This window comes from Arachis ipaensis, chromosome B8, assembly GCF_059453495.1.
Source record: "Arachis ipaensis isolate K30076 ecotype BB chromosome B8, ASM5945349v1, whole genome shotgun sequence".
Classification (NCBI taxonomy): Eukaryota; Viridiplantae; Streptophyta; class Magnoliopsida; order Fabales; family Fabaceae; genus Arachis; species Arachis ipaensis.
This window is the reverse complement of record NC_142443.1, coordinates 32,036,870-32,108,958: the sequence shown is the minus strand read 5'-3', so window position 1 is coordinate 32,108,958 and position 72,089 is coordinate 32,036,870. Positions and strand designations below refer to the sequence as shown.

The 72,089-nt window shown below is 33.1% G+C and overlaps 6 protein-coding genes across 6 annotated transcripts; 4 read left to right on the top strand and 2 right to left on the bottom strand.

Moving 5' to 3' along the window:
- The first annotated feature begins 37,298 nt into the window (after positions 1 to 37,298).
- Positions 37,299 to 38,815, top strand: LOC107614473 (uncharacterized). The gene is made up of 3 exons (XM_016316672.3): positions 37,299 to 37,747; positions 38,109 to 38,353; positions 38,478 to 38,815. The coding sequence occupies exons 1-3, from the start codon at positions 37,299 to 37,301 to the stop codon at positions 38,708 to 38,710; spliced, it is 927 nt and encodes a 308-aa protein (XP_016172158.1). The 3' UTR covers positions 38,711 to 38,815.
- Positions 38,816 to 40,254: 1,439 nt separating this feature from the next.
- Positions 40,255 to 41,433, top strand: LOC148547623 (uncharacterized). The gene has a single exon (XM_088495517.1). The coding sequence runs from the start codon at positions 40,255 to 40,257 to the stop codon at positions 41,431 to 41,433; it is 1,179 nt and encodes a 392-aa protein (XP_088351643.1).
- Positions 41,434 to 45,853: 4,420 nt separating this feature from the next.
- Positions 45,854 to 46,421, bottom strand: LOC148547622 (uncharacterized). The gene is made up of 2 exons (XM_088496287.1): positions 46,404 to 46,421; positions 45,854 to 46,315 (listed from the first exon to the last, which is right to left on the bottom strand). The coding sequence occupies exons 1-2, from the start codon at positions 46,407 to 46,409 to the stop codon at positions 45,854 to 45,856; spliced, it is 468 nt and encodes a 155-aa protein (XP_088352413.1). The 5' UTR covers positions 46,410 to 46,421.
- An 11,245-nt stretch (positions 46,422 to 57,666) lies between these two features.
- Positions 57,667 to 61,046, top strand: LOC148547621 (uncharacterized). Its single transcript, XM_088495516.1, has 3 exons — positions 57,667 to 60,318; positions 60,407 to 60,987; positions 61,034 to 61,046. Exons 1-3 carry the CDS (start codon positions 58,471 to 58,473, stop codon positions 61,044 to 61,046), a joined length of 2,442 nt encoding a protein of 813 aa, XP_088351642.1. The 5' UTR covers positions 57,667 to 58,470.
- A 3-nt stretch (positions 61,047 to 61,049) lies between these two features.
- Positions 61,050 to 65,232, top strand: LOC107610842 (uncharacterized). Its single transcript, XM_088497272.1, has 6 exons — positions 61,050 to 61,133; positions 62,089 to 62,528; positions 62,617 to 62,743; positions 63,126 to 63,404; positions 64,381 to 64,488; positions 64,585 to 65,232. The coding sequence occupies exons 1-6, from the start codon at positions 61,050 to 61,052 to the stop codon at positions 65,230 to 65,232; spliced, it is 1,686 nt and encodes a 561-aa protein (XP_088353398.1).
- Positions 65,233 to 67,113: 1,881 nt separating this feature from the next.
- Positions 67,114 to 67,866, bottom strand: LOC107612444 (uncharacterized). The gene is made up of 2 exons (XM_016314143.3): positions 67,477 to 67,866; positions 67,114 to 67,391 (listed from the first exon to the last, which is right to left on the bottom strand). Exons 1-2 carry the CDS (start codon positions 67,793 to 67,795, stop codon positions 67,348 to 67,350), a joined length of 363 nt encoding a protein of 120 aa, XP_016169629.1. The 5' UTR covers positions 67,796 to 67,866; the 3' UTR covers positions 67,114 to 67,347.
- Between the last annotated feature and the right edge of the window lie 4,223 nt (positions 67,867 to 72,089).

Genomic DNA, 72,089 nt, shown 5'->3' with positions numbered 1-72,089 from the left:
CTCCACCGAACAAAAGATATGTCAACATGTAGAAAAAGAGGATACGAACACTTTTATCGGATTAAATTTTTTGTTGGAGTTATGAATCTCAAGAAATTGAAGATAGAAGCTCGGTGAGATTTATGGTTTTCTTCATGCAGCTTCGGTCTCTCACTCTCACCCTTGGTGAAAGTAAAAATGGAAGCAAAGGAAGCTGGGTGATGATGATTAAATGTGATATTAGATTAGGTGTCTTAGTTTTTCATATATATATATATATACACGTGTATATTTCTTTTTTTTTTTTTACCAAAATATGAAAACTCGAATTCGCAACCTCTTAGATGAGTACGGGGAGTTTATACCATTTGAACTATTACTCATTGGCTAAAAATTTGAAAAAATAGAAGACTCAAACCTGCAACACGTGTATATTCCTTCATGCCACGTTCATATATATGCACATATATATACACATATGGTTATTCATATATATGAATGATTATAATTAAACTAATGCAAATAAAATGTGATCCACGGTAAGATATATATATCAAGTTTTCATTTCTTTTCCTTTAGTTTCCTAGTGGCTTCGGCCCAATAATAATAATAATAATAATAATAATAACAATAATAATAGTAATAATAATATTTATAAAAATCAATTTAGACGGTAATTATTAATATAGTTTTTAATAAATAATTTAAAATAATAAAATAAGTCATAATTAAATTAATTTTTTTTTAAATTTAAAGTATAAAATTTAATTTTAAAAGTTCGGGTTGTTATAGAAAAAAATTATGAAATTCATATGTTAGAATATTGCAAACCAGAAATAAGTAGTAATAAGATTATTACCATCTTAAAAGAAGATAAGTTGAAAGAACATAGCAGTAAAGGATATAACTTCATCCATATAGGATTAATACAAGTAGCCATAAAACCTAATTTTAGAATAGGAATTAATCTGCCTATATTATTAATCTTAAGAAATACCAGATTCCAAAATTTTAGTGACTCATTAATAGGAATATTAGAAAGTAACTGTCATGATGGACCAGTTTTTTTTTTTAATTGTTACCCAAATTATGCTATGAATTTAAAAAATGAATACACATGGCAAGCCTTAAAATTACAAGTAAGATCTGATGAGACAATTATAAATGAGAAATATGATCCATTCGAAATAATCTATTGAATATATTATAAAATTACTAAGGTTAATTATGACTTTAAAGCATTAAGACAATCCTCAAAAGAAGAAACGATAATTATGCATGCAAATCTAAAAAGATCTAATATACAAACTCCTAGAAGGTTAAGACATGAAGAATTAAAAAGCAGAATACCTGAAGAATGGGTAATACCTGATGGTATTGAAGAACCACAAATACAAAATACTAGAATAAGAGAAATAATAAGAGAAGGACCAGATATTAGAATTAGGATGAATAGATCCCAATCATTAAGAATTTCCGATAATGTTGAAACTATTAGTCATAGAAATTCTATAGATAACTCATCAATAGAAAATATGGATAATATTGTAGGAATTGACAACAGAAGGCCACATATAGCCACTGCTGTATACAAATCACCTTCAGAATTTGATCCAATGGAATCACAAGTTTTATCAGTAATCATTAAGGAAGAACCATTTGAGATTGATAAAGAATGGATAAGACAAGATTTTAATGCTGATTATAATAAACCACTAAGAGATTGGTATTTTACCAACTATTCAGAAAATGAAGTTATTAAACTAAGAGAAGTTCTATGATTTTATGAAAGAAAATAGAATTAGTTTATACTTCTTTGATTGGTATGTTAATTATTACTCTAAAACCGATAAGAAATTATGTCATTTAACAAAATTAACTGTTGTTTGAAAAACAAGCTCAGGATCAGTAATAGAATCTGAATATACTCCTAAAGAAACTATCAAAATATCAATTGGAAAAGACCTAGAAGTTGAAGCAACACCATATAAAGATAGCAATGCAGAAGAAAATATAGAAAAAAGAGATATTAAGAAATTACATCAACAATTAAACTTTACTAATACCATGTTAGATATAATGAAAAATCAATTAGGAAGAATGGGAAATATGGAAAAAGACATTAAGGTAGAAAAACCCATAGAAAAACCTATATATAAGTTACAAAGTTTAGATAATATTAGCTTAAAATCTAAAGTAGAAGCAGAAGTTGAAGAACTAAAAGAAAAAACTTAGAAGTATTAGTCTAGGAAAATTGACAATTAATACATTGCAAAAGAAAGAAGAATTAGAACTAAATAAAATATCCCATAAAAGAGATTATCCTAAAACAAGAAATTATTATTCTAGACCATCACCAATAGATGTAGGCCTAGAAGAGCGAACACAATTAGTGCAAAATAGCTTCACAGGATCAGACTTAGTAGAATGGAATATAGATGGATTAAGTGAGCAAACCATCTTAGATCAAATGTGTAATATGACTATGGATGCAACTGCCTATAAAATGAGAAAAGCCTCCGATAAAGAAGCAGCAATTATGATAACTCAAGGATTTACAAGACAATTAAAAGGTTGGTGGGATAATTTTCTCAGCATCCAAGAAAAAGAATTAATTATTAATAGTATTAAACAAGAAGATCAGTCACCAAATGCTACATCCACATTAATATATACCATTATTAAGAACTTTGTAGGAGATCCAAGTACTTTTAAAGATAGAATAGGAACCCTATTAATGAATTTAAGATGTCCAACCATGTCTGATTATAGATGGTATAAAGATGTCTTTATGTCAAAAGTTATGATAAGAGATGATGCACATGCACCTTTCTGAAAAGAAAGATTCGTAGCAGCTTTACCAAAGTTATTCTCTGAAAAAGTATTACAAAAACTACAAACACAGTTTGGGACCCAGATTCCCTATAACTCATTAACCTTTGGACAATTGCATAATATAATAGTACAAACAGGTATAGAAGTATGCACAGACACCAAGATATAACAGAAAATAAAACAAGAAAGTATCACGAGAAAAAGAGAGCTTGGCACTTTCTGTTATCAATATGGAATAACTCATGAAAAAGTACCTAGTGGACAGCATAAAATTAAAAAGAAAAATTTTTATAGAAAACCTAAATATAATATAGACAAACTCCTTTATTATGAACAGAAATATTATAAAAAATTCCATAAAACTCCTAAAAAAAACATAAATCTTCTAATAAGAAAAAACAAGTAACATGTTGGAAATGTAAAAAACAAGGACATTATGCTAATAAGTGTACGATAGAATAGAAAATAAATAAAATAGAAAATAAAGAGATTAAACATGCTTTGACAGCAATATTAATCAATTCAGAATCAGAAGAAGAATCAATTTATGAGGATTCTTCTGAAACTGAAGACTATTTTATACAACAATTAGACCTTATGTCAGAAGAAGAAAGCTCAGAAGGAAATAGTGAAAAAGAGGAACAGAATAATTGTTTAGGAATAGGATTATGTAACTGTAGAAATTGTGAAAAAAATTTTTAATATTTTAACTAGAGAACAAACCTCTACACTGGTCAAAATAATAGACAAGTTAGAAGATACTCCATTAAGAGATGAGTTCATAAGACAATTAGCTAAATTAGTTAAAAAAGAAGAATAAAGTAAGCAAGAAATAAGACCAATAGAAATAAAAGAAATTTATAATCGTTTTAAAAATCCACAAGAAGAAGTTTCCCTTAATTCTCTCAAAGAGGAGATAAAAAAGTCAAAAAGAGAAGTTTCAGAATTAAAGCAACAAAATATCAATATGGACTATAGATTACTAAAAATAGAAGGAGAAAATATAATAAAAATCCGAGAACAAACTTTGCAAAATAATGTTAAAAAAACAGAGGAGATTAGTAATATAACAATTCCCGAGAATTATATTAACCTGGGTACAGAAAATTACATAAATATACTAACTTTATTAGTAAGCCAAAAGTTGTTCACTACGATAACCTTAGTAGTGGGAGAAGAAAAATTTGATTTTATAGCTATGGTAGATTCAGGAGATGATGTCAATTGTATACAAAAAGGACTAATACCTACAAAATATTATGAAAAAACTACAGAAAGAGTCCTAATGGCAGAAAATGATAAAATGACTATAGACTATAAGTTATCTAAAGTAAAAATTTGTAAAAATAGAGTATGCTTTGCCACTACATTCTTTTTGGCAAGAAATATATCTCATCAAGTTATATTAGGAAATCCTTTTACTTTATTATAATATCCCTTTAATGTCGATATCGACGGAATAACTTGTACACGAATCCCCAATCATCCTGTTCATTTTGAATTCCTCACTAGACCAAAGCAACATGAGCTCAATATGTTACAACACCTATCTACACAAGTTAGTGTTATGAAAACAAAAGCAAAACAAATTAATTGTTTGAGTCAAGAAAAAATTTTACAACACCTACCACTCCAAATTAATATTATAGAAAGAAAGACAAGACAAATTAACTATTTAAACCAGGAAGTTACACATAAAAGAATAGAAGAACAATTACAAACTCCAGAAATACAAGATAAAATAAAAGCGATTGAAGAAAAAATTAAGAAAGAATTATGTAGTCTAAACCCCAAAGCTTTTCAGCATAGAAAATTACATGAAATATCTTTACCATATAAAGATGGGTTTAATGAAAAAAATATACCAACAAAGGCAAAACCAATACATATGAACAAAGAGTATCTAGAATATTGTAAAAAAGAAATACAAGAATATCTGGATAAGGGACTAATAAGACTTTCAAAATCACCCTAGAGCTGTACAGGCTTCTATGTGATGAAAGCATCTAAAATAGAAAGAGGTGTTCCAAGGTTAGTTATCAATTATAAACCTCTAAACAAGGTATTAAAATGGATTAGGTATCCCTTACCAAATAAAAGTGATTTAATTAAAAGATTGAATAAAGCAAATATCTTTTCAAAATTTGATTTAAAATCAGGATATTATCAAATTGCAGTAAAAGAGGAAGATAGATATAAAACAGCTTTTATAGTACCCTTTGGACATTATGAATGGAATATAATGCCTCAAGGATTAAAAAATGCTCCAAGCGAATTCCAAGAAATAATGAATAATATATTTTACTCGCATATAGAATTTACTATAGTATATCTTGATGACGTATTAGTATACTCAAAAAGAATAAAGCAGCATATATATCATCTAGAAAAATTTGTGGATATTATAAAAGAACAAGGATTAGTTTTATCAGAAAAGAAAATGAAAATTTTTACAACTAAAGTAAGGTTTTTAGGATATGAAATTTATCAAGGAACTATAGTACCTATTAAAAGAGCTATTGAATTTGCAAATAAATTTTTAAATGAAATAACTGACAAAAAATAACTCCAAAGATTTTTGGAATGTTTAAATTATGTAGCAGAATTCCTACCTGGAATAAGAGTCACATGCGAGCTTCTTTATAAGAGATTAAGGAAAAATCCACCTCCATGGAAAAAAGAAATGACTTCTATAATAATAAAGATAAAAAATGCAATAAAAGAAATACCTTGTATAAGTATACTAGATCCATCGGCTAAATTAATTGTAGAAACAGATGCATCAGAATTAGGATATGGAGAAATTCTTAAACAAATACCTCCTAATAGCTCAAAAGAACAAATAGTAAAATATCATTCAGGAATTTGGAACCAAACTCAAAAGAATTACCCAACAGTCAAAAAAGAAATACTTGCCATAGTATTATGTGTTTCAAAATTTTAAGAAGATTTATTTAACAAAACATTCTTAATAAGAACTAATTGTAAAGTAGCCCCAAATATTTTAGAAAATGATGTCAAAAATCTGGTTTCAAAACAAACATTTGCAAGATGGCAGGTTATTCTATCATGTTTCGATTTTACTATTGAACATATAAAAGGAGAACTAAATTCACTTCCTGACTTTCTTACTAGAGAATTTTTGCAGGGAAAGAATGGATCAAAAACTAGCCTACAGTGAAGATTATAGTCAACCTTTTGACCAAATAAAAGAAACAAAATTACCTATTACTCCTATACCAGCAAAACCATTATCATTAAGACCTATGACTATGTCATAGGTTGTAAAAGCATCATCATCATCATCACCTTCTAAGAGCTCTTTAATTACTACTAATAATAAATTCACATTATTGCAACCATCAGATCTCTATAACACTCAACCCTTGAAAGAACAGTTTTCTTACTATGAAAAATTCAATCCTATTAAAATATTAACCATTTAAAAAGAGTGGTTCAAAAAAGATAGGAAAACCCTATACAAGACTATTTTCCCAAATACCTTTCATTACATTCCTATTAACCCATAAAAAACCCAAAAATTCTATGAATTCATATTAGTAGCACCGGATCTATTGAATTGACACATTATAGAGACTCCAATACCAAACAGCCTGTTTATTCAAAAATAAAAATCATGAAAATATTATCTCTACAAGAGTGGGAATTACCCCCCATATCAGTCTAAAAGCTTCTCTTTGAAATTTGAACCGCAGAACTATACCTATTATGATTACCAAGAGGTATGGAACCATATCTTATTCCTATCACCAAGTCCCCATTCTTGGTTCATTTGGTTCAGAAAGGGGATATCATTACAATTTTTCAAATTGTTCCAATCATGGTTCCAGAATTTTGGACCAATAGAAGCCTTCTTCCCAACAGAAGCCAGCATGGCGTATGAATATTTTAAAAGCAATTCATCATTTTTACAAGAGTATAAATTCATTTCATTTATGGCAGCTACGAGAATAAGCTGGATTATGACTTGGGAATATGATTCAGCAGCATATGAAGAATGTCTAAGCATACAATATTTAGTAAGAATAATAAAAATAAAGTGGTGGAACAAATATGATATAAATCTGCTGAGTAAAAGAGCTATTGATCAATGGTTAACAACATCACAAAAGCGTCCAGCAATAACATCCTCAAGCACCACCAATGAACAAATAGCATATAAAAAAGAGACCCAATTCTTAGCGCAAAAGCGACAAATTATGGCAGCCCTAGCAGCAGCAACCTCAGAGGAAGATATCCAAAGCTCTCTGCAAGCAATACAAACAGTACCTCTTGGATAAGACGAAGAGGTACAGTCCAGCCCAGCTCATTATTATCAAGACTCTCAAGATCTATTTGAAATGTGGTAAGAACTATATATGAAATCAATGTAAAAGCCCAATCATAAAGAAAAATTATCTCTGTAAAAAAAATGGTAAAAGTAAAAAAGTATGTACTTTTCCCAAATGATATATATATATATATATATATATATATATATATATATATATATATATATTCTTCAAATACTATGTATGTACTTTTTCTTTTTTAGAAGTCGTAATACCTCACCATCTTTGATTTATGACTATAACGTAAGGTTTTATGTGGTAGGGTGTTATACAATTCACTTAAACAATTCACAAACAAACTAATATGGAATTATATGACTTAAGCAACAACATCCATCTACAATCAAGAATTCTCAAACACTTTCAATAGTTCAAACCTACTAACCTAAATCGAACCTATCTTAACAATCTAAATCCATTAAAACTAGAAACTTGAGTGTAACTAAATTAAACTAACTAACTAAAATGAAAAACTTAAAATTAGCAATGACATGTTGAATAATATCCTCAAAATAGTATGCATATAAAAGACTTAAAATAGTATTCATTTGTCAAACCATTAGGCCAAATTGTCATCCGTATGATGGCAGGTGGTGGAGGGGCATTTGGCTAGGATCCATGAGAGGATTACGTCACTGCGGTGTCTATCGCTAGAGGCATCGTCATCGAGATAATGGGCTACTGAGCAGACGGAGTGGTAAAGGAATCCACTCTAGTGATGCAGACAAACGACTTTTTGGTTGCGGGGTGGCGCAGCAGAAGGAACTATGTAGTTGGGGGTTAGAGACCTTGATGAATTGTTGGTATTGTGCACCCATTACCTGTGACATCACAAGGGTAGTAGTAGTAGAGGAAGAGAACTGAGAAGTCCCAAGGATACCAGTAGAAACCTCCCCTTTCCTCTACTACGACCACAAGACCGATCCGTGACACCTCTATCTATAGTGAGCATACCAATTAACACGAATCCTCCCACATTTATATTATTTGAAAAAAATTTTGACATAACCTTCCTTAAAAAAGTGCTAATCTTCACGGTGATAAACTGCACAACAATCAAAACAAATACTAGGGAGAATCAATCATAAATTAAAACTCAAAAACAGCCACAACACATAAAAAATAACTTAACAAACAATAATAAAACACGAAACTTTAGAAAGTTAGAATCCTTGAATCTAAATATAACTAATCCATTAGAGAATCTATTTTCAAACTTTAGAACTACTAAAGCATGTATATCATCAAGCATTGAGAACTCACTAAAGATTTTAATTTAGAACATTTCAATTTTAATCTTTAGTTACTTATTAACCTAACTAATTCCACTCTTGGATTGATGAGATTAAATATTATCCAAGCTTAAAGCTTTGATTCTAATCAAAATATTAAACCAAAGACCTGAATCACTCTAAAACGTATTACTTCACATACTTTTATAAATTCAAATCAAAATTTTAAATTCTAGTTTGTATAAAATACTAAACTTTATTCAAGCTATGGTTGAAAATATGTAGTTGTCTCTAAATTTAAGTTCTATTTAGGACTTATATGATTTACTTTGTTAACTAATTAGTTGAGTACCTAAATAATTAAGTATTTTAATTTATTTATCATCAAATCAACTTTTATAAATTCTCTAACTGATCCTAAATTATCATCTTAGCTCTTATTACCAGTACTTACTAAACATAAAATTCAAACAACACAACAAACAAATCAATTTAGAATCTATTCTCAACTTCCAACACCATTCAATATCAATGGTCATTAGAAATTCATAATACCAAGGTAGGACCAAATTTAAAAAGTGGAAGAAGAGGGTGCTACCTGGAGAGTGTAGGAGCGGCAAAAGCGGTGGCATTAGAAGCGACAGAAGCGGCAGTAATAGTGACGGCAGAAACGGCATCAGCAACGACGGTTCGGGACCAGCAACAGTAATTTAGCAAAATGATACAGAGAGACGAAGAAGGAGGAGAGCTAGACAATGAGAGAGGGGCATCGGAGGGGCTGCCGGAAAGAATATTCAGGGAGAGATGACAGGGTTAGAAAGAGTGGGAGGCGAGAGGGAAGTAGAGAGAGTGATTTGAATGAGGGAGAAGAGGGTTTACGGTTTGAATTTTGGGCACGATTACCGTCAAATTTATTGACAGATTTATCCAACGGTAAAGCTTTGCAGGTATTCCAAAACGCAATGTTTCACTAATCAAAGTTACCATCAAATTTATCCGCCTGTAAATCTGACGGTAATGCTCGTTCCAATTAATCTTTTTTTTTTTCAAATATTACCGGCAAATTTACTGTCGAAAAATAGAATTCGACGGTAATTTTTTACCCGACGAATTTATTGTCAAATTCGCCGATAAATCCATTGATAAACCTGATGCTAACATCTGACGCTAAATTTAACGGTATTCAACATTTTTCTTATAGTGAAACTCCATATTATTCACATTCTTGGGATTGATCAAATTACAGATGTGTTTACGAAGCCCCTTACATCAACACTCTTCAATAAATTCAAGGACAAACTGAAGGTCACTTCAAAAATGCCCTTATGTTTGAGGGAGGATGAAAAGGATGAGAATAAACCCGAGTTTATTAAATTAGTTAATCTAACAAATTCTCGTACCAAGAAATAACAGATTTCATCAAAATAGGAAAGTTGTTGTTTCAGCCTTATTTCAGCCTGTGTATAAATACTAGTGATTCTAAATAATGTAGTACACTAATACACATATTCTCTCTACTTTAAAATAAGAATTTTACTACATAGCTTAGCTCTTAGGATTTTTTCAATTATGAACAATACATGTTAAAAGCATTGGAAAAAATTGCAATCAAATTCACAACTTACTAGTGTATATATATATATAACTTGTGCCGAATTCCTTCCTGCAAGAATTTTTAGAAAAATATAAATTAAAAATTTTTTATTTATGCATCAAAATTATGTGAGTGAATATCCAATATGATTTTTGATAATTTCTTTGAAGGACTACGAAGCTCCTAAATAAAAAAAATACTCTTTTCGACCTTTGATATTTAACTTCATGAGACTAGTTAGTCTCTCTGTCAATGATTTCTCTTTAAAACATACTTATGTGACACGTTAATCATTAATATATCCTCCATTTAATTTTTATAAGTAAAAACAATTTAAAAGTCACTAGTATTTCTTAGTTTTACACAGCAAATTTAGCTAATGTATTTAAAAAAGATAATAAAAATAAAAATAAAAAATAAACGGCCTTGATAATTATCCTTAAAAGACAACGAAACTCCAAGAAAAAAGAATTTGTTATTCTTATTTAATTCTTAATGGATAAATCAATAGTTTAACATGCCATGTAGGCTTAATAAAGATAGAAAATATTGACAGAGGGGCTAATCAGTCTCATAAAAGTAAAGATTAAAGGCCAAAAAGGGTATTTTTTTTTTGTTGATGGCCTCGTTATTTTCGAGATAATTATCAAGGGTCGTTTATGATATTTTCTTAAATTATATATAAAAAATAAATATAAAATTTTAAATAATTAAGATCATTAAAATATATATAATTATATATTATTATTTCATATGTATATATATAATATTAAAAATATAGATTAAATGCATATAGGATATGTGTGTGTATATATATAATCGAGCCGGTTCACGAGCTAATGAGCTAAACTTATCCAAACTCAAGCTCGACTCATTTAATTTATGAGCTCAATTCCAGACTCAAACTTGACTCAGCAGCTCACGAGTTTAGCTTATCGAGCTCGAGCTGGTTTGACTCACTTCCAATCCTACATATATATAAAATATAAAGTATTTTTTAGATACATCGTAATGATATTTTGATATTTTATTGATATTAAAATATAAATTAATTTTTTAGTTATTTTTAATATCTTATTTTAATTATATAAAGTATTTAAAATATTTTATTTTAATAAATAATAATATATACTATTTTTAAATTTATTTCAAGAATACATGTTAAGAATAAAGAAGGACATGTTGACATGTGATGGTATTTAGGTATCTCCAAGCGTATTTGGAGAAGAATTTTTTATTTAAGATACAATTAGACGACACAATAGACTACGCGTGTCGGATAAATGTCGATAAATATTGTGCCCAAAATATATCTGATACACGAATACGATAACTTAACGAAGTGTCGATATTTTATAGATTTTGAGATTTGTAATAGTATTGAATAGTGCTTTTGCTTCATATGCTAATATAACTCACATCCTATTTGGATTTAGTCTCTAATTATATAAAAAAGGTAAATTTTTGTAATTTATTTCATTAATTATAATAGTAGGCTAAACCTAGATAGGCTAATTTTTTATATATATATTGAGTTGTTATTGGTGTTTTTTGTTAAAAAAAATTGTGAATAATAATTTTAAATAAGACAAAAAAATAAAAAAAATAAATAGGAATCGTAAATCACGATTTTAGATATGACAAAAAGAAATAAAAAATCGCGAGTCACAATTATAATTTTTTAATTTAAAAAACTGTAATTTATAAAATCGTGAATAACGATTTTTTTATTATGTAAATCGTAAATATCAATTTATGTTATACATCACACTAGTGAAATACATCTATTTTAACTCATATATATCAACATATTATACTTCATCCATCATGAAAAAAATAATTAGCGACCTACACATACACAGATAATATTATAGCTACACCATAATCTATTTTTGTCACAATTGCTAATGTCAAAAATAGCCTTTTACAACTTAATTGCATCGACTCTTGCACAATACTAGTTTGGTTTACTTTTTACCTCCCGCCTATATTCCATCTCAGTAATCTGAATTCATCATTTAAATTGTATAGGTTTCCCTTATATTATAGATTAAATCCATTAAATTTGACAACTTTTCTTTTTAAACTCATTTCTCGGATTTACACTATGCACGCATACGAAAGAAATGTTTGTCAATTTCTAACTTGTATAACAAAATTGTTGTGTGCATAAAAATTAATTATTATATATTTATATATAAAATTATAAATATATATATTATTTAATCTATTTTTAATATATATTTTATATTTAAATATATATTTTATGCTGATAATTAATTTTTGATATACACCTAACACAATTACTTACAAAAATCCAATAATTATATTGTCACTAATTATAGTAATAACAAGCAAGATCTTTCAAAACTTTTCTACAATAGCGCAAAGCATTATATATCTACGTCATATATACATGTAAATCTCCATGAAAGTGTAATGCAGAGAGGAGCTAAGGCACTTATGCCTTAAATTTATGAATACATAAAGACACAAAAGCAAAATTTTTGGACGTATCAATAAGCAGAATATTATTTTCAACATCAAAATATCACACCCTATGTTTATATATATATATATATATATATATATATATATATATATATATATATATAAAAGCTCATTTTTTAACGATTTCAATTCATTAGCCTAATTTTAAATGTTCAAATAACACAAATTTATTATAACTCAAGTGATATAATTTTCTCATACTCACTTAAAGGTCGCAATTTTAAATCTTACTCCTAATTTTGAAAAAAAAAAACACAAATTTGTTACTTTATTAATAACACATATATGAGTGGTGGAGATCATCTGGTGACTTGGTCACCTGTGGCCGGCACCGGGACTCGGCGTAGATTGAACAAGAACTCTTTCACTACCGCCGGCAAACCGAGCAACATGCCTTCTTCCATAATAACTCACACTTGAAGTACCCTTCACAAAAGGAACCTTTTCTTGTGCCTCAATTTTGATCACCTTTCTAGCATCCACCAACAATGAGGAATTATGGTTCACCAAAACAAGCATGGTGATGATGATGATGAGCAAAATAGCATTGAAGCGAGCCATGAATAATAATAATGTTGAAAATTAAAAGGCTTTTGTGATATGGTGAAGTTTGAAGAGAGAATGGCATAGATTGTGCTATTTATAATACTCACACAAGATAGATTGTTTGAGTAAGAGCCAGGAAACTAGCAAATTTATGCTATTCGGCCGAATTTGTATACATGTGTATGATACTTTAATAAGAAATGTATTCAGTTAATGTGTTGATATATAGTACTATAAGGATAATAATAATGTCCTCAATTTCACTGTTGGTGTTGGGTTAGGTACATGTGAACTTTGACGCTATCCTTGGTTTATTTCTTTTGTTACATGGAGACATATTCATCAAAGTAGTAGCTAGCTAGTCAGAAATTTTTTTTTTATAAAAATTTCAAATTAGCGGATTAAATAAAAAATAGTTATGTTACAAGTATATAAAAGATCATCCACCAAATCAACTATTTGTCTAAAATATTATTAAAAATAAATTAAGCAATACATATTTATACACAAACATATAATAATTAATTTACTGACTAATTTTTTGTGTTTACATAATATTTATGAATAAAAAGTTATAAACAGATTAAATGTCACAATTTTTTATCTTAAATTTCAAGATTATTCGTTTGTAAGTTTTTTTTTTAACTAAATTTAAATTTAACGAATGTGAAATTTCACAACTCACGAAAAGTAGAGTATATATATACTATAGTGCTACTTACTTGTTTGTTCCAAATTCGTTGGAGTTGCTTATAGATATGAGTCTCTTTCATCATCACATGGCATTAATCGATGAGGCATTGTATGCTTTGATTCCATGAAAGAAGTGAACTCTTTCGTAGCTCATTGGTTAACGATTTCAAATTATGGACACCACTTAGTTTGACACAATAAAATTCCATATAGTAGTGCTCCTAGTCTTATAGAGCCATCAATTACACTATATATAGTGTTATATATTTTGGATCCGTGAACCAATTATGCATGTTAACTTCCTTTGACTTCGAACAGATAAATGGATGGCTAAATAGAGCCACATCAACTCTCTATGGAAATTCGTTGAAATTAGTGTGAGCTCTTTCACTAATTTATCATCATATCATATCAAAGAACCTCAATAATATGATGATAATTATAGTAGGAATTCAAAGTATCTATATATATATATATATATATATATATATATATCATCATCATCATCATCATCATCACTTAAAACCTAATAACAAACTCAGCTATAAAATCATCATCCGACAAGCGCATCCACACCTAGTACTTTAGGTTATACATATATAATCAAGAGTAATATCTCAAATTGATCTCTTAAAGATTTTTAATTGGACAATTTAATTTTTTATAAATTTTAATTATTAAATTAGTTTTTAACTTTTTATTTTATTAAACAAGTTAATCCATGTCAAATATTAATAAAAAATTAAATAAATTTGTCTTTATTGTTATTTAATTAAAGATATAATAGTTTCTAATAATTTTTAAAATTTTGAGATAAATCTTTCTATAAAAATGAACAATATAATGTAAAAGAAAAATACTAGAGGTTATCATAATTTATTATTTTTAATTATTATATTTTGTCATCAGCCTAATTTTTTTAGTTTAATAATTTAATAATATATTTTATCTTATATTTTTAAATATTAATGACTAATTAATTGTCAAAAACAAAAAATTCTAATAATATTAATATTTCTGTGATGTAAAAACTTATTTGTCTAGTGAAATAAAAATTTAAAAATTAATTTAATTATTAAAATTTGTTAAAAACTAAAATATCTGATTAAAAATTTTTTAGAAATTGATTTGAGGTACTATTTTATAATCAAATATGAAATATGCATGGCTTCTTAAACGGGGAGGGGTACAAATTATTAGAGTGAATTGAAGACAAGAGAATATGTTACAAGCAACCAAAGGATGATGAATTGAATGATTGTGGAAGAATATTAATTATTATCTTAATTACTTTTAATCGAAGTTAAGTTTTGGTGGAGAATGCAATTTCTTCTAGAATATAGTGGGTATGGGCACAGATTATTAATAAAGCGAGAACCAATTACATTAAAATAAAATGGTACAATATATATATGTAGGAGCTAAAAAATCACGAATGGGGAAAAGATTATATATTCGTCTTTGTTACTTGTGAAAGATATTTGTTTGCACTTGCGGAAAGAATGTGAGAGAATTACGGCTATTCATTTGACTAAATCGTCATACATGTAACTATCACTATTTAGAAAGTGGTAATGTTATGCTATAAATGATCATTTATTTGTGTAGATCGTATTGTAATTTGTAAGTAACCACTATCCTACGTGATATTGAAATCAGTTATCAAAATTAATTATTAATATAAAATATATATTAAAATATAAATATATATTAAAATAAATTAAATTTAAATCATATATTATTATATATAATATATTAGTGATTGATTTTAATTTATGAATATTATTTTCGTTTAAGTAATTAAACTACATATTAGGTACCCATATTCTTCTTAATCACTTGATCTATAACTCTCATAGCTAGAGTGTATGACTTCTTTTTGGTATCAATTCTTTTATCATTATATTATATGTATATTAAAAAATTAGTTACTGAATTATGTTAAAATATAAAATATATATTAAAAATAAGTTAAATAAAATATATATTTATAAACAAAAATACGGTGATTAATTTGATAACTAATTTTTAGTATATACATAAATTTTTATTCTTCTATATATAGGACTCAAACTCAAGATCAATGATTAATTAGAAGAAAGATCTGTTATTAGAACCTAAAAGAAAGTTGTCTATAATAACTTGAGTTTCAAAAAAGATAGAGAGAAGTGAAACTAAAACTAAATTGTAAAAGAGAATATGTAAAAGACTACATGAATATTATGTTAATCATACTATACAACACTGATATATACTTCTATATATAAGAGTAGGAAGTATGCAGCATATATGCAAATATAGTCTGCATAGACGAATATAGTTACAATAATTCTAACAGAATTAATTAACTTAGCTTATATTAGTATTTTTTGTTGTTGTCCATGGTATCTTTTAGCCTGACAGGCCAAGGACTATAATCCGTCGCGGATTGGAGCTCCATTTAAAGATCTGCTATTGACCAATAGGTTGCTGCATGCACAAGGCAGGATTCGAACCCCCAACACTTGCTTAAGCGGACGAGTGAGCTGACCACTCGACCAACCCAAGTTGGTTGCTTATATTAGTATTTAACCTTTATTCTTTACACTCCCTTCAAAATTAGGAGTGGTTTAGGAACTACTCTGAATTTGGTCTTCCACTTATCAAATGCTATTGTAGTGAGTAATTTGGTTAAAATATCTGCAAGCTGCTCTATTATAGGTATATGAACCACTTGTAGTAACTTTTTATTCACATTTTCTCTAATAATTTGTATATCCAACTGAAAATATTTGGTCTTGTCATGAAATACTGAATTAGCTGTAAGTAAGACCGTGTTCAGATTGTCACAAAATATGGTTGGAATTGTCCGAAGCTTGATGTTTAATTCTTGAAGAAAATTTTGGATCCAAACTGTTTCGTCCTCACAAGCTGCCAAGCTGTAAAATTTTGCTTTAGTAGAGGATCTATGTATGGTAGCTTGTTTCCTATATGACCAAGAGATTAAATTAGTTCCTAAAAAGGCATGATAATCCAAACAGATTTCCTATCTTCAAGATCAACAGCCCAATCTAAATCAGAGAAGGCATAGATCATGTAATCTTGACACTTGTTTATGACATATGATGTTTCGTTCCTTGTAGATAGAGCAGAATTCTCTTCACGGATTTTCACCAATGAGCAAGTAGTGGATGATGCATAAATTGTGAGACTTTACATACTGTTGGGAATAAGAAGTATGACCACAATCCAATCAATCATGTGTCAAATAATTTGTTATTATTATTTTATTAAAATGTTAATATAATAAGGTCCTTGATTAAATTTAGAGATTTATTATTGTGATAGTGATCATAATATTGAAAGATAAATCTTTTATAATTTAATCTAAATTGTTCTTGGTCATAGGATTATTAAAAAGGACATTAATAATCCGGAAAGATCAATATAAATATATATATAATGGTCTTCATTGGATGAAAATTAATAGATCTCATTTATTAAATTATATATATAGATGGTGCATATAGAGATATAACTATTGAACTGACTCACTCTGAGAATTCCTAATGGTTATAATTACCGTGTATTTGTCAATAGGATATTCTCAAGATGAATATAGTAATAGAGTTTCCTTTGACCTGCGACTGTCATAGTAATTAACAATGTATTTATTATACTTTGATTCCGGACACCTAATACCATAGGGTGCTAGTTGAATGGATATTGTGTATGATTTAAATACTTGTAGAATTAATGATTAGTCAATAAGGAATCCGTCAACTCTTGGTAAAGAGTTTGAACTCTATAATTATAATGACTGAGATGAATAAAACATTGGCCAAGGAGATTGAATGAATGAAGAAATGAGTTTCTTAGGTCATTCACAGTTCATTATAATAATGGTAACAAGTTAGAGTTTGACAATTAAACCATACTCTAAGGGTTGACCAAGAGCTGGAAAGATGGAAGGAATTATACTTTGTTCTTCTGAGGTTCTTAGTAAAAATAGACTACTTCATACTATTGGGTCGTTGAGAAGTGTTGCTAGATCCCAACCTTGATTAGTAAATTTAGTATGACTAATTTACTACCCGCTTAGTATTGAACCTATGGGTCACACACTAACAAGTATTCTAATCTTTTCTGTAGAATTATTTAATTATTATTTTGATTTGATCAAATAAATAATTATATTAATTCAAATGGAATATTATTATATTCTTTGCTAGTACCAAGAATATAATAATAGTATGATAATTGAGAATATTAAATGAGATTCGAGAATAATTAGTTATTCTATTTCTAAATTTAGATGAGATCCTAAATGATTCTGTTTTCAAATTGAGTTATGATATGATTCATAAATTTGAAGGATTCAGATTTAGAATTTCAAGATATGATTTAAATTTGAATTGCAATTCAAATTTAAAATCAATAACAAATCTCATACTATATATATGTACGTCAAGAGTACAGGAAAGAGAAGAGTTTTATTTCTTTACCTCTACATACATAAACGTATGTGAACCTGAGAAGAATTTTATGGCGTGCAAAGAGTTGCAAGAGGTTTCTCAATTTAGATCAGATGTCCATTGGTTAAGGAGTTGACAGCAAAAGTTGGTCTCGGTGTGGATACGCATAGAGTCTTCGTACAATCGAAGAATAAAATTTTTACTAAAGCGTCTAAAGGTATTTAGATCTGATCTATATATTATTGGAATAAAATTTAAGCACAAAATAGATCTTTAAGGATTACTTTCTTTTCTTCCGCTGCGAGTTATGAACACATAGTAATCTTTCACATACTACAAAAGATAACTCAGGTCTAGTCATAGTAACATATTGCAAGGCTTCTAAAACAGATCTAAACAATGTTGGATCATCAAAATTTTCAGACCCTGTTGACAGAAGTTGAAGTGAGGAAATCATTGGGGTTGGCATAGGTGCAGCAGTGTTCATTCCAACTTTTGATAATAATTTCTCTATATATTTGAGTTTGAGATAGATGCAATTGTCCCTCAATACTATTGTCAACCTCAATGCTTAAAAAATAATGTAGTTTTCCCAAATCTTTTAGAGTAAAAATATTATTAAGAGACCGAATTATGTTCTGAATTTCTAGAGAATCATTACCAGTTATGATGATATCATCTACATAGTAAGTAAATAATAGATTTTGTACTATACTTGACAAAGAGAGAAGTATCAGATTTTGCATTTTAAAAATCAAAAGAGAAAAGTGTGTGACTCAATTTAGTGAACCATTATTCCCCTGGAGCTTGCTTCAAATCGTATAGACTTTTGTTAAGTTTACAAACTAAATTTGGTGATTCTTGATCAAAACCAATTGGTTGAGTCATATATATAGTTTGATGCAAATTCTCATTTAGAAATGCATTATTAAAATCGAATTGTCTTATTGTCTATTTTTTTGAAAGAGCTAGAGATAAAACAAGTCTAATGGTGGCTAGTCGAATTATAGGACTGAACACCTCTTGGAAGTCAATTCCTTCATGTTGATAGAAACCCTTGACAACCAATCTTTCTTTGTGCCTTTGTATTATTCCATTTGGATTTTTCTTCATTGCAAACATGCACTTGCATCCTATTATGTTTGCATTGGGTGGAGCAGGAACTAGATCCTATGTATTGGCATGAATGAGTCCTTCATAGCTTCAAGCAAGTGAGGAATAGTGAGAGCAATATATAAAGATTTTAGTATAAGATCATCCAATGTTTGGTCATTATCAGTAATAGCATTATATATTTTGGGTTTAGATACCATGGCTTTAGCTCTAGTTGTCTTGGGATAGCTGTTCGTAGGAGTTACTATAGGAGGAAGGTTAATTTTTATGGCTGATATAGGAGTTTGTTCTGTGAGAGGCTTAGATAGGAAGGCATCAGTGTTAAGGTAGTTGTGGTGGTTTGATTATTAGTAGTAGTAGATGTCTTAGTGAATAGTATTGAGAAAGGGAGATTATTTTGTGGTGGTGGGTTGATAGTAATCTCTCTAGTGATGGAGGGAATATCATTGGTGGTTATAGAAGACATGGTATCAGATGACTTTGAAGTAAATAATGTAGTGTATGAAAAAGTAATTTCATAAAAAATTACATGTCATAAGACATAAACTTTTTTTTGTAGGGACAAGGCACTTGTATCTTTTTTGTGTCTCGTAATCAAATTTGTATTGATTCTAAGGTCTCGGGTGTAGATAGCATGCATTACAAAACACCTTAAGAAAGTTATAATCTGGTGTGACTGAAAAAAAGAGCTCATAGGGTGAGTTAGCATTCAAAACAGTGGTTGGTAATCGATTTATAACATAAGTAGAAGTAAGAAAAGCTTCATCCTAATATAATAAAGGCATAAAAGCTGAAGAAAGCATTGCCAAACCTATTTCAGTGCTGCGGCGATGCTTTCTTTCAGCCTTGCCATTTTTTTCAGAGGTATAAGGGCATATTTTTCTATGATTGATACCTGATTATGAAGGAAATTCTTGAAAAAAAATAAAAAAAGATACTCCTTACCATTATCAGTTTGAAAGTTTTTTATTGTATGGCCAGTCAAACTTTTCATACTTGCCTTATAATAGTTAAATGCTTCAAGAACCTGAAACTTAGAGACTAACAAATAGAGACATATATATCTAGAAAAGATATCAATAAAAATAACATAATAACAAAAATCGAGATGTGAAACTAATGGAACAGGCTCCCAAACATCTGAATATACTAATTCTAAAGGTTTAGTGTACTATGTTAATGAGTATGCAAATAAAATTTTGTGCATTTTTGCTTGTATACAATGTTGATAAACTAAAGATAAAGGAAAAAAATTCAATTTTTTTGCTAAATTGAATATTACATTATTTCATAACTTGCTGAACAATTTTAATTGCAGCATGTCCAAGTCTCATGTGCCATATATGATAAAAATTGTGAAAGGCAAAATACAGTGTAGAATTCACAAGTTGCTTAATAATTTTTTGTATTGATATATTTAGAAATTCATAGATGCCATTAGTTATGATTTCTTGTAAGGGATGTTCCTTAGTATGTTTGCACTTCACATAGCAAGAATTAGCATGGAATTCAAAGAAAACCTAATTGTCCTTAGTAAATTTTGCAACACTTATATGGTTCTTTGTTAAATCAGGAGTATGAATTAAAATGACAAAAATTAAAAATACGATTTGAATCTTTTGTAAGAAGTAAAGACTAACCTATATGAGATATATGCATACCTGTGCCATTACTTATATGAACCTGATCAGATCCTTGATAGTCTGATGATAAGAGGTTGCAATGATCAGGGGGTGAGATGGTAGGAAAAACCCATATTAAGATGCCATGAATCACTCGACACAAAAAAAGGGACATGCAAGAATGCTATTGGATTGTGGAAGGAAGAGGAAGGGGACAGTGGTGTAGAGGCTTTAGATTATGTAAATGATGTTGTGGATGATGAGTCAGATCTTGGTGCTTGTGCATTTATGCAAGAACATGTTGATTGTGATTGAGATGGTGAAGGAAAAGATTGATCAAATTTATGATAGCAATACCAAGCTAAGTGGCCTATTTTGCCATAAATTTGGCACAGAGGACGAGAAAGTCCATAATTACCTCTGCCTCCTCTAGGAAAACATCCACCATGACCTCTTCTTCCTCCAATATTAGTTTGTGCTATGTGTGCTTGTGGTGTAAGAGATTTAGGTCTTCGTAACTTATCCAGATAGTTTTCATGTTGAATGATAAGAGTTTCTATCTCAGATAAAGAAAAATGTTCTAATTTAGAAGAAATAATGGTGTGTAGCATTTGGAAATTCTCACTGAGATCATTAAGAATGACCTCAATTTGTTCTTCAGCAGTGATGAAGTTTTCAAGTGCTGCAAAAGAGTCACAGATGTGCTTGATCTTCGAAATGTAATATGAAACTTTAATCCTTACTTCTTTATTGTCTTGAGTTGAGCCTTAAACTGCTTTATCTTGTATTTTGTGAATTTGACAAAATAATCTTCAATCATTTTCCAAATTTCATAACAGAATTTAGAACCAACTATTTTGTTGTTGAATTGTTGGTCCATGGAAGCAGCAAGAAAGAGATGAGATTGTAGTCTTTTTGCCTCCATTGATTGTATTCTTTTTATTCTTTACCTACTACACAATCTTTATATGATGCAAATTGAACTGGAATTAATTCTTTCTTCAAGTGAGCTTTAAGGTAAATCTCTAATGGCTGCCAAGACTTGTTGTTGACAAGTTTTAAAATTATTTTCACCAAGTTGATTGCTTATGGGATTCTGAAACGATTTGGCAATGAATGGAGTTGCTGGTAGGATAATAAGGGCATTGTTGTTAGGTTGAGCCATGGATCAAGAAAGAGCCTAGCTCTTGATACCATGAAAGGAAGTTATCTATAGTAGCTTGAGTCTCAAAAAAGACAGAGAGAAGAGGAATTCAAACTGAATTGTAAAAGAGGAATTGTAAATACTAAATGTTTATTGTATTAATTATACTATATACCATTGAATACTCCTATATATAAGAGTAGGAGGTATGCAACATATATGAATGATGGTCTGCATAGCCGAATATAGTTACAACAATTCTAACAGAATTAACTAACTTGGCTTAGCATTTAACCTTTATCCTTTACAGAACTAACTATCCGGTGATGAAAGAAAAACTACATACCCATGTTACGCGTAGAAAAAGGATAAAGAAAATTTGTGTTTTGAATATTTGTTGAAGGTTTGGTGTTGTATATCAGTGTGTAGTGCATTTTTGTTTATTTATTATGTTTACTTGACATTCTTTGATGGAAGGTTAATTTTCTATGTAGTTTTATTATAATACCACAACTCATTCATACTACACAATTACACAAACAACACTTAAAAGGAGCATTCGTCAAGATTTGAATCCGAATGTAGCATATTAAGAGGCTTATGATTTGTCACTTTAATAAACAATAGTTAAGAATTTCGTTCCCTATTTGACATTTGTCAACTTTTAAACCCGAACATAGCATATGAAGAGACATATGCTTTCTCACTTCAACTAAAGTCTTAACTACAATTATCAACCTCTCAAAGGATCATATAATGAGCCATCAAATTACATTTTTCTTTTGTTTGGCCTTTTATGAATGAGACTATATTTTTTTTTGCCTCTATTAGGGGTTGTTGTAAGATTCAAAATTTTTAAAAATTAAATAATTAACTATTTGTGAGTTATTATATTTTTTGAAATTTTATTTTTAAAAAAAATTATTTTATTAAAACTAATTAACTAAAATTTTATTATTATTAAAGTTTAATTTAATTATGACTTATTCTATTAGTTTAAATTATTTATTAAAAATTATTTTGATAGACAAAAAATTAAATTGATTATTATTATTATTATTATTATTATTATTATTATTAAAGGTTATAACGTAGCCTTCAAAAGAACGAAAGGAAAGAAAAATGGAATACATATATATATATATATATATATATATATATATATGGGTAAATTATATTTTTTGTTCATGAAGTTTGACAAAAATTTCAAAAATACTTCTAAGTTTTATTTTATTTTAATTTTGTTTTAGAAGTTTTCGATTTGTATCAAATATACCCATGACGGCTAATTTTTTAAAAAAATTTAAAATCAATTCAATAATAATTTCATAAAAATAACCCCAACACTAGCAAATCAAGCATAATTTTCATGCATTATTGTTAGATTAGCCTTAAATTTCTTGAAAATTTAGCCGTCAAGAATATATTTGATGCAAATCGAAAACTTTTGAAACAAAATAAAATTTAGGAATATTTTTAAATCTTTGTCAAACTTCAAGGACAAAAAATATACTTTCCCCTATATATATATAAACACGACACATGTCTCATTTCTTTATTAACAATGACACCTAAGAAACCTTTCTTCTTGCCTCACCTCATGACCAAACTGAAGTTGAAAGAAAAAGAAAGAGAAAGAGAGTGAACCGTCTAAGTAAGAGAACGTGAAGCCATGGAACCTTTGACTTTTGGCGCTCGATTTTTTAAGATGCGTAACTCTAATAAAAAATCTAATCTGATAAAAGTGTTCGTATTCTTCTCCTCTACACGTTGGCATTACTTTTATCCAGTAGAAGTTGACGGTGATGTAACTCCTCTTCCACTTGAGTTCGGCCAATTGGAGTTCTAGGAGGCACAGACGATTTCTGACGTTTTCTTCTTTAGCAGTTCGGTCAGAAAACTTCTCTAGAGATTCCGTTGTTGTGATTTATGCACGAAGGTAGGTTTAGTTCGTAATTTTATAATAATTAAATATGAATTTGATAAGTGAATGTTAGTTTGATTAATTATTGATTGAGTTTGAATGAGTTTATGTTGAATTATTATTGTTTGATTGAGATTTTGATTCGGTTATGTATGAACAGTCAACTACCTGGGGTGTTTTGATTATTTTGGGAGTCAAAATGGATTTGCAAAAACTTTAAAAATTATATTAGCTAATTTTGAATTATTAAAGAAATGATTATGTTTTGAATTTTATTGAGAAAAGTATTATGTTTGAATTTGATTTATCAAGAAAAAGAGTTTAATGAAAGAGAAATAGATTTGAATTGTTTTTAAAGAGATATTTTGATATTTGAAAAACACTTGGGCAATACGCAAGGGTTGTGGCTTAGTACCACTTGTTTCGGGTATGAGATGAGGAAGAAGAATTATAAACACTGAGTTTAATTATGGAGTTTTGAATGAATATGAAAGAAATAAAATGATAACAAAAGTAGCAATGAATTTTGAATGTGATACCTGGGTAGTAGCAAGGATTGTGGTTCGTTCCGCTTGCTCCAGGTCAGTGTTTGTGATGCCTGGGTAGTAGCAGCAGTAGTGGATTATTCCACTTGCTCCAGGTTGAGCTTTCAAAAACCCGCCTGGGTAGTAGCGGTAGTAGTGGTAGTAGTGACTCTTCCACTCGCTCTGGGTTAAGCGGGTAGTAGTAAAGGGGTTGTAACTCAAACCCACTTGCTCCGCAATGGGTGTTTCTGTCCATGGTTAGCTACCAGGACGTGTCAGGTTGGTTATATAATCGACATATGATATCATCAGCCTTAGGACAGACATGCATCATACTTGTTTGCTCATATTTGTTTGTGATTGTATTTTCTATGACTGTGTGTGCTTGTGATTAGATTCTATGTTCTGTAATTGTTGAGTTGGATCGTACTTTGTTGACTGTTGTTATTGACTGAGAACTTAATGAAACGAACTTAACTTCTAACCCCGATCCTACTAAAAACTCCGCAGTTTTTACCCACTATTTCCATCCCTTTCAGCTACAGGTGAGAAGGTTTAGTGTGGAACTACATGAGCATAGAAGATTATATTCACAAGTTGAGTTGTTAGAATTTATCTTCCCCTCGTCGTTTATTATTTTAGTTTTTAGAGGGGTAAGACTTGTAATTGAGGTTCCTTAAATAAGTCTATGTATATAAAACTATGTGAATGTATATATTTTTGTGATGAAGTAATTTAAAATAATGTATCCTTTTATGACTATGTTTGGACTTTGGATGTAACATCTATTAAATATTTTTTCTCAGAATATCAAACAGATATATGTATGGGTTTTTTTCTTAGACCATAAATTTTTAGTTTCAAAATTAAAAAGGCATAGCTGTAGACCTGTAGTAGAAGGAATGATGAGTCAAAAGATTTGAGGCCTGCAGTAGAATTGGTTGGTTTGTTAGTTTAAAAATAGCAAGACTTAATTAACCCCAAAAAATGGAACTGAAATTAAGTCAATTTTTGTACCAAGACTAAAAAGTAAAAACGTGTTTATTTTAGTAATTAACTTAGGTTGGTTGAGTAGTTAGCTCAACCGTTCATTTAAGAAGTGTCAGGTTCAAATCTCGCAACCCATTGGCCAGTGGCATTTTAAAGTTCAGATCGGCAGTAAATTAGCCCATGGGCAGTCGGGTTAGAAGATATCGTAGGCAACTAAAAAATTAAATTTTTTTAATGTTGTCCATGCACAAAGCGCAATCAGAATCAAACCTTCGTCGTTCACGCTCATTGACCTGCAGTTTCACCTCGGAGAAAGTTTCGTGACCGATTCAAGTCGGTTGAACACGGTGGGCAGGAGATCCTGAAGGTCCGCCTTGGCGTTCAGGGAAAGGCGTTGGTGAGACTAGCTATCGACGCAGTGCCAGCAGCGGCAAACGAGAGAGCACTGATTGCGGTCAACAGTAGTGAAGTGGCTGAAGATTCTGGCGAGGCAATCATCAGGAAGAGCTGCAGTGAAGTCATGATTGATAGGGTTTTTTTATTGGGGTTAACGTTGCAAGATGTTAGAGTTATTCATGTAAAATGAAGAAGAGAATGGAGTTTAGAGTCTTTTTGTTATATATGGAGAAAAATGAAGGAATATTCATCAAATGTTGCGTTTAGAGGTCTCCAAAACGACATAATTTTGCAACAGAACTGAGATTAATTTGTCTTCTTTACACACGCGAATAGTTGACTGCCACATGTGCTGGTCTAGGCGTTCATGTTAGTATTTTTGGTTTGTCCTTAATAAAAAAAATTAGAACTTTATCTTTTAGGTAGTATTTGTTTGCGAGACAGAGATCAAGAGACATAAACAGAGAGACAGAGATCAAGAGATAGAGATAGAAATAAGTATTAGTATTGTGTTTGGTGTGGAAGTGTATAAGACTAATTTATGTCTCAGTATCCTGTTTTGGTTTGAAATAAAAGTAGAGACTAAATATTTAAAATTATCAAAATGCCCTTAATTTTAATTAACAACCCTAACCCCCAAATCCAATTTCATTTTCCTCAGCATGCAACCCTAACCCCCTTTCTCCTCTCTTCTACCTTTTCTCCTCTCCTTTCCCGTGAATGAATCCTGTAGTCTGACCCGCCACCGGTAGCACCTCCAAGGGTCTGAACGACGACGACGCCTCTCCAAGTCTCCATCGGTTCATCTTCGTGGCGCCAGTTGCTCCCCTAGGTTTGTGACGCTGCTGCCGTTTGCGCGCCCGTGAGTTTGCGTCACCACCGTCACCACCATCTCGGAGCTGTGCCTCTGGTTTTCGCTGTTTCGCTGTCAATGGACCTAGTATCTTCTGTCAATTTACCTTATTTGCTTGTTAATTTTGTGAAGTTCAAAGATGATAATTTTGAATGGCATTTTTGATTCCCTCATTTTCTGATTTGTAAAACCTTCATTTTTTGATTTGGCTTCATATGGATGAGAATATGTAAATTCCTCATTATTTGATTTGAGATTTGCCTGGATTTGCTTAAAATTGCTGATTTGTACTTCATCAATTGTTGAAGATTTCTGAAGTTGTCATATCCCAGTTCTTATTTGCCCTCATTTGCTTTATATTTCTAATTTCTGTGTCATTTTTTTTAAGATTTGGGAATTTGTGATTGTTGAGTGTTGATTCCATGGTTGCGTATTATAAAATTTTTTTTACCTTATTTGTACTTGTTAATTGCTGATTTGTGAATTTGTGATTGTTATATTTATAAATTTATTTATGATGATTTCTGTATAGAAAAACAAAGAAGATGATTGGAGAACTATTTATCCTAATTATGTTCCTATTATCACTCTTTTTCCTTATCAAAATTAGTAGACACTGGTGTGTTATCTTGAATTGGGAATGTATTTTTACTACTGTCTAACATACTAGAAGTATGAAAATTTATTGGAAAAACTAGAAGCACCAACATTTGATTTTAAATATGACAAAGACATCTCTTCCTTGGAAAGAGAATGATCCCTCTCCTGACAATTGAATTGTAGCATCTGCGGCCCCTTGACTTGAGAAGAAGTCTCCCTCCCCTCCTCTACTTCTTTTTGTACATCATCTAAAACTGAAATCCAATATTTCCTTGAATCAAACCAGGATAGTTCATAACAACAATTTCTAAAGCAAAAAGAACAATATAACAAGATGCAAACATCGACAAGACATCAAAACTAAACCGCCTTACCACTAATGTCAACATTGTATACCAAATCACCACATGTCTTAACTGGTGTAGTTTCATCTTCAAACATGTAGGAAATATCTTGAACTGGAAAATTTGTTTTGATTAGCTTCATTAAATAATTTTATTCGGACTAGTTGATTCATTGTTGTGTTGTGTTACTATTTTTTGATAGCTGTTTTGATTTTTACTTACTGTTAAATGTATAGCGACTTGGTTAGCAATGGCTTCCACAAGTAGAAGATCTACAAGTGGTTCATACAGCAGCGACAATGTAACGGGAAACGTTTTTGTGAGTGTGGTTTAAGAGCTCCATTACAAGTCTCAAATAGTATTGCCAACCCGGGTAGAAAGTATTACGCATGTCCTGTAAGACGATGTGGATGGTTTAGATGGGCAGGTCCAAGTATCCAACATTCTGACATTGGAGATGATCACTCTTGTCAATTGAATTTTAATTTGAAGACAATCGAACAAGTTAAAAATCTTCATACTGATGTTGTGTATCTGAAATTTTTAGCATTCCTTCAACTTGTTATTTCTATAGTCTGTGTTGTCTTGGTCATAGTATTGTTGTTTAAGTTGTAGTTTGACCTTTGAAATCAAATAGGCAAATGACAAATTGTAATAACTAGTTTGAGAATATGTTTCGGTATATTTCATTATTAAATATAAAATGAGTACAGATTTCGGTATGTGTATAAACTTATTTTTAGTTACATTCGCATGTAACATTTTATTATTGAAGACCCATTTCCACTTTTAAAATGTAGGGTTGGAGATGAATTTGATAATTTCAACATCTCTTCTTCTCTTTCTCACTCTAGTCTTTTTTACTTCACTACTGCTCTCATTATATTCTTTTTAAATAAAAAATAAAAAATATTGTGGTACTATCATTCATATACCCCAAGGAACCAGCATCACATTCTTCTTCATGCTCTTCTTCTATCTGATCACATATGCTCCCTTCAGTAGTGGCAACAATTTCTTCAAAAAAAAAAAAAAAAAAGAAACTTGCAAACCTATTTTTTTCTTCTGCAGGTATATATTCTCCCTATATTTTGAAGACCCTTTTCCAGACATGCTACCAAAGTCTTTCTTGCATAAAGTCATATTTGTAGCCCCACATTTTCAGAGTTCTATTCTATTGTACCATTCCTTGTCATTACAAAAGATAAATAATTCTTCCACTTGGTAAATGATTATTCTTTTTTATTATCCGAAGTTCAAAATGGGACAGTTGATAACAAAGAATTATTAGAAATTTCATTAACATGATCATGACCATAAATATTGTACTTAGACAACAATTCCTGGTCAAGTGACCAAAATAAAGGCCATACCACAATACTAAAAAGATTGTACGAAAAACCTACACCTATTCAATACAGACCAAAATAAAGGCATTACCAAAATATCTATCCAAATGTATACCAAATATAAGTTTGTACGTTAAACCATCTTGAATATAACCATCTCACAAAATACTAAAACCCTACAGTAAAAAACTTAATACCCTAAGCCAAATCCACATAACAAATGTAGGCCACTTCTCAACTTGATATAATGGAACGCACAAGGCCAATCATCTGAATTTGACAAGTCCCAAAAGTGTGCATACACATTAGAACTTTCAGCAAACTTCAAAATCGCCCTCACCACCTTGTCATCACCGAATCCAAGCTGTGTGAGCTTCTCACCAACCTTAAACTTCTCGTTCACACCAATAATGGCATCAGCAAGTAGTTGGGCATTCTTCCTTTGGTCAGCCGAAGATTGCTGGATATGGTCAGCCATCCTTTCCAAAACGTCAGCTTGCTTTCTCTTCCTCCCATATCGCCTTGTGCTTCCTCCACTTGCACCAGCTTCAGAATGTGAGGCTTGTCCTTGCACTGCTGGCCCTCCGTCGTTGTCTGGATGTGGAGACATCTCAGAGTCATCAAATCTAATTGCAGTGTCTTCCGTCTCTTCATTAACTTGTTCTTCCACATCAAAGCCACTAACTGCTGCTGCTCCCGTGGCTCTATCCCTGCCAAATATACCCTCCAGCCAATGAAACAGAGGAAAGGGCTTGCCAAGACTGTAGAACTTGGTTGGATGTGCCCGTGAAAATATAGTATTAACTCTGACCAAAACAAACACACATACAAATTATAATATTAACTCTTCACCAATTATTACACATTGTTTTTACATGTCACTTGTTTTAATCAATGCAATTTGTAGAGGAAAACATGCAAAGGGAAATACATAACAAAAGAAAGATCAAATTCAACACGAACAAAAGAGGTAAGCACAAATTTTATTTTACTCTAAATTCCATTCAAAAGTGGCTCGGATACAAATTTAAAAGTGGCTCAGATTCAGTGTACACCGTATAGTTCTATACAAATCCTAAAAAAAAGATAATTAAAGGGTAAAAAATGCTTATATGATATATTAAAAAGTATGAATCACACTCACCTTCAACCATGCATCAAGAACATCTTTGCTATCAACCTCGCCACATTATTTCTCATGATTCCAGCCGAATCCACTGCATCCAAGCATGTCAGTAGCGTACTGATACTTCTCCTTCAACCGCTTGTACTTATTCTTGCAGTGCTTTGCAGTCAGGGTACAACCGGGGAAGGCCTCCAACATCTTCAAAGCCAGTTTCTTGAATGTTTCGGGTTTGAATTGCCCACAGTCATCCCTTTAACCATCTACCACAAACTCCTCCATGAAGCCAACAAAAGCATTATTCTCTTCATTACTCCACATGTGTTTGTTGTCCATTTTCACCTACCAAAATTAAGATAATCAACCTTGTGCAAAATTAAATTTTGTGAACATAAATTAACTAAATTAAAATAAATTAACATAAATTAACAAAAAAATAAAATAACAAACAATAACACAAATAACCACAATTAATTCACAGCCTACAACTCACGCCATAAGCAAATACAAATATACAGTGACGAACCCAGAAAATTTTAAGAGTGGGGGCAAAAATATATATACTAAAATAAATTTTGTTAAATATTATAATTATATGAAAATATAAAAATTAAAAAGAGTTAGTGAACACTTTCATTCTTAAAATACTATTCATTATATATAATTTATAAAAAAAATATTTTTTTATTTCTAAAACTTGAACTTAAAATATTTTAATTAAAGTATAGATACCTTAACTTATTATCCTAACTAATTTTTTATACACATTTAATAATAAAAGATTGAATTAATTGGCACATTAGCGCCTAATGATACACTAGTATTTATAATTTGAAACTAAAATTATATATAAATACTAGAAAAATTAAATATGTATATGAAAAGTATGTTTATATAAAATAACAGAAACATAATTCACAATTTTTTCTTTCTTTCTTTTTAAAATAATTAAATTTGTTATATATTTTTTAATTTAATTTTGATATAATGTAAGACGAAAGATTTTACTCATCTGTTTAATTATGTATTGTAATTAAAATATTTTTCTTTTACTATTTTTAAAAATAAAAAATATATTCTAAATTAGTAAATTAATTAATTCATTTTAAAATTTTATACGCAACATAGGTACATATAATAGAACAAAAGATAAAAAATAAGTAATAAAAATGAATAAATCAAGAATAAAATAAAATATATAAACTCACAAAAAAAATAAAATATTAGATTAATACCTAAACTATAATTGTTTGAATTAAAATTTGTAATTGAAAATATCAAAAAGAGAAACAATAAAATTAGAAGATATATAAAGTCATGGAGAGTTATATAAAAAAAATAAAAATTTTAAAATTTATTTTTTGATGAATAGAAGATGACCACTAGACAAGAAATAGAAAAAAAGTTGAAAATATAAAAATAAGAAGAGGGTTTAAGGGAATAAAGGAGTGAGGACACAAGAATTAAATTTGATTAGGTTAAATAATAATCAAAATGATAGAGAAGTAAAAAAGTGAATTTGGAACTTTAGCTAATTGAGTTTAATTTATTTGTAGTGGGGTCATTTAAAATTTGAAGTGGGGGCATATTATATATAACTATATTTTTTTTAAAAAAAAATTAAAAACACCATGGGGCAAGTGCCCCCTCATTGTTGCTACTGGATCCGTCCCTGCAAATATGTAAAACTAAACCACAAACAGTTAGTTGCTATTACAAATTAAGAGGTGCTATTACAATGTTTCCCGTCTCAACAAGTCATACAAATTAAAATGCAGCCATTACAACAATACTCAATCGATTACGATGTTTATTACGCCGCTCTTACAACACTACTCCATACGATTTGTTCACCACTCTTCATACATCTCAGTTGCTATGTTGTCACGCCAGTGAGTCCACTCGTTCGTGTTTTCAACCACATCAATCATTCCATCTTGTGCTTCATCTCCATCAGGCATAAATTCATCCAATATGCTACCTTGCTCCTCCGGATCCATATCCATACTCTTTCGAATGAAATTTTGCAGTAAACAACAAGCAATAATTATTTGAGATTGTGTCTTTAAAGGGTAAAAGCTAGGGCTTCTTAAGATGGACCACCTCTTCTTCAGCAAACCAAAGCATCGCTCAATAATATTCCTAGCGGAAGAATGAACCCTATTAAAATATTCTTGATAATTGTGAGGTGCATGTGCTCCTTGGGCCCACTCTCTAATATGATATCGAGTGCCTCTATACGGTGCTAGAAATTCCGGACCATTTGTGTAACCAACATCTACTAAATAGTAATTACCTATACACAAGTAATGCAAACAACATAAGCTTAACTATCATGAACTTAAGTTATATGTATAGGCTTAACTCCAAAGATGGCATAATTACAGTGGGGTATCATAAAACTACTACGACGAGTTATTGCATCTCGAAGTACCCGTGGATCAGATGCCGATCCCTCCCATCCATTGAGTACATAAACAAAACCTATCTCCCGATTACACACTCCTAAGACGTTGGTGCAGATTTTACCATTTCTTGTTCGGTTATCTTGCCTTCTCATACTCGGGGACTGTCACCTCTATATAAGTGTCATCTAATACTCCCAAGCAACCCTATTATCCATAGAAAGTTATGATACTCAGATATAGAATTCTTCAGGCAAATATGAATCATACACAACATCGAGTAAGCTCTTCCTTAAACTTTCTCCATGTGGGGTCAAGACAATTCTCTTCAACTGGTGTAGCCTTGGCAAACAAAATGCTTTGATACGTATTACATCCTTCAAAACTTTATTAAAATACTTACTCACTGTCTCTCTGGACCTACAAAATCTAACTTACAGACTACGATTTTTTTCATGATGCGCTAAGATAATTAAGAAAGTCGCAACCTGCTCCGGCATGCTTACATGACCATCCTCTTTAAGTCCTCCTTGAACTTGGAAAAACTCATACAAATTAGCAAAGGTATTTGTGTTCATTCTCAACTCTCAAATACAATTCTTATCACCCTTACCAACAATACACTCTAAAGTCTAACGTTTAATTCTACTATTCATTCTTCCGCCTAACGACGGTTGGCCACTAAGTTCTATCCCTAAAGTAAACAAATAGTGTAAGCACAAAGAACAACATCAAATCTTCATACTTGGATCTCATCTCTTCATAAAAACACACGCATCGCTTAATAATCTCCGGCCGATCCATTTCTTCCTAGCAAAGTCATTACATTAAAAAACGCATAAACATTCAAATAAATCTAACACTTCTTGATACAAAATCTGCTATATCTTCTTAGAACCAAAAACAAGATCAAGAAACTAGAACCAAAAGACAGGAAACACTATTTACTTCTCAATTTTAATTTAGTTTCAATTGGAAATCAAAATAGAAAATACAATAGAAACACACATTAAATGAAAATATCGATTTTTCCCTCTCATTTCATATACTGAAAGTGACTTTTTCAGGTATTTTAAGCAAATCAAAATCTTCCAAAAGCTGTTGTGGTTTAGATTGAAAGAGTTGTGTTAAGAGTTATTATTTCGAGCCATCCATGATTATCATACGAACTATATTAATGTCGTTGAGATTATTCATCCTAAGAAATTAACCAAGAAAACGTGAAAAGGCTATTAGACTTGTGTAGATTCTGAAAAAAGTAGTTGGAGTTATACTAACTAACAAGGTCTTACCAAGTCGCGCAACTAAAAAGAGAAAAGTTAATTAAACTTGTGCAGATTAAATAATTCAAATGAACTTAATAATCATTAATTTTGAAGATTCAATAGACTCAAGACTATCTTACCTTTTACCTTTTAAGCTAAAATAAAAATTCTACTTCATTTGATAAGAGAAGGGTTTAGTAAAGATACCAGCAACTTAGCCAACTCCTGAAATATGTTAAATTTGCAAAACTGATCCTGATTAACATGTTCCCCTAACAAAGTGCAACCCAATTTCAAATAAAGTGCTTGGTGCAGTTATATAAACTTTTATTAGCTATAGTTGAATATCAAAGTATATTATTGAAGTGCCACTACTCTTTAAACAACAAATAAGCTAACAAATTTTTCATCAATACAATTTCAGAAATTACTGTGAGTGAACTGGTTATAGCCACAACAATCATACATTTACAAAATAATTTACACAATTTCACATTAAACAGATGTAAATTATGCAAAAAGAGCATCAAAAGTTCAAAATCAAAAGCTGCATAAACATGAATTTCAAAAAAATCAAGCATGACCAAAACCAATTCATAAGAAGCACAACACAAATGAAATTAATGAAACAAGATATGAGAACATAGAACCAAATCCACAGAAGCTATCTACGCATCTATACATTAGAACAACGAACCAAATCGCATTGATAAGAGAAAAAGAAAGATTCTTTCTATGCAACTAGTAGAACAAAGAACCAAATCCACAGAACGTTAGTTGCAACATAAAAAAACGAACAAAATCAGTAAAGAAATTTGGCCACAACTAACCTAGGTTACACAAGCTATGACGACGACAAGGAAGTTGTTGAACTCGACAGCAATAGGAGACTCTTTCAACTGGGTTCCTCGAATGTTGTCATGTGAAGGAGAAAATGAAGACATGAGAAGACGCGGCCTAGGAAGACGAACTTCGACGGCGACTCACTTACCTTGTGGTGGTTACGACGGCGGCGACGAGGTGGCTGTCCTGACACTGGCGATGCAGAGGCTGCAACCTAGACTTCGAAGAACAAATGAGAAGATGGAGTGAGTGGACCGCTAACACTGAAGCCCTAATCTGAAGAAAGGATAAAGTTGACATTAGTTCATTAGAATATGGGTATTTTAGGTACAAAATATTATTAAAATTTTTGTTTCTGTCTTTAAAAATTTCAGTCTCCAGTATCCCTACTTTTTAGAGGTACTGAAATACTAAAATTTTGGAGACAGAAACACAAATTTAAGTACCAGTCTCTAACTCAACAAACATAATACTGAATTCTTGTCTCCTAGTCTCAGTTTCAATCTCTGCAAATAAATACAACCTTAGAGTTAAATGTAGGCTAACTTTTTGTAGGGAGTGGATCTCTCTAATAGAAAAAAAATTGAATGGTGTCAATTGTTTAATTTTTTTTTGTGACTGTCAATTATTTAATCTAATCCATTATTATTTTCTCTTTCATCTTTATTTTTAGTCTTACTTATAAAATTAAAAATAAAAAATTATACTTTATTCTTTCAATTAAAAAAAATGGAGAGGATCATTTCCGCTTTTTGTATAGTTCAAAAGCTGTGGATAAAGTATCGATCTTTAAAAAGTTAAGAGGCTGACGGTTTTTTTTTTAAAAGAAATACCTAAATCAGTAAATCCTTTCCAAGTTCCCGGTCTCCCCTTCCCTTTCCCAGTCCCGCCTTCTCCAGCGGCCGCCATCCCCATCCTTTCCAGCCCGCTGCCGGCCCCATATTCTCCGGTTCTTCCCCTCTTCCAGCAGTCCGTTCCGCCATTCTTCCTTTCCCTGAGCTTGAAGCGGCGATTTCAATCCAGTCCGCGCAGCTCTGCCGTCATCGTCGCCCTCACCTCGTGCTCGCCTTCCAGTTCTGGTAGTGTACTCCTCTCCTCTTTGATTCTTGCTGAGTTTTTACTTCTTGTTGATGGTTGCTGGTTTCTCTGTTGTAATTTCTGGTTGTATTTTTTTTTTGGTTGGTTATCAGATTTTTTGCTATTGCCTAGTTGTTCTTGCTGCAGGTTGCTCATTGCTGTGTTGTGTTGTTTTGTTTTTGCTATTTGTTAATTGAGGCAATGTCCAGTTTGTTCTCTGAAATTCCTAGCGCTAGAGATAAACAGTCCTGGCTTTTTGAAAAGTACCAAATTGCTCCTGAATTTACAAATCTGAATTTTCTTGCCCGTTAATTCAATATTGTGCTGACAAAGTGTTAGCTTGACATTAAGGTGACATAACTAAGATTTCAATATGATCAATTGGGTGCCCTAAACTCATTTTGGTTAATTGATTTTATATTAGTGGAGAGGCTAAAATGAGTCCAATTAACCAATTTGGGACGACTATTTGATCCGAAGTCTTAACCATGTCACCTTCCTATTGAGAATGTCAAGCTAACACTTTAGCACTCCATGTCAGCAGTCAGCACCGTGTTAATGACATTTGAATCAGGGGCAAAAGAGATTCGTAATTTGTAATTTCAGGGACCAATTTTCTCATTTTCAAAAATCAGGGCTGTTTTGACGAGCATTGGAAATTTCAGGGACCAAACAGACATTACATCTTTGTTAATTTGTTAAGTTGTTAATCACTTAATTGATGTTGTGTTAAATGTTATTAAAGTTTTTGCTATGTTGTTATTGACTTATGTTAATTGCTGTTGCCTAGTTGTTCTTGTTATCGAATTTTGTTGGTCATTAGATTAATTTGTGTATTTTTAAGATTTAGTAGAATATATTTTTGTGACTTTATTTATAATTTTATATATTATTTTATTATAATTATGTTTTTGTAGCATTTTAAAATATTTTGGTATTTTTATCATTAACAAAGTTGAAATAACTTTGTCAGCCATTTAACGATCTAGGGGGTACTATTTATAGATTACTTTAAAATCTTGTTATAATCTCTTTATCTCATTCTCCTCTTTCCAAAACCATCAATCCAAACATAGCCCCAGGTTAAACCCCCTCATCACTCATCAGTTTTTATTTGTGTTAAAACAGTGCTGCTGTTGGTCCTTCATTCCCATTCCCACATGGTAGTAATTTTCAAAGCTCTGATACCCAACTTGTGAATCCATCAATTCGGTCCGTAATGTTTTCACCTTGACGAGTAAAGATTAGAGCTTGCTCCATCATCGGTTAGTTGCCTCTATTTCCCTATTTTTTTTCCTTCTAAGAGAAAAGTTCACGCTTTTATTTAATTTAAAAAGTTGGTAACTTTCATTAGTGTTTTATGTTCAAAATTCATGTATGAATTTTTGGACTGAGAGTTAAATGCAGTAAGTTTAAATTGTAGTTACATCCAAATAATTCAATGTGCATTATTGATTTTTTTTTCCCTTTCATGTATTACAGATAATTGTTCCTTGTGATTTTGTTGAAAGATTCTTAAGGACTTTTAAGATGCTGGCAGTTGATCCTGCAAAAAAATTATCTTTCAATCGATTGATTAGCAATGGTGATTTGGTTATAGTTTATGAAAGGCATGACAACATGAAGGCCGTAACTGTGTCTGAAAGTACTGTACTGCAGAATCGATTCGGTGTTTTTAAGGATTCAGAATGGATAGGAAAGCCATTTGGGTCTAAAGTATTCAGCAATAAGGGTGGTTTTGTATATTTGTTAGCTCCAACACCAGAGTTATGGACTCTAGTTTTAAGCCACAGGACTCAGATTCTCTATATTGCGGATATTAGCTTTGTTATCATGTACTTGGAGGTTGTTCCTGGTTGCTTGGTTCTTGAAACTGGCACTGGAAGTGGATCTTTAACTACTTCACTTGCAAGGGCTGTTGCTCCTACGGGACATGTCCATACGTTTGACTTCCATGAGCAACGAGCTGGATCGGCCAGGTAACAAACAAGGAAGATGATGGTGATATTCTTCTGTGTTCATATATTTTTGTGTTTTTCACTTGTGCCTTTGGCCTTTTCTTACCTCATGATTGCATATTTGTGAACATTTACATACTGGTGAAGAAATATTCCAATATTCACTCTCATTGCATTCTGTATGCATAAGTTGATGTTTAGTTGGATTGGTAGGACTCTACTTAACAGGATTTAGCTTTCTTGAATGGCTGAAAAAGTCGATTTTGAAACGTGTTGATAGTTAGATTCTGTAGATTACTAGTAAGTTCTTGACAAAGGGTTGTGCGGAATATAGAACCGTTCCTGTCTCATATGTTTACTTGATTTATTTTCTTCTTCATAGGGATGATTTTGAGAGGACAGGTCTAAGCAGCTTAATCAGCGTGAGAGCAAGGGATATTCAGGGCGAGGGATTTCCAAGTGAATTTGCTGGCTTGGCTGATGCCGTATTTTTGGATCTACCCCAACCGTGGCTTGCTATTCCTTCGGCTGCAAAAATGTTAAAACAAGATGGTACATTATGCTCGTTCTCCCCATGCGTTGAGCAAGTACAGCGATCATGCGAAACTCTTCAAAACAGCTTCACAGGTACATTCTCTCTATATTTTTTAACTTTTGGTGCAGTTTTATATGTCATTCAAGTTATCCATGCAAACTGCAGCTACCTGTATTAGACTGACGTAATTCCTAAATAAATTTTGCTTCTTTAAAGATATAAGAACATTTGAGGTGTTGTTACGCACATACGAAGTTAGAGAAGGGAAAATGGAAAACCTTAATGGAGACAACAATGGTTCTAATGGTTCTCTCCCTTGCAAGAGGAGGCAACGTTCCAATGGAAGCTATGTGCCGGACAGTATTGTTTCTTCCGTTATGGCTAGACCTTGTGGCGAAGCTAGAGGTCACACAGGCTATTTGACATTTGCGAGACTTAAATGGCTCTGATGAAGAGTGCTACCATGTCCATCCATTTTTGTAGCAAGGAAAATAGGTCAATCTTAGTGCCTCCATTCAATTTGGCTATGTGCAGAGACAAGGATAACGTAGAGCATTAATCTATTGTGGAAGTGCGGCTGTGCGGGTTTTCAATGGGTTTGACTGCTATTGACCGATTTAAATGCATAAATGATCTAGTTAGGCTACAGTATTACTAGTTTTTGACCGGTTCGGTCTAGTAGTTTTGATACTATGTATTTTTTTTAGTAGGAATCGGATATTTTTTTTCTTTGATTTGTCTTAATTATTATATTTAGTTATAAGGTAGATTATTCAATTTTTTGTTCTTTCTTGAACGTGTCATATATTCATTCGAAAATGTCACATTACATGAGAAACAAACAATATTGAATTATCAATATAAATAATAATAGGTTTTATAATAAGATTTTTGCCTTTGTTTTATAACATGATGCTCTTATTTTATAAAGGAGCAGCAAAATATGATCTGGATCCATTTTTTCTCATCTCAGAGATCGATTATAAAAGCTGTGATAGAACATCTAATCATTTATAGATGTGCTTGCATGCATTCCAGATAAGGGATACTTGATAGAGTTTCATTCTTCTTCACATTAGGTGTTTGTAGAAATTTTTTTTTTTTAAGTTTTCTTACTCTTCACACTTTTACATAAGCACCCACTTAGCAATACCACCCCCATTTTTTTCATTACATTGCTACCCTGAGAAATGATTACCTTGTGAGATCTGTGTGTAAACCTGTGAAAACAGGGCATGGGTTCATGATCAATTGTTTTGTGAAGAGAAAAGCATAACAAATAAGCAAATACATAGTGGCTAGCTGATGTTGCAATAGATATGAGTTGGTCATAAAAAAATGACCATTTTATATTTAGTGGGATAGAAAATTAAGTTTTGAAGACCAACATCTCACATACCGACCTTTCATCACGGTCAACAATAACTTTCATGGTCGAATCTAATATGCTAATAATAGTTATATCAAAATCACAATCCCTATCAACTCTTCATCCTCAACTAATGTAATTTTTCTTAGTTTCTGATATGGTCGTCATAAACGAGCTATAACTCGGCATGGTCCGTTATAGCTCCTCCATTCATGAGCCATAACTCGGCCAGATAAATGCGCCGTGATAACCGACGACAAAACGGTAATACAATCAAGGGACGTTACTATCTTTTTGTAACCGACTTTAAATACTAAAGACGTAACAGCCGAGCAGTCTACCATATAAAAGCCAGGTAAAGTATTTTCTTCGGTAAGTAAGATATAGCATAATATACTGACTTAAGCTTCGGAGTGCCTTTGCAGGTATACTCCCCCCCTCATTTGTTCGCGTTATTCACGTCACACCAGAAAGAAAAGCTCGGAATTCAAAGATCGGACGATCAGCCTCAAAGCACATAAGCTCGATTGATACCTCTATTTCGCAAACAAGAACAATTGGCGCCCACCGTGGGGCCGAGGAAATCAAATTTTTCTTTTGGTCCTGTTACCCTTGCTTACGCCCATGGCTGACGTACCACCTCATTCACTATCCGAACTTATGCGGATGATAGCTGAGCTACAACAAGTCAATCAACGGATGGCCGATGAAAATCAAATAATGGCTGCTCAAATCGCCGAGTTGAATCATGTTCGGATAGAACATGACGAGACTCATCATCAGCAACCAGAAGATAATGAACATCATTCTCAACCATCACACGTCTCGGAGACTATCCGAGCCAACGAAGTTCAACTCGAAGATGACAAGGGAGAGTCCAACGAACTTGTGGGACCCTTCACAGAAGAAGTGATGAACTTCGAATTGCCAAAGAGATTCACCTTGCCACTAACCCTCACACCTTATGATGGGCTCGGAGACCCAAAGAAGTTTCTCAAAAAGTTCCGATCAATAATGATCGTCAACGGCGCATCAGATATTGTTTTATGCTGCTGTTTTCCAAATTATTTAGACAGTCCTGCACTTGATTGGTTGTGTGCTTTGCCTGCATGTTCTATCTCGCGATTTCAGCAACTGGCCAAGCTATTTGAAGATCACTTCGCCAGATCAGCAATATACCTGCATGATTCTGACTATCTGAATACAATCAAGCAAGGGCAAAACGAAAGTTTGAAGGACTATATGACCCGCTTCACAAAAGTCGCCATCAGCATACCCGATCTCCATCCCAAAGTCCATTTGCACGCAATCAAGAGCGGCCTCCGACCTGGGAAGTTCCAGGAAATAATTGCGGTAGCCAAGCCCAAAACCCTTGCCGAGTTCCGGGAGAAAGCCAAGGGCCAAATCGATATCGAGGAGCTCAGACAAGCTCGGAAATCTGACAAACCGAACTACAGAGACGATGACAGAACTCCGAACAGTAAGAAAGGTTTTAAACTAACACCTCGCTTTGATTCTTACACGCAGTTTAACACTAAACGGGAGGACATCATCAAAGAAATTCTAAATTCAAAACTCATCAAGCCACCAAGAAAGGCCGGCACCTACCAAGACACTAAGAACGTAGACAAATCTAAATATTGTGCCTTCCACCAGAAGCACGGCCACACCACTGATGACTGTGTGGTAGCAAAGGATCTTTTAGAACGTTTAGCTCGGCAAGGCCACCTCGATAAGTACATCGGCGGTCACATTCAAAAACGTTCAACACCTTCAAGGAACGAGGATTCATCAGAACAATAGCACCGAGGAAAAGAAAGGACAACACCAAATCAAAGCCCCAAGGTATAATCAATTGTATTTCAGGTGGATACGCCGGCGGAGGATCATCAATCTCGGCAAGAAAACGATCATACCGAGCATATATGGGTCCCCTCCTGAAGCAACTCTCACAACACAACTCCCCCAAGTGACATTCACACACGCCGACTTTAATTCAAACATAAACAACTTGGACGACCCTATAGTCATCACCCTTCAATTGGGCGATCTATTGGTAAGGAAAGTACTTCTGGATCCAGGAAGCAGCGCCGACGTTCTATTCTACACAACATTCCAAAAAATGAAGCTCAGCGGCAACGCACTCCAGCAAACAGGAGGAGACCTCGTGGGGTTCTCGGGTGAGCGAGTACCAATATTGGGGTCAGTGTGGTTACAAACCACACTGGGTGAGCATCCTCTTTCCAAAACATGTGATATTCAATATTTAGTTGTTGATTGCTTTAGCCCATACAACCTCATACTAGGCCGACCTTTTTTGAATAAGTTCGGCGCCATTGTATCTACAGTTTACCTGTGTGTCAAGTTCCCTTCACAGCATAACCAGGTTGTAACAATCCATGGAGATCATAAAGAGGCGCGCCAATGCTACAACATCAGCATGAAGCTACCAACCCGTTTCAAACAACAAGTCAACAACCTACACCACGTAGCAAAGAACTCGGCATTAGCCGACCTTGACCCGCGAGCCGACTTTCTAGAACGACCTACACCATCCGGAGACTTATAGAAAGTATATTTTCATAATAATCCTAACAAATTTACTTATGTAGGTACATCCCTAGACGATGCTGAACTAAAAGCCATCACCACCTTTTTACAAACACAAGCCGACCTCTTCGCATGGACACCTTCCGACATGCTCGGCATCGATCCACAGATAATCAGCCACAAATTAGCAATAAACCCATCTGCATGACCAGTACAACAGAAGAAACCGAACCTCGGCGAAGAAAAGAAAAAAACATCATTAGAAGAAACTCAAAAGCTGATCAATGCAGAGTTCATCAAGGAAATCAAATTTACTACCTGGCTAGCAAATGTGGTAATGGTAAGGAAACAAAACGGTAAGTGGCGCATGTGCATCGACTTTACTGATTTAAACAAAGCCTACCCGAAAGATTCTTACCCTTTACCATCCATAGATTCTTTGGTAGATAACGCTTCCGGTTATGCTACCTTGAGTTTCATGGATGCTTATTCGGGTTATAATCAAATCCTCATGCATCCCTCTGATCAAAATAAAACGGCATTTATCACTGAATTCGGTAACTATTGCTATAAAGTTATGCCCTTTGGACTAAAGAATGCAGGAGCAACCTACCAGCGACTTATGAGCAAAGTCTTCGCAAAACAAATCGGCAGAAACATCGAAGTGTATGTCGACGACATGGTCGCCAAGATACAGCTCGGAAAAAACCATATTGACGACTTATCAGAGATTTTCGAGCAAATTCGCAACTACAACATGCGTCTAAACCCAGAAAAGTGCACCTTCGCAGTTCAGGGAGGTAAATTCTTAGGTTTTTTACTGACAAACAGGGGCATTGAGGCGAATCCAGACAAATGCCGAGCAGTTCTGGAAATGACAAGCCCAAAAACCGTAAAGGAAGTCCAACGGCTCACCGGAAGACTCGCTGCACTATCCAGATTTGTTCCATGCTTAGCTTCAAAATCCACTCTTTTTTTCCAAACGATAAAAAAGAAAAATAAATTTCACTGGAACGACGATTGCGAGAGAGCTTTTCAAACACTAAAAACTATTCTCTCCTAACCGCCGATCCTACAGAAACCCCATCAAGGGGAAGACTTATTCCTGTATTTATCAGTGACTGATTGGGCTATAAGCTCTGCTCTTGTTACAGAAAGGGACAAAACTCAACATCCAGTATACTTTGTCAGCAAAACTCTTCAACACGCCGAGCTCAATTACCCGAGAATTGAAAAGCTGGCTTTAGCACTAGTTTTCTCAGCAAGAAGACTCCGACCTTACTTCCAAAGTCATGTTGTCCATGTGAAGACCGATCACCCATTACGCCAAGTGTTACATAAACCAGAAATCGCCGGAAGACTTATTAAATGGTCAATAGAATTGTCAGAATTCGACATAAGGTACCAATCAAGAGGGCCGATTAAGTCCCAATTTTTAGCAGACTTCATTGCAGAACTAACTATCCCTTCAGAAGACGATCATACAAAACAATGGAGCTTATACGTCGACGGCTCATCTAACACCGAGGGCTGTGGCGTCGGAATACGTCTATAGTCCGACGATGGCTTTATTCTAGAACATTCATTGCACCTATCCTTCAAAGCTAGCAACAATCAATCCGAATATGAGTCCCTCGTTGCAGGACTCCGCCTTTGCTTGGACCTCCGCATTTCAACTCTAAAGGTATACTGTGACTCCTTATTGGTCGTACAACAGGTAAGCAACCACTTCCAAGTAAGGGATCCTCTCCTTTCTAAATACTTATTATTAGTAAAAGATTTGATCTCAAAGTTTTCAAATTTTGAAATTCAACACATCCCACGAGAATAAAACCAAAGAGCCGATATCTTATCTAAACTCGGCAGCACACAATCCGACTTATCCACACTGCACCAATCCACTATTACATCACCAAGTGTAAGTCTAACAGATGTACTAAGTGTCACACAGGAACAGGGTTGGCAGGACGATTACATACAATATCTGAAAACAGGTCAAATACCAAATAAGTTCGGCAGCACAAAAAGATTCCGAAGAAAAGTATCGTTCTTCACATTGATCAACGAAACCTTATACCGCCGAGGATATACTCGGCCGCTACTAAAATGTCTCAATAAAGATGAAGCTGACCTAGCCCTGTCGGAAGCACATGAGGGCATTTGCGGAACACATACAGGAGCTCGGAGCCTAGCCTCAAAAATACTCCGCGCAGGTTTCTTTTGGCCAACCTTACAACATGATAAAAAAACTAAAGTTCAGACTTGTGAAAACTGTCAGAAACATGCACCACTCATACATCTCCCTGCCGAACAACTACATTATTCCGACGTAAGTTGGCCTTTCTATTAATGGGGGCTAGACATCCTCGGTCCATTCCCAACGGCACCGGGGCAGGTAAAATTTTTATTGGTTACAATTGATTATTTCTCAAAGTGGTTGGAAGCCCAACCTTTAGCCAGAATCACATCACAATAAATAATTTCCTTTACTTGGAAGAATATTGTTTGCCGCTTCGGCATTCCCCATCATATCATCACTGACAATGATCGCCAGTTTGCCGACCATAAATTCCAATCCTTTTTGCAGAACCTTAAGGTCAAACAACATTTTTCTTCCGTTGAACATCCTCAGACAAACGGACTAGCAGAAGCAGCGAACAAGATCATACTACATGCCTTAAAGAAAAAGTTAGATGATGCCAAAGGACTTTGGGCCGAACTAATACCAGAAATTCTTTGGGGTTACAACACAACACCTTAGTCATCAACAAAGGAGACACCATTTCGCCTAGTATATGGCTTTGAAGCTATGATACCCTTAGAAGTCTCACACAGCTCGGTCCGAACTCAACTCGGCAATCAGAATGAAGCCCGGCGAGCCGAGCTAGATCTCATCGAAGAAATAAGGGAAACAGCCACAATGCGACAACGCGTGGCTCAGCAAGCAATCGCCCGACGACATAACAAATCGGTCAGAAACCGATCATTCCAAATTGGCGACTTAGTTCTTCAAAAGGCGGAAACAGCGTGCCGACCTCCATCCCATGGAAAGCTCGCAGCAAACTGTGACGGCCCCTACCGAGTTATAGAAGTCCTTGGCAACGGAGCATATAGACTAGCATCCATGAATGGTACAATACTACCTAACACCTGGAACATTTCCTCATTAAAGAAATTTTACAGTTAAAAATCAGGGACAGGCTTGTACTCTTTTTCCTACTACCAAGATTTTTCCCAATGGGTTTTGCTTGGAGAGGTTTTAATGAGGCTAGCCTACCTGAACCTTTGTAACCAAAGGACTAGCAATTCTATTATATGTAATGAATCTATCTCATTTTATACAAACTGTGTCACATTATCACGTTTGCTTTTACAATCAACAATGCTTGGCACGATTTTATCTATGATCAAACCTCAAAATGACAAACATCTTCGTCTAACATTCGAACCAAGCATATTCGGCAAACACTACATGGAATGCTCTTAACTGAATTCCTATCAATCGCACAAAGTGCCGATCAAACAACTCAGCACAAATCAAAAACGAATATAGATAAGGTCAAACAAACTCTATTAATGACCTCCAAAACAGTTACTGTCAATAATGTATCATCAATTACATTATCCATCAAAACATAAAAATATTTTACCAAAACAAAACTACATTAAAATACTAAATATTCTCTGCCTCATCTTCGGCAACACCATCATCCTCAACCATCTTCCCATCTCGGACGATCTTACCAGGATCCAACTCAGAAAAATCGACACCTGGAGTAATAAACTTTGCCTGTAAGGCTGCCCTTTCAAAACCCTCTACAAACGAATCCAAAATTTCATCACTCTTCTTCTTCTCCATCTCCTTCAGCCGAGCAGTAACATCAATCAGCCGAGTTTCCATACTCGCCAAATCAACTTCCTTTTTCTTCAAGTCCTCAACGTCCTTATCATAGCTATCCTTAGTCTCCTTCAGCGACTTTTCAGTATCAGCCAACTTACTCTGCAGCTCAGAAACAACATTCTTGCTCTTACTTAATTCTTCTTTCATCACCAGAAATTCATCCTTTTCCTCTACCACTTTCTTATGCCTCAGCTCCTGACTCCGTCCTAAGCTGGCCAACTTCAACCCAACAACCTGCAAAACATAACAACAACAAGGAAAGCAAAAATACATAAAACCCCCCCTAACCAGGATAAAACCTAAACCAAAGGGAAGACCTTACCTGCATATATTGCCTAATAGCTACTTCACCAACCTCTTTTGCAAGAGAAACATCAGCCTCAGATTGACAATGTTCGTCTACAACAGCCATGTAAGGATACTCTTTTCCTCACACAGAAACACCATCACTAAGCTCGGACATCTCATGAAGTTTTTTCTGATTCCCAACAAAAGCCCGAATCTCCTCCAGAGACACTCTTTCTTCCTTCCCACTAGACTCATCGGACAAATCCACCACCCCGACTTCCTTTTTCTCGCAATTACCTTCCTACGCCCCTGACGAGGCTGAACAACCTCCCCAGGCGTTGCCACTTTCTCACGGTTCGACGATGAAACCTCCTTTTCCAAATTCTTACTTTTAAAGCGTGACCTCAAAGAAGCAGCCGAGACCCCAGGGTACTTCCCACCTGCAATACAAACACAAGAACACATCAGAAACCCATACAAAGTCAATACAAAAATAACAAATATCCCAAACTCACCCAGGTAATTCATCACTGCCTCCTTATCATCTTCCCATTTGAGTAACTCATACATAGATATAAGATCCTTACGGTCAATACCCTCAACCAAAAACTCAATCAAACACACATTCCTCGGCGAAATGACTTCAGGACCGAGTATATTTTGCGGTTCCGAACACCACCACAAAGGAAACTTCTCAGCCAGATTCTCATCAACATAAACAGGAAAAACGTTTTCTACACTCCTAACCTTAAGATACATTTCTTTAAAATCCTTGAACGAGGATTTATACAACCTAAAAATAGCGAACCCAGGAGTGCTATTAAAATTTATCCAACCCCCTTTCCACACCCCCTTTGCTTGAAATAAAGAAAAGAACAAATCAACCGTAGGCGTCTCCTCAAGATATTCCATTAAAACCTCAAAGGAACGCAGAAACGCCCAGCCATTAGGATGAAGCTGAGACGCAACACAGTTCAACTGTTTCAGAACTTGGCACTCAAACTCTATAAATGGCAATTTCACCCTCAACTCCTCAAGCACACAGCTGTGCATGTAGAAGAACTCGAAACCCTGCCTTCGATGATACACCCTATCATCGTTATTACATGAAAGCAACTCAATCTGAACCCCAGAACCAGCCCTAACGACTCTTGCTAAGTTCACCTCCTTCACCGCAGATTCATCACGAAACAGAGAGATTCGAGATTTCACATCCTCACCAACCCAGTCATAAGACCAATCAATCTCACCTTTTTTATCTTTATCCAACCCCATTAGAACACAACAACAAGAACAGCAGAAGGGAACAAGAACAGAAGAAGAGAAAAGAGAAAGAGAAAATAATTCAGAAGTAAAGAGACAAAGTGAACATATCTCTTTTGCTCATTCTGTTACCAAAATTGAAAAACCCAAGCACCAAAAGAAACTAGAGTTAACTTCTAGCAGTAACCCAACAAACGATTCGAATTATGAAACTATTTCCCATTAAAATCTAAAACCACAAACTACATTGGAAAGGCAACAAGCCTTTAATGCTTCCATTAAACTCTCTCTCTCCTCCCAAAACAATGCCACGACTCCCCATGTCTTATCAAACAATACTTTTTTAATGAAATATGTTGAACTGGGGGCTCACTCAATAACCTATCCAACCGAGTTATAACTCCTCAAAGAAGCTCAACCTGCTTCATTAAAAACTCTCCACAGGCCAAGCTTGGGGGCTATGATATGGTCGTCATAAAGGAGCTATAACTCGGCATAGTCCGTTATAGCTCCTCCATTCATAAGCCATAACTCGGTCAGATAAATGCTCCGTCATAACCGACGACAAAACGGTAACACAATCAAGGGACGTTACCTATCTTTTTGTAACCGACTTTAAATACTAAAGACGTAACAGCCGAGCAGTCTACCATATAAAAGCCAGATAAAGTATTTTCTTCGGTAAGTAAGATATAGCACAATATACTGACTTAAGCTTCGGAGTGCCTTTGCAGGTATACTCTCCCCCTCATTTGTTCGTGTTATTCACGTCACACCAGAAAGAAAAGCTCGGAATTCAAGGATCGGACGATCAGCCTCAAAGCGCATAAGCTCGGTTGATACCTCTATTTCGCAAGAAAGAACAGTTTCTATTAACTCTTCATCCTTAACTAATGTAATTTTTAGCAATCAATTTGTCTGAAAAATGTTCTCATAAACCTTTAAAATAATAAAAATTTATTAAATATCAAAATGTCTGATTTAAAATTTATTAAAAAACTAATTTGAATATATATTCTTCAAAATCCATAAATATATAAAAGGTATTACATAATACCCATTATATTAAAATAATCCCTTAAAAAATTGGGATCAAATTTACATCTTCATGAAATATAAGGAGTGCTATTCAAGAGTGTAATTGTTTGTGAAACATAACTTAAAATTGGGATAGAAACAGGGAATAAAATCAAATTCTAAGTGTTCAGTTTGAATTGAGACAAAATAAAAGTATCAAAATTGAAGGTACAGTGAAGGATTTATTTTGCAGAGTCAGATCCGATACTCTGGTGTTTAGTTTAAACTATTGTCTGCTACTGTAATGGCTAATGTTTAAAGCAAGTCTGTGATCAGAATATTCCTTCTGCACAATGCTGTTGGTCGCAAATTAAAGCATGTTCAACATTCCGTTTGATACGTCGCTGTTACTTGGTACACTCATGCATTTTCATTTTTAACATTTCTACACCCCTCCATCCATCATTTTACAAAGTAGCATTTTTCATCATTTTATGCATGACCAAACCGCACCAATCTTCATCATAAATCTATGTTCATTTTTTATATATGTTAATATGTACGCATGTGTGTTTGTTTTATATAATTAAATAGAGAAAATATTGAAAATCAACTTTTAGTTAGTTAACATTAACCAAATTTAATTTTTAAGTTTATAATTCAGAATTTTTCAAGGTTACTGATTTATGATTTTAAAGAAATGAGTTAATGTTAATTATAAAAAAAAGAAGGGTTAATTTTCTAACATTACTTAACTAAATAATATATTAATCTTCAAAAGTGGTATTAATATTTATCCTAATGAAATATTAGAAACTCAAACAAATTCTGCACAATTTCAAACTAGACTTCCTCATAATTAGACTAAATTAATCTGCAATATTTGATGCACAATTTTATTTTCTTAAATATTTTTTATTGATAATATTAGGTGTACACTAAAATCAATTGTTAATATATAATATATGTTAAAATATAAAATATACATTAAAAATAAATTTAAAAAATACATATACACAAATACAAATTAAATTTAAAAAATACATATACACAAATACAAAGTGGTTGATTTTGGTGTAGATATAGTATTTTTTATTCTTTATTTATAAACAAATAAAAAGTATCTTTAAAATTTAAATACAAGAGTTTAAATATACATTTTAATTAATAATACATTAATGACTATTAATTTATAAATATATTTTTTGATTTAGATTTTCTTACAACCATTATTGTCAACTAGCTAGTAATTGTTCACTATGTAAGGAGAAAAGTATATGGAACCAAGCGGTGATCAGCCAAAACGTAAATAACTTAACTAATTTATAATTATATTTAATTAATTTTATTTTTTTAAATTATAATATTTGATATTAATTGTATCTAACCTCAAATTAAAATTCTGAATGATATGTTGGAGAAATAGGGGCGGGATCACGGAACTTCCAACGATCCTGATTCTTAGTATATAAAAAAATTTATAAAATATATAAAAAAACATCCATTTAGTATAAAAAAAACATCCTAATGCCTAACATAAGCACTATCCACGTAGAGATTTTGGATTCAGTTAGAGGCATTTAGCTGGTTTTTGACTGATACTCTTTTGGTTCCTTAGCATTGGTGTATGTAATTGTCTACTATCATGTGAAGTTTATTAACAAATCACTCCTATTTTCACTTGAAAAATATAGTACTTAGAGCTCCTTTTTACCTTAAATTTGCATCTCATTCTATCTCTCACTATCAATTTTTTACGGTAAAACAAGCTCTCTCGTAAATCCGAGCATGACTTGGACCAATTTGGTATAATAGTATCAAAAAGTTGGTCTCTCTGTACTAGTATTTTTTCGGTGATTGTCTTTGCACTTGTATGAATTAAAAAAATTAAGAAGAACTCCTGTAGACAAATTTATATAGCCTCATGAACGGACATAATGAGTCTCACTCTTTGCTGAAATAGGAAAGTACATGCCAAATTTCAATTCTATTTGACTGGTCGCATCGGATTTGTAAATAATTTTTCCTTTTGACAATTTCAAATATTAGATTAAATGACGGGGGAATCTAATTTACGGTGAGACAGGTCATGGTCCAAACATAATTTCAGTGTAATAGCACCAAAAAGTTGGTCTCTTTATACTTGTATGAAATTTAAAAATTGGCTCTATTTGAATTTATGAAGAACTACTATAAACAAATTTATATACACCATAATATTTTGGATTTATAGTTATGATTTTTTTTGTCATGATAAAAAACCATGATCATAGACTCTCTATGATCACGGTTTTTTAAGGTGACTAGAAAAAAAAGGCTATAGTTACGCTTTTTTTGGAAAGGGTGACCATAGAGTACTTATGGTCACAGTTTTTTTAAAAAGGATGGCCTAAAAGGATTTATGGTCATGGTTTTGAGGGGTGACCTAAAAGGGTCTATAGTCACGATTTTTTACAATAACCAAAAAGGGTCTATGGTCACGGTTTTTCAAAAAAGGGTGACCTAAAAGAGTCCATGGTCACGATTTTTAGGAGTGACCTAAAGGGGTCTATGGTCACGGTTTTGGGGGTGGCCTAAAAAAGTCTATGGTCACGCTTGGGGGTGACCTAAAAGGGTCTATGGTCACGGTTTTTTATAGTGACAAAAAAGGGCTATGGTCACAATTTTTCAAAAAAGAGTTACCTAAAAGGGTCTATGGTCACAGTTTTGGGGTGACCTAAAGGGATCTACGGTCACGGTTTTGGGAGTGGCCTAAAAGGGTCTATAGTCATGATTTTTCGGAAGGGTGACCTAAAAGGGTCTATGGTCACGGTTTTAAGGGTGAGTTAAAGGGGTCTATGGTCACGATTTTGGGGGTGACCTAAAGGTGTCTATGGTCACGGTTTTTTACAGTGACAAGAAATGGTCTATGGTCACGATTTTTTGGAAGGGTGACCTAAAAAGATTCTATGGACACTGTTTTGGGGGTGACCTAAAGGGATCTATGGTCACGATTTTTCAAAAGGGTGACCTAAAAGGGTCTATGGTCACAGTTTCGGGTGGTGACCTAAAGGGGTATATGATCACGGTTTTGGGGGGTGACCTAATGGGTCTAAAAAGAATCTATGGTCACAGTTTTAATCATTTGAATTTTAATTAATTAAGATTTTTATGTATTTTTTATTATTTTAAATATTTTATCTTTTTAAAATTTAAAAATTTTAATAATTAAAACTAATAATAATTTTATATGATTTACTTTAAATATTAAAATTTTAAATATAATTTTATAAATAAATTAAGTTGAATACTATTAATTTTAAATGGGAGTATTATAAAATTAAATTTAAGAAATTTTTATTATGAATAAATTATTCATTTATTTTATTAATTTGAGTTCTTAGAGATTAATTTATTAGAAATGATTAAATTAATCTTTATAAATACATTGAGTTTAAGTTAATTAATGTTTATGTACAATCTTTACTATAATTAGTTATTTTATATAAATTAGAATTAAAATTTTTGTAATAGAACAATAATAAAAAATTATATCATATAATCTGAATAATTGATATTCTCAGATTTAAACCAAATTTTATAAAATGTGATTAGTATGTTTATTTTATAATTTAAATTAAAAATAATTATTTAAACTCATTGATAAATTGATAAATAAAAATAATTAAATAATTTTTTGGGTTTGGTCTCTTTGTGTAAAAGGGGTGACTCATGTTAAGGGATTTCAAAAATCTGGGATTTGTGGTTTTGACCTTGTGAATCTGAGTCCGTACAAATAGGTAAGAGTTAGAAAGACTATGTCCGAATGCTTGTATTACTTAGAATGTTTATGCTTATGTAATAATATCTACTAACACAAGTTAGTTTATGATGTAAGTGCTGAATATTCTGTTTTCTTTTTTAGCCTAATTATATTGTTGGAAGACATTATGATGCTTGCTCACATCGCTTTTTAGTTAAATGGTATCCACCAATTAAGATTTCAGGGTCTAATATATGCATGATGTTACCTTTTAATTAACGAAAAAATTGAATGTTGATGCGATTTGTTTAATGTTTCTTTCTTATCCGAATTTTGTTTGTTTGTTTTGTTACATATATCGTAGGCATCAAGACTTTTTCTAAGAAATGGATTCTGATCTGAAAGTTGAAATGTCCAAGAAAACTCCAATTTTTGTTGTTATTAGTTTAATTAGTTTTAATTTAGGTTTTTTGTGAAATTGTAGCAGTGTAGAACTAATTAGTTTTAATTTGTCTTTTGTTATTAGTTTAATTAGTTTTAACTTGTGCTCCATATTCATTACTCAACTGTACTGCATCATCAAAAATATTTTTGCTCTATTCTAACATGTTTATTTCTTTTGCTAGCAGGAACAGGAGGACATGATGTGAAGAAAATATGTTCTATACAAATATAAGATGGGATGAGTCTTATAATGATTTTGGTTATCTAAATGTATTATTATGATGTGTTCTTTACTTTTTGATAAGAGACTTTATCCGATTTTACATGTAATGGATAAATTACACTTTATTTTGATTAGTGTTGTAATGGATATCTAGTTTTTAATGAAACTTTTATGATTTAAATTTATTAAATTTCTCATTTTTAGATTTATTTTGTGATTATCATCATTTTGGGATGTGATTATGCTTTTAAAAAAATTAAAATCTCATAAAAAAAATAAGTTATAGTCACCATTTAAAAATATGGTGACCATAGATAAGCTATGGTCACGGTTTTAAGGAGGGGTGACCATAGATAAGCTATGGCCACGGTGAAAATCGTGACCATAGATAAGGCTATGGTCACGGTTTTAAGGTAGGGTGACCATAGAGGCTATGGTCACGGTTTTAAGAAGGGGTGACCATGGATAGGACTATGGTCACAGTTTTAAGTGGGGTGACCATAGAGGCTATGGTCACGGCAAAAACTGTGACCATAGATAAGGCTATGGTCACGGTTTTAAGGTGGGGTGACCATATAGCTATGGTCACGGCAAAAACCGTGACTATAGATAAGGCTATGATCACGGTTTTAAGGAAGGGTGACCATAGATGCTATGGTCACGATGGATAAGGCTATGGTCACGGTTTTTACGCGTGACCATAGATTAACCTATGGTCACTACAAGAAAAAGCGTGTTTATCGACGGCAAAAATCGACGGCTATTTCTGCCGTCGATAATTTTCGACGGCTTGCTGTCGATATCACTAGAAAAAATAATTAAAAATAAAAATATTAAAATCGACGGTCTTGTCGTCGATATTTTTATAATGCATTAATTTATTTCCCTATTATCGTCATATTAGAGGCGAACCAGCAGTCGAAAATAAAATCGACGAATATGGCGTCTATTTTATTATTTTAAATATCGACAACCTTGCCGTCGATAAATTTGAACGGTCTAGATTACCTTCTAAAATGGGATGAATGGTCTAAATTTAATCTATATAATAGACGCCATTTGTGTTGTTTTTTTATATTAAAATCGACGAACGTGTCGTCTATTTTATTATTTTAAATATCGACAACACTGCCGTCGATAAATTTGAACGATCTAGATTACTTTCTAAAATGGAATGGAAGGTCTAAATTTAATTTATATAATAGACGCTATATGTGTTGTTTTTTTATATTAAAATCGACGATTTTGTCGTCTATTTTATTATTTAAAATATCGACACCTTTGTCGTCGATAAATTTGAATAAAATCGACAAACAAGCCGTCGATTTTTATCACTAAAAACACATTTTCTCAACTCCTGCTTCCAAAGTTCAGAAACGCATGTCTTCCCCAAATTCAAGCTAGGTATTTTTATCCCTAAAAACGCTTTCTCTTCAACACCGCCTCCGTCCGACACCACCACCGGCGACCACCATCGCCTACCCTCTCTCTCTTCCTTCTTCTCTTTCTTCCCCATTTCTCCATTTCTTCGTTCCTGCGTGCAACACCCCTGTTCGTGGAGTCACTCTCTGTCCGCGTCTTCAAGCACCGACAAGCAACCACCAGCGGCGGCGACCTTCTGTGCCACTGCGAGATCACCTCCACCCCACCGCCTCTCCGTTCTTCTTCCTCCTTTCATCAATGCAGGTTCCCTTCTCCTGTTCCCTGTCTTTCTTTTCTTTATTTTCACTGCTTTTTAATTCTGTTTTTAGAAATTTTGGTTAGGTTTAGGTTTGTTAAAACTTGTGTTTCTAGACTGAAATTGTTGTTGGCTGTATCTTTCTGAAATTACTGGGTTGAATGTTGCTTAGATTAAACTGAAATTTACTGTTTTGAACTCTGCACACCACATGTTCGGAGAAATGCCTGAATGGAATTTTTGTATGTAAGGCTTTATTATTATGATTATTATTAGGTTTATTTTTTCAATTTTATAACATTTTGATAGAGTAAAATAGTAAATAGTGAATTGTATCTAACTAGGGAAGAATTTAATAACAAGAATTATATTGATTAGAACGAATGGGTGATATTTGGAATTTACCACAGGAGGAAGGAGGTATCATAGCTGCTTTGAAATTAAGCTATGGTCAAAGAATTGAAAATAGAAATTTCTAATCATATAGAAAGAAGGACAAAGGTGATGGTATAATTATAGATCTTGATAACAAAAATACAATTTTAAAGTTTTAATCCCTTGTCTTGAGTTTTGACTTTAGGAACACAATGTTCCCATTTAAAAAGCTTAATAGACAGTGGAAGAAAAAAGGAAGAGTGTGTAGCTGTTTTAGAGAGTAATAGAAAGGTCAAAGAATAAAAAGAGGAGAAAAATTGGAGAACAGCAGAGTTAGCTGCTTTGATTTGATATGTTTTAGATTAAATGAAATTAAAATTCATAAATTCAGAAGTTGAAGGGATTTTATAACAAAAAGTAGCACATGCACTAACTAACAACCAAATGATATTGATAAAATTTGTAAAGCTGAATAAAACAGAATAAGGAAAGAAAGGGTGGCTGCCAGAATTCTAGGAGGAATAGAAAGATCAAAGAACAAGTGGAGAACAGAAGAGAGTGTTGTTCTACAAGGAAAGTATTTGTATAATATAATCATATGATTGATTAATCTTTGTGTGAAAAGAATCAGAGTGTTCCATTCTGGCTTAAGTGATTGTTTGTTGAAAAAAATATATTCTTATTAATGATTATATTATACAACTTGTGTAAAAGAAAGAGAGTTTCACATTTATACCGTAAAAGGGATAAGCAATAAATCCATGGAGAAGAATTCAACTATATATCATATTTATACAGTTGGTATACTTAATGTTTTCCCTTGATTGGTCCAATGACATTCCATGAGTTTTTTTTTTTTTTTTGTTAAGCAGGGCATGAAAATGAATCCTCCATATATTAATTAATCGTATAATATAAATAGAATCTTGTTATTTGTTATTTATTTATTATTATTTTAATAATACAATACTATCTTCTGTTATTATATATATGTCTATGTCTATAATCACTTCCCAAGCAAACTAATCAAACCCCCATATCTTTTAAGTGGGTGTTTACTTTTTAACCGATTATTCCATTGAGTGTGGCTTAAGTCACATGCCTTCAAAGATTATGCACTTTCTCATCATTTTTTTGATATATTTGCCATGGATGAGTGATCCATTATTTAGTGGGGCTATCATCACAGGACACAGATCATAGATTTATCTATTTATAATTATGGATCAGTGATTTTAAAGCTAATATATTATTATTTGGCAATCACTAATCAGCAATCTGATTATGCAAACAGTAATCACTCTCCTTCCCTTTTGAAGTAACTAGTTATAGTGAATAATCATGTTTGCATTAACTAATTATGGGAAAAAAAAAGAATTCAATTAATTGAACCCAAAATCATAAATTTCTCTCAGGTTCTTTCAGACAGTAAGATCAAGACTAATTGGACAGAGTTGTTGCTAGGCCTCACAAAATTTCTGATGTAATTATGTGCTGTCATACTCATATAACATTATCACAAACCTATATGGCACATTTTTTGACATAGGCAAAATGACAGGCATTTCATAATTTGCTTTCAATACAGTTCTTTGATTGCTTCTCTAAGGTGCTCAACTGTATCTCATTTTGGTTTTCAACTACTTTATAAAGTCATCCCACGTCAAATTACTTGTATATTTCTGAATAATATTCAATTTGTATGTTTGCTTCATGAAGATATACAATTATTTATCCTTGAAACTAGCAGGAAATTTAGAGTTATATCTAGAGTTATATCTATAGATTGCAATGATTCCCTGTTCCTAACTATATATTTTGATTTTCTAACAACAACATATACATTTGAAGCAGCTTTCTTAAAAGATTCCCTCTCTCTCTGGTGCTGCAAAGTTAGGGTTTCCTATGACCAGGTACACTACCCTTTTCATTTCTTCAATTATTGCTTGCTGTAATTTCAGCTCAGGTATTAGCAATTGCCAACTTCTGCTTATTCTTCATGTGTTGATTTTGCAATTTGTTATGATATTCGGTTACTGATTAAGCATTTTGTTACTAGCTGATTCTGTTTTCTGGTTTAGCTTCTTGGAGCTTAGTTAGTTTTCTACTTCTTTGTGAAGTATGAGAAATCATCAATATTGAAAGAATATTCAGTTTTCTGCTACCGAACTCAAGATTCTGATATACTCTTTTGCAATATTTGATATTTCTATGCAGCATTTCATAGTGGGAATTGTAGTGGTGTGGGTCAATAGAATCTTTTGATCAAAGAAACAATAGTGGAGTATTTGGTTCTTCAGCATATACACTATCACAAAGTATTGGTAGAGTTTAAGACTCCCAAAAAAGGTATTCAAGGTTTAACCTTCTACTTTTTTATTTATTATGCATGCTTATCTATACTTACTTATGTATGCTTGTTTGTGTAAACCATTCATAGTGAAAGTATAAATTATATTGATGATAAGATTTATTTGTTGTGGTTTCTCGTTGAATAAAAAAATTAAAAAGTGAATATTATCCCTTTGATATGTAGGAAATTAAATTCATTAATAATGGAAAACCAGAACCGAAGTTGGATGTATGATAGAACATATGATCAGAGGCGGAGTCTTAAACCCAGTTTTATTAAAGGGGTAAATGAATTTGTGGATGTGTGTACTAGAACTCATGAATTTCTCAGAGGAGGTTTAGTTAGGTGTCCATGTGCCAGATGTCAATGTGGGACGTTTAAACAGTTGATCGACATTAAGATTGATCTATATACTCATGGGTTTAAACCTAATTATTGGGTTTGGACAGAGCATGGAGAAGAGATACCCACAGAGAATCAGATTAGGATAGAAGAAGATATTGAAAGTAGCTCTGAATTAGGTGGTGTTACATGGGAAGAAAATTTTGATCGTTATCATGAGATGGTTGTTGATGCTTTGCAACCTGAGTTTCACATGTACATGCAACCAACAGTGGAGGAACCAAATCGAGATGCCAAGAGATTTTATGACCTCTTAGATTCAGTTAGTAAACCCTTGTGGGAAAATTGTATCCATTCACGATTGTCACTTGCTAGTAGGATGCTGAGTATAAAATCAGAGGGAAACCAATCTCAGGGATCTTTTGACCAGTGGGCAACTTTGTTTAGAGAAATACAAACAACTCCAAATGAAATTCCTGCTAATTACTATGAAGCTAAGAAAATTGTTTCCCAACTTGGGTTTAAGGAGGTTAAGATAGATTGTTGTGTCAATGGTTGTATGATATATTACAAAGAGGACAAAGATCTTAGACAATGTAAATTTTGTGGGGAGTAGAGATTTAAGCCTAGGAAGGGAAAAAATAAAGAGGTGTCATATAAAAGAATGCATTATTTGCCATTGATTCCAAGGCTACAAAGGTTGTATGCATCAATGAGTACTGCCCCTCATATGTTGTGGCATCACCAAAATCGCAGAAATGACGACGTGATGACACATCCTTCCCATGGTGAAGCATGGAAACATTTTGATACCAACCATCCTCATTTTGCAAGCGAACCGCGTAATGTTAGACTTGGACTTTGTTCTGATGGGTTTTCTCCTAATGTTCATTTTAGCACACCGTACTCTTGTTGGCCTGTTATAGTTACCCCTTATAACCTTCCACCTCATATGTGTATGAAAGACCCTTTTTTGTTCCTAACGTGCATCATACCCGGAAAAGAAAATCCCAAAGCAAAAATTGATGTTTATCTTCAACCATTGATAGATGAACTTAAAGAGTTATGGGATGAAGGCGTCCTAACATACGACATTCATAGCAAGAGGAATTTTCAGTTAAAGGCTGCATTAATGTGGACAATTAACGATTTTCCTGCTTATGGAATGTTATCTGGTTGGAGTACGGGGGGAAGATTAGCGTGTCCAATATGCATGGAGGATACCAAGGCCTTTTGGTTAGATTATGGCGGAAAGAATTCATGGTTTGACTGTCACAGGAGATATTTACCTGAAGGTCATCCTTATAGGCGTAATAAAGTTGGTTTTAAGAAGAATGTTGAGGAGGATGAAGGACCTCCTATTAGGCTTAGTGGCGAACAGATCTGGGAAAGAGTTAGACACTATCCTAAAATAGTTGACACAGGAGGACAAGTGAGATTGGCCGGATATGGAGTGGAACACAATTGGACCAAAAGGAGTATATTTTGGGATCTCCCATATTGGAAAGATCATTTGGTTCGTCATTGTTTGGATCTAATGCATATTGAGAAGAATTTTTTTGATAACATAATGAATACTGTTATGGATACTGAAAGAACAAAAGACAATGAAAAGGCAAGGTTAGACATGACTGTGCTTTGTAAGCGACCATATTTGAATTTGGTGCAGGTACGCGAAGGTCATTGGGCAAAGCCTAAGGGCAACTATGTCTTGACACTCCAACAACGAAAAAATGTTTGTAAATGGGTACAAGAGTTGAAAATGCCAGATGGATATGTTTCAAATTTACAAAGGTGTGTCGATGTCAAAAGAGGAAAATTGTTTGGGATGAAAACTCATGATTGTCATGTATTTATGGAGTGTTTGCTTCCGTTAGCCTTCAAAGAGTTACCAGACCATGTGTGGAAACCGTTGACCGAAATAAGTCAATATTTTAGGGACCTTTGTTCATCTACTCTTCGGGTTAGCGATCTTGTACAAATGGAAGTTAATATTCCTGTTATTTTGTGCAAGTTAGAAAGAATTTTTCCACCAGCTTTTTTCGACGTAATGGAGCATCTACCAGTTCACTTGGCATATGAGGCACGTGTTTGTGGACCAGCTCAGTATAGGTGGATGTATCCCTTTGAGCGTGAAATAGGCACGTATAAGAGATCAGTGAAGAATCGGGCTAGAGTAGAGGGTTCAATTTGTCAAGCATACCTGGCTAGAGAGACATCAAGTTATTGTTCTTATTACTTTGAGCCACATGTCATGTCTAAGAGAACAAGGCCGAATCGGAATGATGATGGTGGTGTAAGTTCATCTGAGCCTACCCTTTCTATTTTTGATCAACCGGGTATTGCTGGGGGAGCCAACAAAGACAGATGGTTAACTAGTATGGAAATGAAAGCTGCTCATTTACATATCTTGTTGAATTGTCCTGAAGTCGATACATTTAGAAGTCAATACAAGCAGATCCATGGGAGCAATAATTCTTTATCCAACTTTCCATCATGGTTCCGTGAGCATGTAAGTTTTTACATTTTGTTGACTGTATCAAAATATGTCAAAGTAAATCTTGTTTTTTTAAATAGTATATTTTGTTTGACAAAATCAGGTAAAAAATCCCAGTAATGGCATAACTTGTCCTCATTTATTGAGTTTAGCATTCGGGCCAAAAACTAGGGCCACGAGTGTTGGTATGTTCAAGGTTAACGGGTATAGATTTCATACTCCTGAGCATGCATCTGGAAAGAAGACAGATAATACAGGCATATATGTTAAAGGTGATGGAGGGAATGATGCATCTGATTGGTACGGCACTCTTAAAGAGATTTTGATTGTTGAATATCCAAGTCTTGTTAGTTTAAGAGTCACCTTGTTTTACTGTGAGTGGTATGACCCTACTAGGCCTCTGGGAACGCGTAGGCACAAAGACTACAAAATAATTGAAGTATTACCCACTAGAAGATATGGGAGTTACGATCCATTCATTCTTGCGCAAAAAGCTAGACAAGTGTATTACATGCCATATCCACAAGGCTGTAAGTCTAATTGGAAGGTTGTGATTACATGTAAACCACGAAAAATAATGGAGGAGGCACAAAATGAATCTGAAACTGAGGTGTATCAGAATGATGAGCCTCCACATGCTAGGATAATTTCAGAAACCGAGTTTCCACCATCATTAGCATCTACGTCAGGAGATGTTGATATGATACAACTTCAAGTAGCTGACCTCCAGGTTCCTAACGTAAATAATGAGGAGGACGATGACATTGAGAACTATGATGACGATAATGCTTACATTGATGATGATGGAAGTTCAGAATTCTCGGATTGAGGTTTTAGTTGTAAGTTTCCAACTGCCAAAAAATGACATGCAACTCTGTCCAAAGACTAAAGTCCAATTGAACTGTGTGATACTGTGATGACTTTGGATTCAAGTCATTTTTGTTTTGTGATTTCTTTTTCTTAATCTGTATATGGAGTTTATCATCAGAATGGTTAATTAATTCGCAATTTGTTTATTTATTATAGGTTTTTTTCCCTTTTGAAATCAAATCTGATTTTGAAAATCGCATGTAGTTAAAATAGAACATAAATAATTATATTTCTAATAACTTTATTTTAATATATATTTTCGAAAACCAAATTCAGATTCTATGATCTCTACCATATCTAGCTATATACCATAAGTAATATTTTAATACAATAACATTCTTAATCTGATTAGAATAAATGATTACATTAAGAATCCTAGTAAAATAAAGAAATAATAGGTGGGGTGTGATGAATATGATTTATGGGTTTTGTTAGGAGCAGCAGATGTTATTATCAGGATCCTGTTGTGTATAATTGTGTCAGCTGGAGGGAAACCGGAGATGCACAATAAGACAATAGAAGGAGCAACCAGATAAATCAAAATAAGTATTAATTTCTTGAACAAATTGATCTGGTTGCTGCACTATGCATAATGTATTGGAAGCATGAAAGAGATAATGGGAAACCAGATTCTGCTGTCAAAATAGAATTGGTTGAAGTTAGTTATGAATTTCCAGATATAGTAATTTAGTTATGTTAGTTACTATGGCAGTTGATGAAGACTAATTGATATATATATATAGCCTCTGACTTAGGTAGAAGACTCGAGGCTTGTAATAATTTTCCAAATACTAAATCAAACTTCAGATTCATTTTTTATTGCTTTCTATTCTCTTCTTCCTCTGCTATTCATTTTTTAATTGCATTTTACTTTAATTAGTATGGATAATAACTTGCTTATTTTAATGTGTACAGGATATGGTTGGTAGAGACGGAGATCGCGGCCGTGGCCGAGGCCGAAAGGGGAGGCCTAGGCTTTCTACTGGTCAGCCCCTTGACTTGCATGCGGATCCATACTCTCTCGTTGGGTCATCATCTGACACGACTGCTCCAACCAATGGGAGACTGCCACCTATTGCTACTACTACCCCCTCCCGTCAGGAGCCTCAGATACAAATGATGCCTACTCCGGGTGTGCCAAGATCATGCACTCAACAAGCCAATGAACCTTCCAATACTGCCTCACATGGTGTGCAGAGTGATCCAGCTATTGTAGCTCCCAGTCGACCAGGATCTTGTGGGGAAAGACAAACCACATCTAATAGTACCCAAGATGCTCAGGGTCAAGGAGCATCCACTGCCACTGGTCACTCCAGCACAAGTGCTCCAAAGCTTAAATATGATGGTGCCAAATGGTTTGTTATTTGCTTTAAATTTTATGAATAGCATGTCTCATTTTTACTAAGTAATATGTCATTATCATTTTTTTGGTTTTTGATGTAGTTGGCACCCACCTAAGCTTGGATTGAAGCGTATTTCTCAGGTTTTTAAGGAAAACTACAACAAGCCTTGGCTGAGTTTTGATGAGGCAGATGATGATATTCGGAAAATATGGTGGACTGAGTGGAGGGTAAATTTTATCTACCTTGTTTTATTGTGTTAATGAACTATCTTCTGCTTCATTTGATTATTAAAGCCTAATATTGTTGAAGTTTACCCCTGCTGCCATCCATGTGCAAACCTTTGATTTGAATTTAAATCTTCACAAACATCAAACATGACACCCATTGGATTCTCGACAATAGTACTATTAAACTAATTTTATCTAAACCTCATTATTGTTTTTCGTTTTATCCTAATATTTTACATAATTTTGCTATTAGAGAGAATTCTGATATCTTTAGATTATTATTACTTGTTAAACTCAGCATTACTTGTTATTTATTTATCAGCAAAATAAATTTGTATCTGTTCAGAGGCTAAATTTTATTTCAATGATTTTTTTAAAATAGAAATGCTTTGACATTATTGATACGGAAGAGGATGATATCTATCAAGCTTGGAGGTTTAGGGCTGCCAAGCGCTTGCGAGGTATGCTCCATGCCATTCGCAAAAAAGGTGCCCGTCCATATTGGATCCCACCAGAAGTTCTTGGTGAATTGATGAGACATTGGAACACTGATGCCTATAGACAATTACAGGCGAGAAATACAGCTGCCAGGAAATCGACTCGAGGTACTTCTCTTCACACTGCAAGAGGCACCACCTTTCCAGAAGCGAGGTTACGCTTAGTAAGTTGCTTATAGAATTTGTAATTTATATTTATATTATACAGAATTTGAATATAAATTGATAAAATAAATAATATGTATTTGCATGCACTATACATAGAAAGGACACAGTATATGGATCATCATCACACTTCATGCTGATATCATCAAGCTGCTATTTTCCAAATATACAAAGATGAGAGCTTTTTGTTTTGCTAGCAAGCACAGTGGGAAGTGGGAACTGCACATAACATATCTCCCATCCCACACATGAAAACAAAGCAATCATCAATTATTTCTTTGGAAGAGGGAGTTTAACTGATTTCCTTGGCCCATTTGCTGGACCCCACGTTATTTATTTATTTATATAATTAATCAATTATTAAATCTTGCAGGAGAAAGAAACAAGTACATTAAACATTTAACAATGAACTACTACTTTGCTTATAACTTTTCCAACCATTAATCTTGGTTTTCTTCTGATTTAGTAAGTCAGCACCGAGCAATAATATTTATTCCATTAAAGTAGACATCATTATTTTGTCTCTGATGACTAAGCCAAGGTTTTCTAACTCCAATTATGATCATGCTTCATAGTTAATTATTATGCTTATGCATGTAAGAGTGTTACTTAATTACTGTATGCAGTCTTCTAAGTAAGTCATTATCTATTTATCTTGTGCTTCATGAATTGCAAGACATGATGTTGGGGGCCATTGAAGGGTACCTAAGTACCTTTTTTTTTATTATGGCATAATGACCAATTTGGATTATTACTGAAGTAGACATATGCTCTATAAGTTGGTACCAAAAGAGAGTGAAATCTGGTTGTGCTTTGGTAAGCCTTAATCAATAGAGAGTGAAATCTGTTCTTAATAATGATCTTGATCTAGTTTCTTCTTGAATTGATGCAAACTGCTGAGTTTTATTTTCTGCTTAATCAATTGCTTAGTACAATACATCCCATATTACATGATAATTTGGTTACATTATGTAGAATCATTCGCTTGGAAGACAATCACGTATGGATGAGTTTTTTGAGCACACTCATACTCGCAAAGAGGATAGGACTCAATGGGTTGATGAACACTCCCGAAAGACAAAGGTAACTTACCTTTATTAATTGTAACTATTTTGTTATCTAATTATTATACATTATTAATACTTATAGTAGTTTATCAATAATTTCTCCTCATTGTAGGATATATTTCAAGAGCGTATGTTTCAGGCTGACCAAGAGCGGCAGGCTGCTATAGAGGCTGGTGTAATTGATCCACCGCCTGTCTCTGAGGAAAGCATATGGATTGAGACAGTGGGTGGAAAACGAAGAGGTAGGGTATATGGCATGGGTGAGGTAAGGGACTCTTCCATGGTGCGGCCTCGAGTTGATGGGCCAACCACGACCACCAGCGCTGATGTTTTGGATCTTAGAGAACGAATCATAATACTCAATAGGGAAGTTGAACAACATGCCGCTAAATATAGAGAGCTTGAAGACCGCTACCAAAGGGAGAAAAGAGAGTGGCAACAGACTGTTGAATCCTTGCGTGAGGATCTCAACACCAGTAACTCACAGATGGATCAATTTAGTCATCAGTTGAGCAGTTTGACTGAGTATGTGAGAGCCATGGGTCCTAGTAGTTCTGGATCACGTGTTCCCCCACCTCCTCCTTTTACTTTCCCAAGCTCTCAGAAAAGCACAGCCCCAGCCCCAGTCCCAACCCCAACCCCAGGTAGAAAACTTCCACCTATTCTGCAGCGACCAGGACAACCACAGAGTTCTCAAAGGGAGGATGATTCTGACGACGATTTTGATGACTCAGATGATTATTTAGACGAGTATGAGTAGGTTATTTAATTACTTTACTTTGAATATTTTGTATTATTAGTAGATTGCAATTTAAACGAATATAAGTCTAAGTTTAGTTATTTATCTTGTCTTGAGTCTTTATGTTAGAGGGTTATTTATTATTTTGATAAGTTTGTAAACTCATTATCTAATATTTAGTATAATTTTATTTTTATATTTAAAATTTTATTTGTCTTGTTATCTAATATTCTGTTTAAATTTTATTTTATATTTAAAAGTTTATTTATATTAACGGTTTACTATTTTTCAAATAGAAAAAAAAAATTAAAACATATAACTATTAAAATCGACGGCAATGTTGTCGATTTTATTCAAGCTTATATCGACGGCTTTAGCGTCGATTTTATTAAACATATTATAGACAACAATGATGTTGATTTTATTAAGTTAAATATCGACGGCAACAGTGTCGATTTTATTCAAGCACATATCGACGGCTTTAGCGTCGATTTTATTAAACATATTATAGACAGTAGTGTTGTTGATTTTATTAAGTTAAATATCGACAAAAAGGCTGTCGATTTTATTAAATCAATTATCGACAGAGAGGACGTCGATTTTAAATAATAATATCGACGGCAATGTTGTCGATTTTATTAAGAATGTAAAATTCTCACACCCATATTACAGACGGAATGGACGTCGATTTTATTAGATTATTATCGACGGCTATGAAAGCCGTCGATTTTATTAGCATTTTGAAAAATCGACAGGCTTTATAGCGACCAACTGCGCCGTTTATTTTGCCGTCGATTTTCAATATTATCGACGACTAAGCCGTCGATTTGGCCGTCGATTTTAACGACGTTTCTTGTAGTGGGTTACGGTGAAAAAACGTGGCCTAAAGTGTCAGGATTTGAAAATTGAAATCATGGCCATAGATAAAAAAACGTTGACCATAGACCTATGGCCACGAGAGAATAGGCTACGATAAAAAACCGTGACCATAAATCTATGGTCACCTTTTTTACTAACTATTGTCACAGCTTTTTACCGTGACTATAGACTTTTTTTTTTTTTTTTTTTTAGTGATAATACCTCTTTTAGTGAAGATATTGTCAATTTCATTAATTATTCTCTCTATCTCCTCTCATCTATATGCATAACAATAATATGATCTCTAAAAAAATCTCTGAAAATAGTTTAACGTCCAATATTTGTAAACAATGATAACCGTGAAGAAGATTATTAATAACAAGATTTTATAAGGAAAAAAAAAATCTATGTAATTGAAAGAATCATTTTGGACAAACAATTTTTTAAAATTATCCGATCAATCTATTATTGTTCTTAAACCAAAACTGTCATTTTTTATTTTATATATGTGCACAACATAATTTGATTCATGCACTTTTCTTTTTCTTCTTGTTCTTTTGCACTCTCAATATCTAGATTATATATTATTATAATATTCTTTTATGGAATGCATTTTGCTGTGTAGACATTTATAAAAAGAGGAGTGTTTGGCCAGTAATTTTTATGATTTGTAACCATCAAATAGTTATTAATAATTATTTTAATGATGTGAGATTTCATTTCATAGCTCACTTTTATTTGCTGGTTATTACATGCTGGCCAAAATTTGAAAAGTTGCTTATATCTGGACTTTTCCTTATAATGATGCCAAAAAAGTTGTTAACTTTAATTTGGTGTGTCCGAACTTTTTTTTCCCTTAAATTAAAACAACAAAATCCTACGTATTATTGGACATTTAGAATTGAAATTTAAGAAATTATTGTCATTCTAAGAAAAATATATTAATTAAAAATAAATTTTAATACATAATTTATTTTTATTTACGTTATCATATATCATCGATGTTGTATGGCAGAGCATGAAAGTAGTAAGAACTAAGTTGGATGCATGGATGTATATTAAGAAAAATCATGAAAGTAAAACATTAAAAATCATAAAATAAACCCCCAAGAATATATTATTGTAATTAAGCTCATCATCACACTCTATCTTTACGGCAGCCATTAAGATGGATCGATGATATGATACCATATAACCATTGGACCCCAAAAGTTGGAAAAAGCAATCCTCACATGCACATGTGATTGAAAAGTAAATCTCTTATATTCCTTAGACAAATTATGGTTGGCATTTGCCCTTCAGCTTCAAGAGCACCAAAAGGCCTGTCAAAAAGTAACAAACAATCCATAAAGAGGGGATGGAAGAAAACAAGAGAGTTAATAGAATGAAAGTAATTTATATACATACATTGGAGCAAATTAGTTACATGTGTTGTCTTGTTCTTGTTTTGGTTGTTGAGCTTTCTGAGCAATTCCTCGTCAGAGCAAATAATGTTACCAGCAGGGGAGGCCAAGAACACCCTTCTCCTTACGGGAGGAGACCACAATCCACTCTGCTGGTAATCGAAATCGAACTGCGACGAGTCCAAGAACTTCCCAAGAAGCCTCTCGGAGACTGATTTTGGTACCAATTGAATGCTTGGAGTAGTTGGAGTACTCTTGTAGGAGGAATAGTTAGAGGCAGTTTCCAGTGATAAATAAGGAGAAGACCCTTCAGACACAGACATTTTGTGAAAGTGTTAAAGAGAAATATTTATGCATGCATGTGTTTCTCAAAGGAAGTGGATATATGACTAGACTTACTTATTGGTGTAATGTCTTTGGCCCTTCAATGGTAGATCATAGTGCTTTTATATTTGTAAATCAAGGAAACAAACTTAGAACTTCCTGATTTTTTTTTTCTCAAATATATCTATGTGAGTATTTTTTTTTTTTTTTTGAGAATACTCATATTACATCTTCACATAAAAATAGCATTATAAATCGTTAGATAATTCAATTAAATATATTCAGTCAAACATATTAAAAAAAATGTCATTATATTATCTAATGGTTCACAATATTATCATTAATTATGTAAAGATATTATCATAAAAATATCTACATTAAAAAAAAAAGAATAGAATGAGTCATTCAACCGATAAAATTATATATTCAAAAGCTTAAGATGTTGAATCATGTATAATAAGAATATTTCTATATTTTTTAAAAGAATATTTTTTAATAAAAAATTAAATTTTTAACTTTTTTTTCAAAAAAAAAATCACTTTACCAACTTACTTCAACTGATTCTTTTATTAAGATGAACCAATTAAGTGATTGATTCTTAGTTATTAATTGGGTTGAATTGGTTAGTTTGGTATTGTTCCATAACCCTTATATTTTTTATAGGTTAGTTTATACCTTGATTCATTAGTCAACATTTTTAAAATTAATAACGATCCACTATAACAACTGCCTCCCAATATCTCGGACACTCTCCAGAGCTTGGAGAGAGGGATCAATAGTCAATTACTTGAAGTGGCCATAAATAGTGGCATTAGCCTAACAAAAAGGTATATTCAAGAAATAAATCACAATCCTAATACTTTCAGTTTTGTTTTTACTTTAAGAGATATATTATAGACTTGAACGTTGGAGTTCTTTTTGCAGGTTTTATACCCAGTCCGAGTTCAGAGAACCTCTCATCCCTGCTAATTGGGAAGCTTGAAGCATTCATAACATAGTAGTGGCGAGGTATAACTCGAAAGAGTATCCTTGATAGAACATGTGGCACCCACCATGGAGCCCATTTCTTACCGCACAATCCCCCTTTTTCTTTGTTTACATCATCTCCCCCCTCCTCCCTTTCATGCCAAATTAGTAGCCATGAATGCTGTCCTCCAAGCAGAAGTGAAAAAGATGTCCGAGCTTCTGGCGGGTAGAACAGACAGGGAGGAGGGGGATAAAAAGACGGCAAGCAAGGAAAACTTTGAAAACGAGCATCACTTTGAAACAAACACAGCAATGGAAGCCATTCCTCCGAAGTCTACTAAGAAAAGAACAAATCCCTTCTCTGCCGAGATAATGAATTTACAAATGCCGATGAATTTCACACTTCCAACCACATCAAAACCCTACGAGGGCTTTGGTGATCCCAACATCCACATCACTAAATTTAAGCCTATGATGTTCTTAAACAGTGCCTCTAACCCAATCTTATACCGATCATTCCCGACCTTTTTGGACAGAGCTGCCTTATTATGGTTTTCTAGTCTCCCTACTGGTTTAATTTCCAGCTTTGACGAGTTTGCCGACTAATTTGTCAACCATTTTGCAGCCTCGAAGATCTATGTCCATGACTCTGACTTCCTCAGCACCATCAAGTATAGACAACATGAAAGCCTAAAAGATTACTTGACAAGATTCACAAAAGTCGCGATGAAAATTCCTGACTTCAGCCCCGGTGTACACCTTCATGCACTGAAAAGCGGACTACACCTAGGGAGATTCCAGTAGACTATTGTCGTCACTAAACCTAAAATACTAGCCGAATTCAGGGATAAAGCATCAAAGAAAATTGAGATCAAAGAGCTGAGGGAAGCCAGGAAAGCCGAAAAACAAACACCGCAAACACCCTGGAGAGAAGAGGATAGACAGGGAAGACAGAGTCAAACACGTGATCAAAGGAAACTTTTCAAATTGACACTGAATTTTAACTCATACACAAAATTCAACACGAAAAGAGAAGAAAATTCTCCACAGTAAGACATAAAGCCGCCTAGCAAAGCAAGAACCTATCAAGACCAAAAGTATGTGGACAAAAGCAAACACTATGCATTCCATCAAAAGTTTGGTCATACCACTAATGAATATGTAAAAGCCAAGGACCTATTGGAAAGATTGGCAAGACAGGGTTTGCTGGATAAATACGTCAGCAGTAGAGGCCAAAAAGAAATGACAAACCCGACCACAAACCAGCCGAACTATAATTCAACTCCTAAGGACAAAGGAACTTAGTATGTTCCATGATAAACCACTATTTTATGGTATATTTTAGATTGAATTGAGTAGATCTTGTCAATTATTCTCCCATTTATTCACGTAAATTGCATGCTTTTAAGTTTCTTTCCTAATTTTGTGCTATAATTGAAAACAAGCTTCTTTGGCCTTAAAATTGCTAATTTGTAATTTTCTCTTATTACTATTCGATGCCATGATAGGTGTGTTAAGTGTTTTTATGTGTTACAGGGTAGGAATGGCTTAGAGGATGGAAAGGAAGCATGCAAAAGTAGAAGGAACACAAGAATTTGCAGATTTGAGAAGCAGATCTCAACGCATATGCATGGATGACGTGTACGCGTGACCGGTGCAGCAGACAAATGACGCGTACGCGTAGATGACACATATGCGTGGCAAGTTCAATATCCAGCGACGCGTACGCATGACAAGCATCACGTGCTGCAATTAACAGAAAATATTGGGGGCAATTTCTGGGCTACTTTTGACCTAGTTTCAGTCCTGAAAATAATGAAAAGAGGCTGCAGAGTGGAGCTAGGAGGCATCATTCATTCATTCATACAAATTTTAGGTTTTAGATGTAGGTTTCTAGAGAGAGAGGCTCCCTCCTCTCTCTAGGTTTAGGGTTTCTTCTTTTAATTTCTCCTTAGGTTTAGGTTTCAGTCTTATTTTAATTTAGTTTTCTCATACTTTTATTTGTTCTAGCACTTTAGTTATCTACTTCTCTCATTGATTCCTTTATTTTGCCCATTTAGTTTTTGAACTCTTGTGTTACTTTCAATTTCCTTTTTAATGCAATTTTATGTTCCCATGTCTTTTTTATGTTTGCCTTGGTTTCTCTTATTGCTTTCTTGCTTGTGTTGGTTATAGCTTTTATTAATTCTTGCATTTTATGATGTTTCTCTTTATTGCATTCTAGGTGTTTGATGAAATGTCTCTTTTAGCTATAGAGTAGATTTTTCTATTCTTGGCTTGGGTTGGTAACTTGGGTAACCTTGAGTTGCTAATGTCCAAGTGATTGACGGTTGATGTCCATTGACACTAGCTTTCACTAATTCGATTAGTGAGTGGCTAGGACTTATGGATTAGGATTGATGAAGCTCATTTGACCTTCCTTCAATTGTTAGAGGATGACTAAATGAGATTGATCCCTACAACTATCATATTGTGGTTAGTGACAAGGATAGAGATCCTTAACCATTAACCCTTGCCAAGACCTTTTTACTATTTGAGTTTTCCTTACTTTCTTGCTATTTACTTTCTTGTTTCTTATTACAAAACTCCAAAAATATACTTTCCCATAACCAATGATAAACTACACTTCCCTGCAATTCCTTTGAGAGACGACCCGAGATTTAAATACTTCGGTTAATTTTATTGGGTTTGCTTAAGTGACAAATAATTTAAACATTGATTGAGGTTTGATTGTCGGTTTAGATCTATACTTGCAACGCGATTTTTATTGAGAAATTCTTACCGACGATTTTTCTCCGTCAAGTTTTTGGCGCCATTGCCAGAGATTTGCAAATGTGTGCCTTGTTATTGGTTATTGTTAATATTGTGAATATCTTGATTTTTGGTGTGTTTGTTAGTTTTTGCTAGTTTTAGGAGTTTATTTTCATTAGTTTTACTAGTATTTGTTTTTATTTTTTTGTGTTACTATGAATTCTCACTACTTTGGCTATGAGTTTGGTACAAATTATGTTGTAGGGAATGGAAGCTACAATAAGAACATACATCAAGGATGGGACAATCAAAGGTGGGAACAACATCAAGCTTATGGACAACCTTCATGGCAACAACCCTCTCCAACATACTATAAGCAAGAACCACCCTTTAATGCATACCAAGACAATGGATATGGTGGACCTCCTTGTGACTACTAACAACCACCACCATATGCCTATGAACCTCTTCATCAACATAGTTTTGAACCACCATACTCACAAGCCCTCCTACAATCAAACACCTCCATATGATCCTAACCCATATCCACCATACCAACCACCTTATGAGCCATAT

What these genes read in the sequence shown, in the direction of transcription:
- LOC107614473 (XM_016316672.3), top strand. Translation starts at nt 37,299, where the DNA reads ATGCTGGCAGTTGATCCTGCAAAAAAATTATCTTTCAATCGATTGATT. An exon ending in CAACGAGCTGGATCGGCCAG is followed by an intron (nt 37,748 to 38,108) that starts GTAACAAACAAG and finishes TCTTCTTCATAG; the next exon opens with GGATGATTTTGAGAGGACAG. An exon ending in TCTTCAAAACAGCTTCACAG is followed by an intron (nt 38,354 to 38,477) that starts GTACATTCTCTC and finishes GCTTCTTTAAAG; the next exon opens with ATATAAGAACATTTGAGGTG.
- LOC148547623 (XM_088495517.1), top strand. Translation starts at nt 40,255, where the DNA reads ATGGCTGACGTACCACCTCATTCACTATCCGAACTTATGCGGATGATA.
- LOC148547621 (XM_088495516.1), top strand. Translation starts at nt 58,471, where the DNA reads ATGCATTATTTGCCATTGATTCCAAGGCTACAAAGGTTGTATGCATCA. An exon ending in CATCATGGTTCCGTGAGCAT is followed by an intron (nt 60,319 to 60,406) that starts GTAAGTTTTTAC and finishes TGACAAAATCAG; the next exon opens with GTAAAAAATCCCAGTAATGG.
- LOC107610842 (XM_088497272.1), top strand. Translation starts at nt 61,050, where the DNA reads ATGAGGAGGACGATGACATTGAGAACTATGATGACGATAATGCTTACA. An exon ending in TATGGTGGACTGAGTGGAGG is followed by an intron (nt 62,744 to 63,125) that starts GTAAATTTTATC and finishes TTTTTAAAATAG; the next exon opens with AAATGCTTTGACATTATTGA. An exon ending in AACACTCCCGAAAGACAAAG is followed by an intron (nt 64,489 to 64,584) that starts GTAACTTACCTT and finishes TCCTCATTGTAG; the next exon opens with GATATATTTCAAGAGCGTAT.
- LOC107612444 (XM_016314143.3), bottom strand. Translation starts at nt 67,795, where the DNA reads ATGTCTGTGTCTGAAGGGTCTTCTCCTTATTTATCACTGGAAACTGCC. An exon ending in TGTAACTAATTTGCTCCAAT is followed by an intron (nt 67,392 to 67,476) that starts GTATGTATATAA and finishes ACTTTTTGACAG; the next exon opens with GCCTTTTGGTGCTCTTGAAG.